The following is a 51301-nucleotide window of genomic DNA, read 5'->3' on the forward strand; positions in this document are numbered from 1 at the left end:
GAAAGCGACTGGAGCGCAGTCTGAAAGCGTCTGTCAATGGAACGCTATGCAGGCCTGGACTGGGAGAACAAAATGGCCCGGGCATTTTTTGGCTCAGACCGGCCCCACATACCGGTAATTAGCGGAGCACCGCCATTCAATTGACGTAACTAATGTCTTCTGACGGGAAAAAAGTCTCTTTCAGGTACTAAAAAACCCCACCATACGTGCAGTGACTTCACGTTCAATTGTTTATTTAAAATGAATCTATGATTGGTCATGTAAGCTGGCAGAAAATCTGGAAGTTGAGAGAAGAGAGCCCCTAGCAGCTGGGGATGAACTGGCCTTATCTGCACTTATCCAATCAACTCCTTGGACACACACAAAGAGAGGCACATACCTATTCTAATGTTAGGCATATAGACCTTCACTATTGGGTTTGGAGCGTCTTGCTTCAGAAGTAGTTAACTTATGCCTCAACAGTCTGGCTTGAATAGACAAGAACAGATGGATAAATTATTAACTACAAATAATACAATACTTAAACTCAATATCCAAATTTATATTTATTGGTAATCAGGTGTAAAGAAATCCTGCCCACTGTCCATTCCACCAACACACTTTTTCTGAAGAAGGTCGGATGACCGAAATGTTGAATTAAATTTTGTTGGTGGAATGGACAGTGTGCAGGATTTCTTTACACTTGAATCACAACCCCACCAGCCCAACCACAGAGGTGTGCAAAAGCGTCTTCTTGAAATATTTATTGGTAGTAACAATAATGTGCTTAGTGGCTACTTACTGGCTTCTCTACAGAATCACCAACAGCACCATTCCACCACAAAGACAGCAATTAGCACATGCCAGTGAATATTTTGGCCTTAAAAATGAGCAGAATTTATAGGAGGAATAAAATGAAGTCTCAGGAATTAACCATAAAGTTTAACATTATTCTCCATGTAGCCTATCAAAACAAATCTATATATTTATCACATGGACTATAGAGCATAGGTATATACTTACAAATCTCCATTGGTACACATTCAACTTGGAAAAGGAAAACCAATTGAATGAAATACAGTGCATTTTCTCTGAGACTTTGTCTTCCCCAGGATATAAAAGCACACCTCTGCTTCTATGTGTCATTGTTGTCGTAATGTACCTGGCAACTGAATATCATGCATACCATTGGAAAGAGGAGAATGCAAGCTTTCGAATGGTACCCCACATGTCCCAGTTCACAGCCATTATGTCTACACAAACATGCATCAAAGAGTGTGTGGGGGGAAAAAACGATGTTTTGTTGAACAGTTATTTGCGATTTCATGGACGCGCTACGCGTTTTTTGCAGGGCTATAGTCTATTATATCTGAGGGGGCACCTGGGCTGGCATATCATATTTCTGGCAAATGCCACCCCCTGCCACCCCTTAGAACCACCCTGGCCGAGGGCCGTCAAAATGACATCGTGGGCCGCCGGTCTCTTCTGTAAAAAAAAAATTTTTTTTTTTTCTTTTTTTTTTTTAAGGGGGCATCGGCCCTCGAGGGGCGTCGGCCCACCGGGAAAAGGCCCGGTATGCCAGATGGCCAGTCCAGCCCTGGCTATGGTGATGTGCATACCAAAACCCATATCTTGAGAATAGATTAACGTGCGATATTTTCTTTATCGCGCGACAAGAGTCTCACATTATCGCAGCACGTTAACGCCGATAACGGCCCACCACTAGTTGTAATACACATTTCTTTCTTTTTTTCCCATTTACATCAAAACAGTTGGCATTTGGTACCTTCTAAATTACATTTCGATGTTCAAAACTTGGTCATAAGCTGTAACTGGAATGCTGCGTTTAACATTGAAGTCAATGGCAGGGCATTGCATGGGAGTTATGGAAGCCTAGATATCCTTGATGCTTTGCTCTCAGCTGTTTTTGTTTGTTTGGTCTGGTGACCCACACTTCACTCTTCAATATACCCGTAGATTTCCATGCCACGTGTAGGTGCTTTGGAGGTGATGACATTCTAACTCACCAGACATAGCATCCCATTCATTTTCAATGGGGTTTTATGTCTGGTGCGTTAGAATGTCATCACCTCAAAAGCACCTAAACGTGGCATGGAAATCTACGGGTATATTGAAGAGTGAAGTGTGGGTCACCAGACCAAACAAACAAAAACAGCTGAGAGCAAAGCATCAAGGATATCTGGGCTTCCATAACTCCCATGCAATGCCCTACCATTGACTTCAATGTTAATCGCAGCATTCCAGTTACTAAGACAAAGAGCTTATCACCAAGTATTGAACATTGAAATGTAATTTAGAAGGTACCAAATTCCAACTGTTTTGAGGTAAATGGGAAACAAAGAAAGACATTTGGATTACAACACTACAAAACTATTTTGCGTAATAATGTGGAACAGAGCATTTAAAGTATTTTATTATTTAAAAAATACCGTTATCATTGGAAGGTTCATTCAAAAACTTTTAAATTGTACTCTAATGGCTGATGACTTGAAAATTATGACGAGTCATTTGTATTGATTATTTGGGGAAACAGCGAAAAATGTCATTTGCATAATAAAGTGGAATGCGGTGTATACAAATATGGCACAGTATTTTGATGGGCTGACAACAATCAGTTTGTGAAGGCACATCACAAATGCAGTTGGCATCCCTTTGATCGCTTCACTCACCCACTCACACAGTACCTTTAAAACAGGGGTCCCCAAACTAAGGCCCGGGGGCCGGATGCGGCTCGTCATGCCCCTTCGACCGGCCCTCCAGCTCTCTGCACCTCACCATTTGAACTGGCCCAAAGAATCAATCCTCACAGAATAATAATGATAAAATACATTTTTGTAATATTTTATTTTGTTCATCAACAGGCCTTCCTACAGTTTAATTTTCACTAACCTACTGTGAATCACCAGAAGTTTCTTGTCTTGATAGTTTCTCATCTCACGGTAATATAAACAGGCCTACCATTTCTATTGTATCACTCATAAACTGTCAATCACCATATTTTTCTAACCTTCCCTAGCTATTTTTACATGATTATCAGAAATTAAAATACCTGTGGTATGTTAAATTGAAAACATCTGAAGTACTCACTTCTTTTGCAAATCACTTGTAATGATGAACTATTTTGTGCTAGAAATTATGGCTATAACAGGCAGTGGCCTAGTATACAGCCCACATGATTGATCCCGGCCCCTGATCACAGTCAGGAACAGTCTTTGTTTGAAACAGGGCAACAGTGTGTTCATTTTAGTGACTGATCTTGTGTTATGCTTTTTGTGTCCTTCATCACAGCCTACATACAGCCTATATTTTATTATTATCATTCATTCTAATCATTGTCCTTTTCTAAGTCTAAAGTTGTGTTTTTTCGTGCACTCTGTCCTACTCGTCGACAAAGCAACAGCATTGTGGTTTTATCATGTCTATCAACACCACTTTGCAAAACCATTTAGCCTGCACAGAAGCGTTTTGTTTTTCGCAGAATTGAAGCGGTGCTCAAACTTAAGCCTGGAAAATCTTGTTAAAAAAACATATATAATTTGTATGTCTGAATGTCTGCTATACATGACTTGTAGTCTGAAGTGTTGGTCGTAAGGAGAAATGTTCTTGTCTGCGAGCACGTAGGCCTACAATTTGTCCTCTAAAATAAACTCAGTAATTTTCCACCTGCGCTTCATCCTTAACGCTCTTCTGATATTATGTATGTCTGTTTGTACATTCTTTCACATTGTCAGCACAAAGTTGGCCTGTTCTGTTTTCTTTCTTATACAAAAAGTGTTTGTCCTTTTTTATTTATGCGTTATATACAACATATAACTCTTTGTAAGCCATTCATCACCCAAAAATCACCACACAACAAAAAGCTCTTAGTTTGAATGAACAATTGAAACGAAAGTGCATTTCAACCCATTCTTCAGAATGTTATACAGTCGTATACAGTAGGCTAGAATGAAGTGTGGCGGTGTGTGTAAGTGTTCAGAGATCATATATAAGGGAGATGAAGCAGGCGGGTTCTTTTCCGGTATCCACTTTACGTCGGGTGAACACCCCTTTAGGAGACCTTCGATTAGGAGACCTTTGGAGTCTTGAGGTTGAGAATAAATGGAGTCCCCTTAGCGCTGTAGATGGCGGTAGCGCACGTCTTGTGCAAACACCACGAAAAGAGCCCCCTTAGGAGACCGAATTTTGAGCACTCACGTTTGCATTGAGTGGGCGTGTTTCGATTCCTCTTTATTAAATATCCAACTTCTTTGGTGTAAGTGTTCAGAGATCATTCCTTGTTGAGATGCACCTTTAATGCCCTCTAGAGGCCAAAAGGCCAAACAACGGGCAGCTGAATAGCTGAGTTGAGCTGTGATGACCTAAGAAAGCTGAGCTGTCTGTGATATTGGTCTTTGCTCTGTTGAGGACATGGGAGGAATAGATGTCTGTCAGGTGTGTGTGTGTGTGTGTGTGTGTGTGTGTGTGAGAGAGAGAGAGAGAGTCAGACAGAGATATTCTGAAAATGTCCGTCATGGAGGGGGATGGTGTAATTGTGTGTGTGTGTGTGTGTGTGTGTGTGTGTGTGTGTGTGTGTGTGTGTGTGTGTGTGTGTGTGTGTGTGTGTGTGTGTGTGTGTGTGTGTGTGTGTGTGCGTACGTGCGTAACTATCCATCAGGGAGGGGAGAGGAATCTGTGTGTGTGTGTGTGTGTGTGTGTGTGCGTGCATGCATGCATGCGTACGTGCGTAACTATCCATCAGGGAGGGGAGAGGAATCCCATGATGCTTTGGGTTGTCTTGACAACCATCTGACCCTCCCCTGGTCCATTGACTTAAAATGTCATCCCAACACACACACACACACACAGACTCACACACACACACCATGGCTTCCCTCCAGTCCCAACACACACATACAGTACACGCACACGCACCCGCACAGCACGGCTTCCCTCCTGTCCTAACAGACACACGCACACGCATGCACACACACACACACACACACACACACACCTCACTGAAACACCTTTACACCCCGGTCCCCACAGCCCAAGCCAGCAGCAAAAAAGAAAAAAAAGATAGAAAAAGAAAAAGGAAAAAATGTTTTTTTTTGGACCCGTCCTTGGGAAGGGCAACATGCCCTAATTGAAGCTGTCGTTACACACACACACACACACACACACACACACACACACACACACACACACACACACACACACACACACACACAATCTCTGGCACAAACTACAGCCAAAGAAGAGATAAGCAACGCTCCCATGCACACACACACACACACACACTCAACGCCACGTCATCGCACACACTCTATAAACATGAGTTTCAGAGCCAGGTTGCCCTCTTTTGGAGTTGCACACCTGTTCTCTCCTCTCCACTCCTCTCTTTTGCAGCTAGACCCTTCTCCTGTCCTATGCTCTACCCTCTCCCCTTCTACAGCTGGATGCCTCTCTTTCAGAGCAGCTTAGGGTAGAGACTTTTCTTGCCCACTTCTCTCCTATCTTTTACAGCTATCTTTTAGAGTTTACAGTTTGACTTAGACGCTTGTCCTTTTTCAACCTACCTCTGTTCTCCTGTCTTTTGCAGTTAGACACCTTTCCTCTCCTTTTAGAGTAGCTTAGGGTTTGACACCTGCCTTTCCCATTTGTAGTTGGACACCTCTCCTCGCACTTCTCTTAAAGTAGCTTGGATTTTAATTGACACCTCCCCACTTCTCTCCTCGACTTTTAAAGTTGCAGTTTGAGTTAGACAACTCTCCTCCCTCCTCTCTCGCCTCTTCTCTCTCTGTTTGGAACTAACCACGTCAGGATCACAGGATCCCCTATTTCCCTCTCTGTGCTGACTGGCTCTCCCCACCTGCCACTCTACGTGCTCATTGGCTGTCCTCCGTCTGCCTCTGCGTGTGATTGGCTGCAGCCATGTCGAACCTGAACGTGACGCTGGCCTACTTCCTCTCTGTGATGGGCCTGAGTGCTGTGGTTGGTGCGTGGCTGCGGCGTAAGGGCGGGCGGTGGGCGTACCTAGCGCAGCTCCCCGCCTCATTGGCCCTGGCCTCCTGCCGTCTCGAGTGCCGATTGGTGGAGGAGCTGGGCGGCTGGGCTGGGGGGCTGGGCCCCGAAGTCATCCTCTCCGTCCTCTTCATCACGCTATTGGCCCACGGCCTCTGCTTCCCCGTCGCCGATGGCAACCCCAGCTCCTCCCTGCAGGAGATGCTCCTCGTGCGCTCCTCCACCTCCTCCACACTGCTCAGCATCCCGCTGCAGGTAACTATGGCAACCATAGGATATGTTATAGTAACTATGGGATGTTTTATATATGTAGCCTACATATAGACATGCTACTATGGCAAGCCATATGATGTGCTATGGTAATGGGATGTTTTATATATGTAGCCTACATATAGACATGCTACTATGGCAAGCCATATGATGCGCTATGGTAATGGGATGTTTTAGGCATATATATATGTATATAGACATGTCACTCACCTTCCCTCTGCACGCAACTATTTCAACCATGGGATGTGTTATAGTAACTATGGGATGTTTATGTGGCCTACATATGAAGAGTTTCGTTGCGAAACGACGTATCCACCATTTTTGACATTTGCATTTTATTATTGGAAATGACTGTTCAAAAGGCATGTCATCTATGTGTGAATTCTTGCCATTCAAATATTTTGAGAACATATGCTACTTTATACATGCCATTTAGCCTCCTGCTGTGGGTAACCATGGCAGCCATATGATGTGATATGAGAACTATGGGATGTATTATACTAGCTACTGTATGTCTAATCTGTCCCACTCAGTTTCCAGCTAGGTAACTATGATGATGACCAGAGGCGATTCTAGGGTCAGGTGGGGCCCCAAGCGAAAATGCAAAAGAATGGCGGCCCTGGGGCCAGACAGCAAGGTTGGCCAGCAAGGCCCTTGGACAGCAAGGTTCTGGCCCCCCACAAGCCCCTTGAAATACAGAATAGGTTTTTTTTTTTAAATTAAGACATAAAAGTATGGGTTCCGTTATCATGCTGAAACAGGACACGGGACGTTAACATGCAGACAATTACATCTAAGAAATGCAAAACCCATATTTTTTTCTCCCATATTTTTTTCATTGACAGTCGGCAACCATAATACATGTGTATAGTTCAGCCCCTTTACTGGGAGGAATTTAAAAAACAGGCCCTCAGTGACATTTAATTGAATACCCCTGATCTAGGGGCTTTGGGGGCCCCAAGCGGCTGCTCCTCTGATGATGACCAATGTAGAGTAGAGTGGAGTAACTTTATTGATCCCGGGGGAAATTATGGTGTCTAGTAGCCTACATAAATACACACAATGCCAACATGGACATTTCAAAAAACGTATAACACAGGTAATAGTCAGGGAGGGACAATAAATAAAGGACAATTGTGCAAAAACATATTCTGTGAACCAAGAATGAGTGTTGACAATACATCTATGATTATGGTAGTGATTGTGATGTAGAGTTGTACTGTGATGTAGAGTTGATGTAGAGTAGATTGAACTAAGGCATGAATAGTATTCAACAAAGAACATAAATCCTGGTAAGGTGAATGAGGACAAAAGGGGAAGTGATCATGAAGCAGTGCACTGAGGATGATAGGGGTGAGGATTTTCTCAATCATCACAACATCACAGTCCACACACACACACGCACACGCACACGCACACACACACACACACACACACACACACAGTCTTTGTGATATGCAGAAAAAATATGTCTAGTGCTCATGAGAGTTCCATAGTGCAATGATTATCCTAGATAGTGCATTGCAACAGTCCCTTGTAGTGCAAATACGTGACATACCGTATGAATGAGTGACGTTATCCAAGTCTACAATGAAGCACCATGTTGAATGTAAAGCCACTTTGAGTTCAGGTAATGCTGCCGGAGCTGTTTACATACATACAGTATGTTTAACTATAGACCTATCTATCCTGGATTTCAATGGCTGGCAGCTAGGTGGTGCTCATCGAGTGCTGATGTCTAAAGTCTACTAGGCGCTGCAGTTGTTTAATATGTTTAAAGGTGCACTGTGTAGTCTTTTTAGTAGTTTATTTCCAGAATCACAAATGTTACCCTTTTCACAAATACCTACCCCAACCATCAAATTCTGAGTATTCATTATGAGTTCTATGTGCCACTCAGCTAAGACACAGGTGACAATGTGGACACTATAATTTGGTGTGTGTGTGTGTGTGTGTGTGTGTGTGTGTGTGTGTGTGTGTGTGTGTGTGTGTGTGTGTGTGTGTGAGAGAGAGAGAGAGAGAGAGAGAGAGAGAGAGAGAGAGAGATGCCTTGGCTAAATGTACTGTATGTAACAGTGATCTATACATGGTTATTTTTTGTGGAAGTATGTGTGTAATGTCTCATGGGCAATGCCTTTTTGTATTTATGTATGTGTGTATGCTACTGTACACCTTCATTTCCCCATGGGATCAATAAATTATACTCTACTACTCTACTATGACTGGAAACATTCCAAAAGGTGTATCTTATACATTTCCGCCAGTTTGAATTTCCAGAAATATAATTTTTTAACTGCAAAACTTGCTGTACTTACGTCACACAAGTTAATATTAGTTTATTAATTAGTAAATATTTATGGAAACATCAAATGTGGTAATAGGCAGCACAGCTTCAGTCAGCAGCATAGTTACCTACTCTCGCCACCATCCTGCACAGTGCACCTTTAATACGGACCCTATGTACCGTATATTCTCCACCTAATCTGTGTAAAATGTATATTATGTATTTGTCCTCCTGGCAGCTAGGTGGCGCTTATCTGGGCCTGATGCTGTCTAAGGCCTACTGGGCCCTGGAGCTGAGTGACATGCACATGCTCCGTAGCCTGATGGGAGACGAGTGCTCCTCCTCACTGAAATCCTCACTTCTACTGGTACACACACACACACACACACACACACACACACACACACACACACACACACACACACACACACACACACACACACACACACCTCATTGTATTTTGTTTTATACTGTATTATACGGTTACTGTATTATATGGATGTATATTGTATACGTATAACTGTGTGTGTGCGTGTGTGTGTGTGTGTGCGTGCATGTGTGTGTGTGTTTCCAGGGTTTCGCGTGTGAGATGGGCACATCCCTCACGCTGCATCTGCTCGTGCTGTACACACTCAAGAGACACACTCTCATCAGAGTCCCCCTCGTCGCATTCACACACACCCTGCTCACACACGCAGGTAAGACACACACACACACACACACACACACACACACACACACACACACACACACACACACACACACACACACACACACACACACACACACACACACACACACACACACACACACACACACACACACCTGTGGGGTAATACACAAGCAGCTCTTTTAGGCTGTATTGAAACAAGGAAAGCCTCCTAGGTCCCTTTCTTTAGTCCAGGCCAAAGTGTTCTGACATGATACAGTATGCTGCAACTTTGGCTGCCGTATCAGTAATCTGTGTCAGGTCGTTCAATCATTAGACAAAGTGGGGAAAAAAGAGGCAGAATGGTCAAAATGAAAGTGGGCTGGCCCAAAGCAGACCGTTTCCCGGCCGACCGGTATAGTAGCATAGAGTTGCCGCATGTGACTGAAAACCCACATACAGTAGCCTACATACAAAGCACGCACACCGATTTCCTCATAGCATTTAACCTCTTTGTGCAGATAGGTACGCAGGCAGGCCCATTCACGCTTCGCTGATAACGCTCCACTACATTATCAGAACGAGAGCCAAATTAAGACTTGGTCATTACAATTTTGGTGACAGTAAGGCTTTAACACAGGCGATGGACAAAGGAGTTGATGTATATACCATAAAACACAATATGCTGAATGTTCTGAATGTGTAAAGCGGGGACTGGCCACTGTTAATGTTTAACTATGGAATCTGTGAAAGGGCCTTCTGTTCCTGTGTAAACCCTCTGAGTTTGGGCAACATGCACGCACGCACGCACGCACACACACACAAACACACACACACTCACACACACACACACACTAACAGGGCCACTGACCGCTTTGGTCGGGCCCAGGACAAAGCCAGTTGAAAGGGCCCACCACCTAATTCATACAATGTAGTGAGGGCCCAATTTGCTCTGTCCCCGGGCCCGGGACAACTGGCCCCTTTGTTCCCCGTCGGCTCTTTTGCAAACACACACATGAGCACACACACGCGCACGCGCACACACACACACACACACACACAGGGCTGCACTGGGACCAATAAGGCCACTGTTTTATACACCATACACTACTGCTGGATCTCAAATGGGGCATTGTGCACTTTGAGCACTATGTTTCAGTGTGCAACTAATACGCCATACACACTGAAACATGAACACTGAAGTACACCATTTGTGATTCATCAGAAGTCCTATGTGCTAGTGCTACGTGCTGTGTCTATCAGTGTTGCCAGATTGGGCTGTTTCCCGCCCAATTGGGCTGCTTAGGATGGCCGTGTGCGAGTAAAAATGGCATTCAGCAGGAAAACCCGCCCAGTTTTTGCTATAGAAATCAATAGAATTGGGCGGGATTGTGTGCTTCTACGCGGGTTTTGAGCATTTTTTGGGCTGGAAATTATCGGCTTCATCTGGCAACCCTGGTGTGTATCTCAGTGTGCTGTGATAAACTCTCTATATGCTGGGGTGGATGTGTCTCTATGTTAAGCTTTATCTACGTATATGGTGTTTCTGCGTTACGTAAGCTGTATCTATGCTGGTGTGGTATGTTTCTATGCTTGTATGTCTACTATTTCAGCATGCAGCTACTTGTCTGGCTTGGCTAGCCCCTTACATCTTAAATCATATCTATGAAGGGTTTATTTGCAAAACGGTGTATCTCGATTTTTTTTACTTTTGCATTTTATTATTGGAAATGACTGTTCAGACGTCATATCACCTATGTGTGAATTCTTACCATTCAAATATTTTGAGAACACAGTTTTTTTAGCGATATAAAATGCATTTTGCAATGCCTTTCAATGGAATGCCCAATACAAAAATGTAAATTTCCCAACATTCTACAAAATGGAGATACACCGTTTTGCAAATAAACCCTTCATATGTAGTCCTTATATTTCAGATGGCAGCTACTCACCAGGCTTGGCTGGCCCCTTACTTCTGTGTTAGTGAACCATATTATGTAGGCCTACTATTTCAGCTAGCATACTTGTCTGAGTTGGCTAACCCCTTACTCATGTTAAGCCATACTATCTGTTCTATTTTAGCAAGCAGCTACTCATCTGGGTTGGCTAACCCATCTCTGGCATATGCTGTCACCTTCTACTGCCCCGGCTTCTCTTTCCTGCAGTACGCCCTCGTCTACTGGACAGCGCCCCTCTCTGGTGAGTTTGAGAAGTTATAGGATTCAGAGAAACACTGCATAAGCTTATGGGACTTAAACAGCATTGGGGTTTGTTTGTTTTTTGTTTACATGTTTGCTTGTGTGCAGGGCTCTAAATTAACTTTTTTTTATTCCCAGCCAAAATAGTTAGTAGATGTTAATCTTACTAGTCAAACACACTCACTAATGGGTCAATGTGGTGAGTAAGTTAGTGTTTTCTACCAGCCAAACTGAATTTTCACCAGCATTTGGCCAGTTGGCTGGTATTATTTTTGAGCCCTGCTCGTGTGTGTGTGTGTGTGTGTGTGAGAGAGAGAGAGAGAGAGAGAGAGAGAGAGAGAGAGAGAGAGAGAGAGAGAGAGAGAGAGAGAGAGAGATCACAACAAATTATAAATGGTTTGGGAGCACAAATATTATCCATGATGTCTGACGAATATTCATGTCGGAGAAGTATATAAATTCAAACACCTGTGTTGTCATGGTTACAGGCATGGCACTAGCTGTGTTCCTGTACATGGGACACATCCCCAAGTTGTTCAGCCGGAACCTGCTGTACTCCCAGAAGGGACGCTTCCGCATCCCCAAGAAGAAGGAGTCTGGAGAGGCCAGAGAGAAGAGCAGCTGAACACACACACACACACACACACACACACACACACACACACACACACACACACACACACACACACACACACACACACATGAACCCATGCACATACACACATGCAGATACACACATGATTGCTACGTACCTATACACATACAACACAAGGCATTTGTTTGCTACTCATGATTTAATCTTTTTTATATCTTTTTCACTTGTATGAGAAGATCTGAAACAATAAATGACAAGACATGAAGTGAAGTGAATGAAGTTGAATTTGCATCAAATGTATTATTCATTTATTCAAATTTATTCGCAACCCCTTGTCCTACTATAGGTTAGGCTATGTCATATTGTCATTACTGTTGATTGTCAGTTATCACCCGTCTGTACAAAGAGGCTACAGGCAGCACAGCGAGAGTCATAATAGCCGGCTGCAGGGGGCAAGCAGACATTCCTCAGACAGACAGACCAGGGGTGATAGTGAAAAAAAAAATCCTGAGCCTGAACTTTTTTCCTTGCTCTAACGACGACGACAAGATACTGCATAGAGATTTTGACACATTATTCAAACATTTAATAGCCTGTGTATGACCATTATTCAAGCCTGATAGCAGAAGAAAACCCTGAACCTGTAACACTTTCTGAGAGAAGAATAACCTAATGGCTAATTATTATCAATGTTTTTATTTTTGCAAACTCTATCAAGCTTGAAATCAGGCATGGAGCCTGAATACTATCAGCCCTGAGACAGACAGACAGAAAAGTGGAGGGAGAGAAGGTCACAGAGTCACTGGGGAAAATAAAATGTGAGGGTGAAACCTCTTGGATGTTTAATGAAACGTACTTTGTTCCTCATACGATTGCTACTGAATGACTCTTTTATTATCCATGTCGGTGTCTCACTGTAGCACCATCCACACACGTTTGCACACAGTACAGCACACGCGCACGCACGCACGCTCGCTCGCATGCATCCTAACATGTCACTAAATGTCTTTTACATTTTAGGCCTAGCAATAATAACTACAAACTGATAAGTTAGAGAAAACAGCTTAACAGTGCACATATTTATGTGAATTGATAACAGTAGCGGAAAAAAAACATAATAACTGTAGTTGTACATACTTAATAACATAACAGCTTAACTAAATAATAACAATAACAGCTTAACAAAAACACATGGTTGGTTGGTTCTGCTCTCACTACCATGCCATTGAACCCAACTCGTCGGTCTAGCAGTTAGAGCCCCAGCTTGGTACGCCAGAAGGTCTGGGCTCGCATCCCGGACGCGTCATAACTGTACTTGTAATATACTTTACTTTAACAGCTTAACAAAAACACAGGCTTGGCAGATTTTAAGACATGCCAAGTCATGGAGCCAAATTCCACCCGGGAGCAACCAGTGTAAGGGAATATCCCTTTATATATTTTTTTGTTTGTTTGTATATAGTTTAACATTTTTATTTTACCTGGAAAACAGACCCATCGAGATTAGATCTTCTAAAAGGGTGTCCTGGCCAAGTGGCAGCACAGTTTGGGTGAGCAACAAGGGTGAGGGGAACATCCCCTTAGTGTTTTGCTTCCTCACACTTTGCCAAGAGATTGCGTGACACTACCACTGTTTAAGACATAGGCCTACAGTATCATTTATTTTGACACGTGAAACAATGTGGAACCAGTTTCACCCCAGGTGACCCAGTTTCATTACTTCACAGCTTCACTACTTTAGTAGCGTGTTCCATTCTCCATACTGTGCACTGTGTACTGTGATACAGTGCACTTTCCACCCTCAACTTAATGGCTAAATTTGAGGGTGAAGTGCAGGTCCAATTCACGTTCTGTCTGATACACTTCACGGAAATGACGGTTGTCGCGTGTCATCAGAGTTTACCAACCGCCAATACAATTCATCACGGAAGACACTGTTCCTTATGTTGACAATTTTTGTAAGTTACCCCTTTCTCTTATACACATGGCTATTGTCTTTGGAATCAAAACTATGCTGTCATCAGAGATTCGGCAGTTTGTCCAATCTGACACTCAACCAGAGAGGAAACTACATAACAAACATGGCGGCCGTTGAGTGCGAAAAGTGTACATAACTCCACACTTCAAAAAACGGCCGGTTTGAGGACGTTATCCGGGTATTAACCAGGGGTTGAACAATATTTCCATCAGCAAATAGTTTTTTCAAACAAGACAAGTGATGCAAATCAAAATTCTTTGGAAGTTGCTGTTGACAGTGTAATGTTGATTTAACTGATCTCTGTTTGCATTCAAAGTAAATAAAGGAAAATCACAAGGCAGACAGAAGCTTCATATCCGTGACCTCTCTTCTTCTCTCTCACTCTCTCATCAGACTGACTGGTTTGGCAGCCCACACTTGCATCTCCAACAACACTCCTAACACACTCTTTGGTTAATTCACATTACTGATACTGTTTGACAGTAAAATAAACACTTTTACTGTACAAATGTTAAAATGTACAAATTGTTGTGGTCTCTATATTACTTTTTCACTTAACTATTTTTATTTTCCCCTCCCTGACTATTCCTGTGTTATTTGTGTCTTGAAATGTCCATGTGGGCATTTGTTTATTTGTGTATTTATGTAAGCTACTGGATAAGCGCACAATGCATCCCCCCACTTTTATTGGAAAGCCATTCCATGCCCCCCTCTTTTGTCCATCAAATTCTCACCAAAATCACCTTTTGTAATATTAATAAAAAATAAAATAAAAACAATTTGCCTGTTGTGCGCAATTACAAAAATGATTGATGTTGTTGTACAACTTGTATCATCACATTATGGTAACACTGTATCAAACCACTCTGTGAATCCCATTGCAACACTTGACGTTGCGTAGACAAAGGCTAGAGATCCATTATAGCGTTACGTTATCGCAGCTCAACGTACTGGATGGCCCAGTGTCGACGCACTGCTACTACAGCTCGCGTGGCCCGGGAGTTATATACAGGAAGTATATCAATCGACATTTCTAGCCGTTTTTATCGATATAGCAAACCAACTGCCCCTAAATTACAGTTCTAAATGCTCTTACCGAACTCGGCACGTGTTTTTTTTCTCACAGCTTGGCCTCGTGTTGTTATGCTTATGGTCGAAATCGAACATAATCATTTGAACCCAGGCATCATAAGCACATGCAACATAAATTCTTGTAGTCTATATTTTGTACATCCAAAAGTTCGATAGATGTCAAAAATCTACTTTTACGGAGGGAAATGCACCTTCGTGATGACCACAGGTATCATGGGACATCTTCATGTGCTCAACAGTCATTGGGTAACGCAGTCCGTCAGCCGCTGCTAATTTGCATGACTTTCAGGAGAGCTCAACTTTTTGACGCGCCACCGGACCCATGCTCGCCGTGCCGGAATCCCAACATGCATTGCGAGTCCGGTAACGACGATATGCCGCATTTCATTGAAAATTAATTGAATGCGTTGGTACGGCTTGCGTCAAACTGACAAATGGATGGGTACCGTAAACCTTGCGCAGCCTGCAAAAAGCGCAGGCAGCGGTGCCCCGAGTCCTACTGATTGCTGTGAGCTCAGCGTGGTCATTCAAGCAGTCTCTCTCTCAGACTGCTATGCCTAGCTGTTCGCTTCGGTGCTGCTACCCACTTTGACACGTTCAATGAGGAGTCCCTGAAAAGGTAGAATTCTATCACTGTTTTAGATCCACACGATTCACTGCCTGTCACGAAGGCAACATTTTCAGACATCATTAAGCCATTAATAGATGCAACTTTCCAGGCTAGTTCTCTATTCAAGAGCTTTACAGTTACCTCCTAGCATAAAAGATCCTGCATAGTGCATTCATTTGGACTGGCCAACTTAACTAACTAAGCCTACTTTAGTTTTAAAGCTGTTCTATTTTTCGTGCATTATAGCCAATGATGCAGAAAAGGAAAAGACAGGGGACAATAGACGGCTTTTTCAAGAAAAAACAAGTAAGTTGACTTCTCTCCCTCTGCAAACACTGACATGCTTGAAAGTTGCAAGCTATCTGTTTCGAGTGCTAGTAGCTAGGGCTTGACACTGGCACCTGCAACCGGCCAAATGCTGGTAAAACTTGGTTGTGGCTGGTAACAATTTCAGTGTCACTAGCCAATTTGGCAGGTAGCTTATTCTATGGTATGACATATCAGAAAAGCCAATATTCTGCACTTTGCACCTTGTGTATCAATTGTTTGTTTTAAGTTCAAGAAAAAGCTGTTCGTTTTATTTCCATGTAGAAACCCATGCACTCGTCTTCTTGCTATACGCCCCTAATATTCTGAGGTTAGATGTACAGCTTCATGACAACCCCCCCCCCCCAAAAAAAAAGTGGCTAGTAGAATAGCTGGATGGCTAGTGACTCGGGAGAACCACTACAGTGGCCAGCAAGCCAAAAAGTTAATGTCAAGTTCTGGCTAGTAGCCTACCGCGGTTGGGATACACAGGTATTTTTGACTAGGGATCCTTTACGGAGAGGAGAGATCCTCGTGTCATGTGATTCGTGTCATATTCAAACCTCGTCAAAACGCACTTCAATATACACGGTCTAGGTCTCCCACTAATGAATCACTCAAAATGTGAATAAAGTAGGCCTATGTATTTTTTTTTTTTAAGTCGAGTGCTATTTCACAGCAATCAATTTACTGGTCTGGTTCGTCACGCAGAGATTCTCGAAGAGAGAATTCTCCGCAGGGATTTTCAGAACTGACATCAGTCTGCGAGAAGTCTGCTGCAACAGTCACTGAATGAATGTGTGATACAAATACACGAAAATCCGGATAACGTGAAATTTGACTTTGACACTTGAACGTGAAATGTCCCCCAGCAGCACAGTGTGTTAGTTCGTCTCTTGTTTTCTTAGAACATTCTTAGAGGAGAAAAATCATACAGTTGAGGACGATATTATTAGCCCCCCTCCTGAAATTAGACATATCTCTTCACTGATAATTGAGAATGATCATTATTAATAAATGTATGTTATTCTGGAAACGAATACACCATGGAGATAGTATCCAATAAGTTAAATTTGGACTTTTCCATTTTCACAATGAGTTTAAACAAAAAAGTGTAAAAATGGCAAGGACAAAATTATTAGCCCCCTTATCATTAATAGTCAATACAGTGCCATTTATGAACAAAAATTGACACCAGGCACTTTGATTAGTTGTTAACTATGTTGGCACATGTCCTACCAGGGATTTTGGCCCATTTTTTTCATTGCAAATAGTTAAGCTGGTCCAAATTGCATGGATGTTGAGGATGGACATTCATTTTCAGCACTCTTCAAATATTATCTAAAGGATTGAGGTCGGAACCACTCCATGGCCATGGTTTTAGTATCCTTGAAGAACATTTGAACTATTTTGGATACAAATTTGCGTGGTTTGGGGGGCCCACTCTAGTATCTTGCAGGGGGGGGGGCAAGTGTTTGTGTTACGTCACTGGGGCTACTAATTTTGTCCTTGTCATTTTTGCCCTTTTTTGTTTAAACTCATCGTAACAATAGAAAAATCCAAATTCAACTCATTGAACACTATCTCCATCAGTGTATTTGTTTCCAGAATAACAGAAACGGTTAATAATGGTCATTCTTACTGAGAAATCAAGAGAAATGTCTAATTTCAGGAGGGGGGCTAATAATATCGTCCTCAACTGTATAGCCTAGGCCTGGGGGGCACTACGTCTACCTCAGCTTCTGGACCAGAATGGATGTCAAGTTTTAAAGCAAGCAGTGATTCCAAAATTATGTATGTCAATTCTATTACATATTGAAAACTACATGAATACACCCCATCTTTATTTACAATCACTACATTTACGTGAGACATTCAATTTCGAATTATTAATTCTGAATGAAAAGTATTATGTTGAAATTTATTATATGAACATTATTATATATTATATGTGACCGTGAAGAAATGCACACGACACAACTAGGATCTTATCTGATAGCAAAAGTAGATTTGAGTTTTATTTGTATAAGGAAAGAAAAAGTAGAAAAATACAAGTGTCCACGTTCTGGACATAAAAGAGCCTCAAAAGGAAATAAAATGAAAACAACCAGAAAAATACTCTTACAGGGTCGCTCTTTTTATCAAATGAAAACACTCGTCACAGTATACTGCCTCAAAACCCCAGGAGGCTATTCTAAATAGGCGATTACAAAATTGTAGTTACAAAGTAGTTACAAATGCAAGTCTGAACTACTAGCCATCAAATCTGTACCCCGTAGTAACCACGGTACAAACGGTAGTGGTGATATCAATACACACCGCGCCACACCAGCGCGTGATCACTGATCTTTACTTCACCGGACACCGAGGTTCCAATCATTCTCGGGAAGATGATTTCGTGTCTCGCTTGCGCTTGCAAGGTTTCCTCATGAACCGTTCACTAAACCGGAAATCCCGCCCCAGCATTAAGTCACTTCCGGTTTTGAATAAAATTAAATCCCAAAATATTGAAACAAAATAAAATCATCAAAAACCTTAAATATGACCCGGTTACATTCTCCCCTGCTTACAAGTCACCGGCCTCGGTGACTACAAATGAGTTTCTTATTTCCCTCACAGCTTCTCTGAACAACACTGTGCTTAAGTCAGCAATTATTTGGGAGATTACAGCTGAAGAGCTTGGATCTAAAACTGACTTCGGTTCATGATGCAGGTTAGAGTGTTGACCTGCGGTCGACCTTTGACTTCTACGGGGAAGGGGAGCGGGTTCAGGCATGGGATCACCTTCTGAAGCCAAGTCTGCATCGTCAGATTCTACCTCGTATTCGGGTTCGGGAACGTCTTCATCCCTGTCTGACTCACCCTCGATACTAGCCTCTGTGTTATCCTCACTGCTAGGTGTCATGACCTGACCAAGGTCCTCAGTGAGAGCAGGGGTATTGGCTGAGCTAGAAACCATCACTTCTTCCATGACTAAACCATCTAGAGTGTCACCTGAATTTAGACAGTCCTCTGGCGGGGACTCTGGGGTTCGTCTCAGATGCCGGTTATTGGTTTGTGACCTGGGGACTGGTAGAGACACACAGGGTCTGATGTCAACTCTGTTAACTCTTTTTGTAGGCCCTCCTTCTATAGGTTCTACGGTGTAAGTGGTTCCTTGAATCTGCACCACCCGATGAGGAATGGGCTTCCAGGCATCTTGAATCTTATTTCGGCCTGGGGGCCGGTTTCTGACATACACAATCTGACCTAGCTCAATCGAGGGACAGTACACCTTTTCATTGGACCTGGCAATGCGTTCAGCAGCTTTTTGTTCACCATACTCTTTGGCCCTGGCATGAGCCTCTTTCAAACGCCGCTGATGTATTGCCAACCAGTCGTGACTGGGTTCTACGGTGGACTCCTGTCCTAAAAGAGCATCAACTGGGAGGTGTGGGTCCACCCCGAATAGAAGGTAGTAGGGAGAGTAGCCTGTCGTTGAATGCGGGGTCACATTGTATGCATAGACTAACTCTGGCAAATACTCTGGCCATCTGCGTTTCTTCTCTGGTGGGAGAGTGCGCAAGAGGTCGTGTAACGTCCTATTAAAGCGCTCACATTGGGCATTGCCCGTGGGATGATGGGGGGTTGTACGACTTTTCTTCACCCCATACAATTTACATAGCTCTGCAATCACTTCGCTTTCAAAATTTCGTCCCTGGTCTGAATGCAAACGCTCAGGGACCCCGTACTTCAAAAACCACTCCCGTAGCAGAACCTTGGCCGTGGTGTCTGCTTTTTGATCACGCGTTGGGAAAGCCTGAGTAAACTTAGTAAACACATCCGTGATCACTAAAACATTTTCCCTACCGTCACTAGCGGGTTCTAGAAGAGTAAAATTTACTGCGACTACTTCCAAGGGCCTGCTAGCCAGAAAAGACTTCATGGGAGGGTGAATCTTAGGATTGGGCATTTTGGTTAACAAACAGCGTTGACATTTCTTTATCCACTGCTTAACATCCTCATAAATCCCCACCCAAAAACATCTTGGTTTCAACAATTCCAGAGTTCGCTCAATGCCTTGGTGCCCCATAGAGCCATGAACACTCTCTAACACCTGGGTCTTTAAACAGCCTGGCAAGAGTAGCTGAGAGCATTCCCCATACCTCACGTCATCAATCACCCGATAAAGCAGTCCGTCCTTCTCCCTAATATATGGCCAATGTTTATTGACTAGGGATAACACTGGTTGGTCAAGGTGTTTCCTCTCCTTAAAGTTAGGCTTAGTCTTGCTGTCCCAGAACTTTCTAAAAGGGCCCAGTACTGGGTCCTGCACCTGAAATGCCCTCAAGTCATCTTTGGAGTAACCAGCTAACGTGGGAGTATTACCTTGGGCAGCAGAACCAGAACCATCTCCATTTTCAGTTGCGCGCATCTGCCTAATCTTACAACTCTCAAGACATGCGGTTGTTAGCTCAGTGCCGAGTGATGTCCCCTTCCGTATCAAATTGCAGATAGCCACGCACCCATCATACTCCATGTCATCTGACATAAGTTCATGCTCCCCTGCAAATGGGTGCCTAGATAATGCATCAGTAGCCCGGTTGGACCGGCCTGGCCTGTATTGAACATCGAAATCAAAGACTGCTAACTGAGCCATCCATCGCTGTTCTAATGCTCCTAATCTTGCAGTGTTGAGATGGCACAATGGATTATTGTCAGTAAAGACAGTGAATTTAGAACCAAGCAGGTAGCCTCGGAACTTTTCTGATATTGCCCATTTCAGAGCCAGAAGTTCCAATTTCATACTGCTATAATTTCTGTCATTTCTTTCTGCATTTCTGAGCCTACGGCTTGCATACGCAATTACTCTCTTTTTTCCTCCTTGTTGTTGATACAAGACTGCTCCCAAACCTTGATTACTGGCGTCCGTCTCAACAATAAAAGGACGAGTAAAGTCAGCATACCCTAGTATTGGGGCACTAGTGAGTTTCTGCTTTAAAACATCAAACGAGTTCTGACATTGTGGAGTCCATTGACTGCACATCCATTGATTCACCTTAGAGGGAGGACCTGAATTCAAGCAGAAATTCACTAGATCATGAAGCGGGCTAGCTATATGTGAAAAGTGCTCCACAAATCGCCTATAGTACCCACAAAACCCTAAGAACGAGCGCAGCTCCTTCAGTGTGGTAGGCACGGGCCATTCTTTCACGGACACTATTTTGCCTGGGTCGGTTTCAATTCCCTCCGCTGATATCTGATGACCTAAGAACTTAACTTTCTGCTGCAGGAAGTGGCATTTCTCTAATTTGACTTTAAGACCGGTATCCTGCAGTCGTTTCAAGACTATGTCCACTCTTTCGAGGTGCTCCTTGAATGTCTTTGAAAAGAGCAGAATGTCATCCAAAAACACCAACATTATTTGGAATATCAAGTCATTCATTGCAGTTTGCATTAATCTTTGAAACGTTGCAGGACCATTACAAACCCCCATGGGCATGCGCAAATACTCATATAGGCCAAAAGGGGTAGTGAAAGCGGTTTTATGCTGATCTTGTTCTTTTACTGCCACCTGGTGGTACCCGCTTGCTAAGTCAATTGTCGAGAAGAATTCAGCGCCCTACAAAGCATCAAAACTCTCATCAATTCTTGGCAGCGGAAAAGCATCTTTCCGTGTCTTCAGGTTGAGCTTACGGAAATCAACACATAGCCGTATACTACCATCAGTTTTTCTCACTACTACCACTGGAGATGCGCAAGAGCTACAACTCTCTTTGATTATACCCTTCTTCAATAGCTTGGATATATGCTCTTTCACCTCTGTGTACTGGTTAGGTGGAATTCGCCGATAAGGTAGGTTCACAGGTACATCATCCACTAAGTTAATGTCATGCTTGACTCTGTCTGTGTATCCCAAGTCATCATCATCAACAGCAAAAACATTCACATACTTGGCAAGCACAGCCTTCAATTGCTCCTGTTGCTCCCCACTGCCTCCAATGTCTAATTTGTCCAAGACAGAGGAAGTGCCAGCACTACTGGCACTGGGCTGATCAACTGAGACATGTTCGGTACTTGCTGAGACACGGTTGAACTTCACTTTAACTGGAGATTCATCACTTAAGCACTCCACTGGGGAAAATACCCCAAGACGGGTCCTAGGGTTTAACCACACATCTTCTGATGAAAGATTCACCACTTGCACAGGTACCATATTATTGCTAGCCTCAACCAAAGTGGGTAGAACTACAAGACCTCTCGGCAAAGTGAGGTTCCCCAGCTCTAATAGCCGCAAGCTGTCACCTTCTTGCACTTTCGGAAGACCTTTCGCCATAACCGTAACCACTGATGCTGAGGGGATGTGGGCTCCATCCCTACCTGCCAATTTGGCCACACTTCGCCTAGTGACGGTACACTTCTGCACCTGCTGAAAGGCACTTCTCCAGTCTGAATCAAGGTTCCCCCCGAGGACAGTATCGAATTCTGCATGCACTAATTGACGACAGCGGCTAATGATGTTCATGCCAATAATCACTGCAGTTTCTGAGTTTGGTGGGTCTTTCACAACAAGGAAGCCACAATCTGGTATTTTCAGGCCCATGGTCTCAATCTCTAGCTCAAGATATCCTATATATGGGATGTCTAATCCATTAGCAGCAGTTAACCTTAACCACCCAGTTGTAGCCAACATGTCGTTATCCTCCCCACCCAAATGCTGGCGGAAAAACTGTTCAGTTATGGTACTGACTTGGCTACCAGTATCTAGCAAGCTACTAGTGACAACACCGCGTATGTTAATATCAACAGTCGGACATGTTCCTACTGCACGGGCCAGTAACCGATCCTGAGAAATCGGGGTTTTAACTGAGTCTGTATTGCTCCCCCGAATCGCTTGACTCACCGCGATCGGGGCCTCTAGTTTCCCTGATTCCTACCGCTTTGGGGTGCATTTTGTTTCTGTGGGCAGTTCTTGGCTATATGCCCTTCTCCTTGACATTTGAGACAGATGGGTTTGCCATCATCTGTGAATTTCAACTGGGGTCGTCGGCGGGTATTGTTCTGTTCACTAGAATTTGTCCTCTGCATAGTTAGGGTCTTTACAGCAGCAGTCAACTCACTGATCTGTTTCCCTTGCTCAGCTACTACTTTGAAAAGATCACCTACAGTCCCAACATTCTGTTCATGAGCGGACATTGCATTGCACTGAGTCTCCCTATCTCCACTGTCTCCTTTAGGTCTGCTTTTAGAGGCTTTAGAATGGCTAGCATCCTCCACTGACCATAAATAGGCTTCTTCTCTGACCTGTATCATAGTGGAGTCAGGCTTCTCCCTGGCGAACTTCCTCAGTTCTCTCTTAAGGAGTGGATCACTTAGGCCTTCAATGAATTGATCTCTGAGAACTTTCTGCTCATTAGCTAGGGCATTAGGGTCTTGTTTCAAAACTACTCGCAAAATCTGACACAAGGCATGTGAGTAGCCCAGGATATCCTCCCCATCTTTTTGTTTTCGGTTATACAAATCATGCAGAAGCTGAGCAATGCACCTTTTATCTCTAAAGGCTTCTCTGAGGTATTTGAACAGGTCTGCCACGGGTAGTGACTTTCCCCCACTACGAAACCTCATCTCCTCTAGAGCAGCACCCTTTAACAGTGACATTACAAAGTCATACTTGTCATTTGCAGATTGGTATCGAGCATGTGCTACACGCTCAACCTCTTCAATAAAATCATCGACTGAGCGGCCATCTTTCTCATAGTCGCCACTGAAAGGCGTAATTTGGCGTTCCCTTGGCACATAAACATATGACCTCTGGGGTTCTGACCTCTCTGGTTCTTGACTCAAGGCAGCAATAGCTGCCAGGGCTTCACTTTGTTTACGTCTCAGTTCAGACACCTGTTCTAAAATGTCCCCGTCTTGAGGAACTTCCCCAGCGCCTCTATTTTCAGGCACTCGTTCCTCGCCCCCCACTGCTCCCTCTTGTCCCGGCTCCATTCTCAAAAGTCTTTCTCACAAGTAGTCAAGGATATTGGGTGTAGAGCAGTCGGCACCCTGGGCTGGTCCGAGGAAATCCTGGGAGCTACAGTCTCTTGGCCGAGAGTCCTCTCAGCTGATTCAAGGTCCACCGATCACTCCTGCCGGTCCCTCTGTCTGCACCCCGTCAGGCTCCAGCCGTCCAGCTGCTCACGTCTGCTTCGTATCACCACTACCGTTTACTGTTCTCCGCAGCAAGACACTAACCCACTCTAAACTATCAGATAACCCGACCCCACTCCTGGTACCAAAATTTGTGACCGTGAAGAAATGCACACGACACAACTAGGATCTTATCTGATAGCAAAAGTAGATTTGAGTTTTATTTGTATAAGGAAAGAAAAAGTAGAAAAATACAAGTGTCCACGTTCTGGACATAAAAGAGCCTCAAAAGGAAATAAAATGAAAACAACCAGAAAAATACTCTTACAGGGTTGCTCTTTTTATCAAATGAAAACACTCGTCACAGTATACTGCCTCAAAACCCCAGGAGGCTATTCTAAATAGGCGATTACAAAATTGTAGTTACAAAGTAGTTACAAATACAAGTCTGAACTACTAGCCATCAAATCTGTACCATAGTAACCACGGTACAAACGGTAGTGGTGATATCAATACACACCGCGCCACACCAGCGCGTGATCACTGATCTTTACTTCACCGGACACCGAGGTTCCAATCATTCTCGGGAAGACGATTTCGTGTCTCGCTTGCGCTTGCAAGGTTTCCTCATGAACCGTTCACTAAACCGGAAATCCCGCCCCAGCATTAAGTCCCTTCCGGTTTTGAATAAAATTAAATCCCAAAATATTGAAACAAAATAAAATCATCAAAAACCTTAAATATGACCCGGTTACATATATCCTAATCAGGCACGTCTCTGAATTAAAAGCTTTCTTACAAATAAAAGCAGATCTCTGACTGACATCACATGAAGTCATGATAATATTTTATACCACGGTGCTTGTTAAGTAAGAGTGTAATTAGGAAGGTAGGAGGAATATGTTTATATGGTGTATTAACATTTGATTCACATTACATTGTAGCAAGCAGACACCTTTAGGGTGATCTGTATCCTAAAGGCGACTAGGAGAGGTTTGGTTGACAAGTGAACTTAAAATAAATATTTAAAAATGAGCAGTACATTAATGATAAGACATGGTGGACTCATGAATTAAATATTCACTACACTCCTGCTCATTGCTATGTACTTGTTTAGGATCCGCAGTTGCCGCAGGTCCCTGCCTCAGTGAGAGAAGCGGATGTGGTTGATGTTGCAGAGGTGAGCAATCTAATATCTTGGATATTATGAATGGATATAGTCTGGCCTTACCATTACCATAGCATTGTAGTAAATCGGAGAGGTTGGCGAGTTAGAGAATATATATATATATATAGAGAGAGAGAGAATCTAGAGAAATATAGAATATAATAGAATAGATGGTCTGGAGCTGTGTAAATAAGCACTCATTTCAGGTTGCTAGGATAAACTGTTAGTTTGAAGCACCTCATTATCCCTCCTTTTGCTAATAGTCTTGGTTAGACATCAAATAATATCAGACATGTAGAGAAATTATAAACAAGAGGAAGAGTACCGGGATGGATTGCTAAGGCCAGGCCAGAGTGGACAGGGAGTAATAATATTCTGCATTTTAAATTTAAATATTTCAATTAGGAGGATGAACAGGTGAAGGAGGTGTCCAGGAGTGAGGTGGAAGGAGATTAGGAGGAGGAAGAAGGAGAAGGTAGCCGAGAAGACGCAGGCCAGGATGAGAGAGATGATAGGAGTGAGAGTGTAGATTGTGCTGCAGTTTACATTAAAACCAACCATCCAGACCCTAAGAATATTGTGAAGCTTTGTCTTCCAAAATAAACGCTCACTTTCCAGGCACAATGGTATACAAGATTCCCATGGCTTCACGTGAGTCCGTGTGTGGAAGGCGTACTTTGTTTCTATTGCAACAAAGCGTTTAAATCAGAGACATCCACACTTGCCAAAAATTCAGAGCCAGCCTTTATTTCAGCTGGCTACAAAAATTGGAAGAAAGCCTTAGAGAGATTCGAGTCACACGAAAAAAGTGAATGCCACAAAACCGCGATAACAACATGCCTACACGAAGGCAAGTCAGTTCAGTGCCAGCTGTCAAGTGTGGCTGCACAGCAGCAGGAGGAGGCAAGGGCACGTCTCCTCAAAATAATCAGTGGGTTACAGATGCTAGCCAGGCAGGGTCTCGCCATAGAATCGTGAGTGCGTTGCAATATGCGACCTTACCTCCTCCACTTGCCTCCTCCACTTGCTTCTCGTCATGATGACATCACTGACAACGGCATTATATTTCAATATCTTGCAAAAGCTCAATTGTAGAGTCTTTTTCTCATTTGCAATTGGGATGGTGAATGAAAAACAGTCCCTCAAAAGTTGTTGTGGCTAGGCTGACAGCTGGGAAACTTTCTCGTTTTCTCCACGGAGGAGGGGCCAGGAGGCGGGACGAGGAGACAAGCGCAAGTGGAGGAGGCAAGGTCGCATATTAAAACGCACTCCGTATATGAGAGGGAGATAAAGCAGGCAGGTTCTTTTACGGTATCCACTTTACGTCGGGTGAACGCCCCTTTAGGAGACCTTCGATTAGGAGACCTTCAGAGTCTTGAGGTTGGGAATAAATGGAGTCCCCTTAGCGCTGTAGATGGTGGTAGGTAGCGCGCGTCTTGTGCAAACACCTCGAAAAGAGAAGAAGAAGGAGGGACAACGCCCCCTTAGGAGACCGAATTTTGAGCACACGCTTTTGCATTGAGTGGGCGTGTTTCGATTCCTCTTATTATATATCCAACCTCTTTGGTCTCGCCATGCGTGGGCACGACAGTGGGGAGGGCAATTTCGACCAATTGATCAAGTACAAGGCAGAGGACGACCCTTGCCTTTCAAAATGGCTGACCAGGAAGAATTCATATGTATCTGCCCCAATCCAAAATGAATTTCTTACACTGTTCAGCTGTGCAATCATCAGGGAAATTGCAGATTCCATTACCGCTCTCCCATTACAGTACTCTGTAATGATGGACGGCACACGAGATGTGTCGGGTAAAGAGCAAGAGGCCTTTTGCTTACGTTATGTGGATCATGACCTGATTGTCCACGAGGAATTTATTGGCCTTTACGAAGTGTCCACTACTACAGGCGAAAATCTTGCAAGGGTGGTGTTGGATGTGCTGCAGTGCCTGAATATGCCGATCAGTGGGTTGCGGGGCCAGGCATACGATGGGGCGGCAAACATGGCTGGTAAATACAATGGTGTCAAAGCCCAGACCCGGCTGTAGAACCAAGCTATTGGACGGGCATTCGATGGGGTGTGGGGGGGCACCGTGGCAGGGGGTGTGGTGGTCCTCCCCCACAAAAATGTGTGTTTCTTAGATGCAATTTCCTGCATTTTAACCAAATTATGGGCCAGTTTCAGCTCAATACGGGACTGTAATTTTGTTCCAAAATACAGGACGATTCCATTATTTCAAGGGACGGTTGGCAACTTTAGGCTGCCCAAGTAAACACATCACGCTTCCTTAGGCCAAAAGGCAGAGGGCATTCGGAGACATCCCGAGCCTGGTGTGCGAAGTTTCATTCATTCTGTATAATCATCGCTGCATAAATTGTTTCAGCTCAACACAGTTTGAAAAGCTCAGCAGTACACGGGTTCATTTCGAGTCTCGGTGGCACCGCGCGGCCAAATGAAATGCAATAACGCAAACACTGTGGGTCTTTCCATCAACAGTCCAAAATCCACGACATCAACAATCATAGTATTAGATGCTGTCAAAACTAATGCATTGTAGCCTACAGCGTTACACACAGAGCCATCACAGTCAATTGAATCCCTTTCAAAGCATATATAAGAATATATATGTTATGGATCAACCTACCGGTAGTTTCTACAACTAAATCCCTCAACAACCCACCCCTTTTTCGCAAATGAGCCGATCCTACTTCAAAGGGTAGCATGTCATTTTTCAGACGCCTCTTTGGTCCGACGCGTCAATATTCCGATCCTACAGCCCACTAAAAAATTAAATTAAACCCTTTGCTCCGACAGCTCAAGGTTCCGACCAATGGCTGTCTGGGGTTGGTCACCCTCCCAGGTCGTATGTCCTGCTTTTCCCGGTGCCAAGTAGGCTAGACTTCAGCTGCATGCGCTGCGATGAGCACATAGATGCCGTCTGAGTCGTTCTAGCTGTGTCCTTACCAAAACGTGTCAGTAGGCCTAGGCTATTGCAATGTTTCTGAGTTTTACATTTGTGCCTTGACCAAAACTTTCCCTAAACCTAACCTGTCACAGACAGCATGACCACTGCGCAGGCTGTGAGACTCAGAGATGACGGTTATCTAAAGCAGCTTTTGGATCGGAACATTGGACTGTCAGGACAAAGGGTTTCATTTTATTGGTAAAAAGTTATCTGAGACTAAGTGCTGTAGGATTAATGGGAAATGTTCGGAACATTGACGCATAGGACCAATGGGGGGTCAGAAAAACGAGCAGACCCCACTTCAAAGCAAAATCATACATAATTTGGCCCAAGTCAACATGCCGCATCGGGCCCAGCAATATTAATGATCAGATTGCCTACCTTAATACGCTGTCTTGATCAGAGGACTTCTTGCAATTATTCCATTTAATGCACACTGTTTATAATATGTCCACACCCGTCTCAAACAGAACAACTGTCCGTCCTTGTACTCTGTTGATGTGCGCGCTTGGGTTTTGGCGTACAGGTAGCAATGGCCATGTCCCACACCCGGCTGAACTCGTCCTCACAACGTAGCGTTCTAAACGCACTCTGTCACACTGATAACCACACTCAAGCCCGTCATCAAATCAGTTTCCTCTCCCTGTAAAATTGTGTTGGCAGGGGTCAACAATGACAGAATGGTGTGGACGAAGTTGGCGATAAAAAGGAAGTTGGGCTCACCAATCTCACGCAGCAGTCCCGATGCCTCCACTCTGACCTCGGCGCTGTAAACACGGTTATCCAATTCAGCCAGAAACGACGTCAAATCCTCAAAGGACTGAAGGATCGCTGACACCGTTGCCAGATGTCCTGTCCACCTCTGTTCCAGCAATCGTTTCAGATGCACACCCTTGTATTGTGATGCAATCGTGGGCTTCTTGCAGAATTTGTAAAGTGCATTGCATAGCTCGAAAAAATCAGAGACAGCCGGCTCTGCAGACATGGCATGCACAACAACAAGATGGAGCTGGTGGTTGAAGCAATGCACATGGGGAACTTCTTGGCCCACTTTGTTCTAAATGAGTATCTGGACGCCGCCGTGTTTTCCGGACATCAGAGCTGCCCCGTCATAAACTTGGCTTAAGATCATGGAATCGTCCAACCCAGCCTTGCCTAGCTCGGACAGGATGATGGTGGCTAGAGTCTTGGCATCGCCCTTGTCTGCCGAAGCAATACACAACAGACGCTCGGTGGCTTCGTGCATTCTGTTAACATAACATCAGACGATAGAAATGTTCTCAGTGCCCGTCGGGTCCCGTGTGCCGTCTGCTTTGATGGTGTAAAATGAATCGCCTACCTCCTCCACGATAGCATCCTTAACGATGCTGCTGATGATCTCATTCTGGATGTCGTGGGACGTGTATGTAGCATTTCGTGGTATTGACTTCACAACTGTTGCCAGCTCGGGGTCTTTCTTGATCGTATAATTTAGCAGGGATAGAAACAGCCCAGAGCCCCCCTTGTCCATGTCGTCAAACGCATCCATGGTGCCCCGCAATGGTAAGTGGTTTTCCACCAGGAACCCGATTACTTCGATCAAACTGGAGATACAGTATCTGTTCCTCAGCAGCTGGTCCACGTTTACTAAAGTCGAAATCTCCTTGCCTGCCTGTACATGCCTCTCTCTCTCCTTCCAACTCATATACGCTGCCAGGTGTTCCTTCGATTGTTCATGCTTGTGGAAGCCTCTGTCCTTCTCTGTTGCGCTTTTCCAGTTTCGATAGCCCACGCTCCCAAACACATCTGTGGAAGCCGATCTCTTTGTAACCAAGTGGTAAGGACAGGAGAGTTTTAAACTCTAAATTTCACAGTTTTTCTTACTAAATAGACTACGCCACCCTGGGATAAGAATGGGAACTACAGCCCAGGGACTGTATGAAAACCTTAGATTTGACCCCCACACAAGTTCTGTTGCATTAACGAGGAAACGTGGATTCCGTAACAAAATAATCTCTTTATTAACAATTTCACATATAAATATAAAAATCCGGACAGTTTAAAATATTTCCCACCACAATGCACACACACACTCACACTCACATACACACTCACACAAATCGGTACAAAAAGGGAGGGTTCTCAAATACAGGGCAGGTGCACCCAAGAGGGGGGAATTATACTAAGCCCCCTGTATAGGCCTTGGATAAGTACACACAAACACTCGTGCCCATGCACACACTAAGTGAAGGTGAATTATTGCACTCACACACAGGTAACACTGCACTGCACTGCACTGCAATTCACTGCACACCACGTGACCGGACCCACCACCAGGGGGGAAGAGGACCTCCCTCTGGGATTACCTGCACCTGTTAACAGAAAAGAAAAGGGTAAATAAAGGGGTAATCAAGGGCCTGCCACTTGCCCAGCAAATAAAGACAAACAAAATAAAATAAACTGAATTGCAGGGCCCACCAGCAAAATCTAACTCGCCACAGAAAGAGGTTGCTACAGGCGAGAGCAGGACTGATGAGAATTAGTAACAACAATCAGGCCAGGGGCATTGGTTTAGGCTACAAGCCGTGCACACTCAGTAATTACAGAAGCAAAACACAATAATTCAAATTGAAGTTCCCAACTCAAGTCAAAAGAAAATAATCAAACAGAAGAAAGAAACATCCCTCAAAGAAAATGTACAAAATAAACAAATGAATCGTGCTCTCACCACGACATAACAGGACACTCACTCACACAGACTACATTCACGCACACACTGAACTCGGCCACATGCGCCACCTGCGCAAGGTAACTTATGCTGGGCTGCTGAATGCTTTCGGAGTAATAGCCCTCGGATGACCGGACACTGCGACGCGTCAGTCCGAAGCACGTATCGAGGGGGGACAAAACAGCAGCAATTCAGAGCGAACCGGGAGTCTGCAGCTACACCCAGGCGCCTACAAATACAGAGGATAATGCGATGTAACTGGGCTATTGTACCAATTTTACAACGTGATGAAAAGTTGAAGCGGTATACTCACGTTCCACAACAGCAGAGGAGGAGAGGAGGAAGACAATAAAGGCCGACGAGTCAGAGGAAACTCAAACCCACGCTACAACAAAATACATAATCGGTTAGACCCGAGTCAAACAAATCAAAACTTTAGCGAACGTGTGGCGTCATTTGGGTGGCCTACCTGAGCCAGAAGGAGAGAGCTCTCGGAGCTTTGGTAGATGAACAGGGTAGCCAACAAACAGCTGATGGCACCGGTAGATACACTTGTACGAGGCGGAGAGCGTGTCACGCCAAGTTGAATTTGGCAACAGATCGGAGTGCAAAGAGTAGACCAGAATGCACGTTTGGATGGACAAAGGAAAGCACGTTGACCGACAGCTATTCCTCCTAGCTTGCAAAAAAAACCGGCGTCTCAGCTGGAGAGAAATCAGCTGTGAGATCAGCTGATAGGTCGGTGTGACGTGATGACGCACGCACCGCAAATGAAAAAGGAACGTCAAAGCCCACTTTGCTACATCTTGGAGCTAGAGCTAGCTGCCTGGCGGCAGTAGAAGCAGAAGGCGGCATCAGCACTCACACTATACTCCAGCCATTCCCGCCGGGATAACCATGTTGACACGAAGGACCACTTCTTTCCGCCAAACATGCTGCCTGGATATTGCCGTAGTGTTCGCTGTCTAGGTTTGTCAACTCCAAGGTCATCTGGCGCTCCTCTGGCGACTCCCTCACTGCTGCTGCTTGCGGCTGAGTTGAGGATGTAGAACAAGGTACGGCTCATAGATTCTAGTCTGTGGTAGGATATGTTAAATAGTTTCCCATCATGCACTACAGTGGTTGAGGCAACATTTATCAGAGAAAATGCAACTTATCACGACTAAATATCTTATATCTAATATTTAAAGGCACCTTTTGATGTATTTCGTGTTTATTGTTGGCTTTAACAATGCAAAGTGATACTTTGATCGTTTGTAATGAAATGATCATTTGTAGTGTGTGTAACCACCGTCTTTGAAATTTGAGTGTCAAACCCCAACTCCCCCCGGGGGGGATATCTACTGAAATCATATGAGTCGATAAAATACATTTAAAAATCAAATAATATTCTTTATGAACATAGTTAGCAACACACTTCAAATATTGTCCTTGTATAGTGTGTTGATGGACATTTTCACATGATTAAGCCATTTTTGACAGAGGTGAGCCTCGTTCTCCGTTAATTTCCATTTCTCTGACCTACCTACAGATAATGGCCGCTACAGATTGCCGTAAAAGGGGGGCGGGGTCCTCTCTAGTGTTATTTTCTATCTCTATGGTGTCCCGTTTCTTAGGGAGGTGAGTGAAAGTGCAAAAAATCCACTTAAAATTCCACTTCGACCGAGTGGGTGTAGGACCCCCCCTAACGACCGAGTGAAAGAACACATTACCCAGAATACAGTGCGAATTGTGACCACCCGGCCGAAAAAAACAAAACAAAACATGGCATCTCAACAGAAGGATCAACACAAATGTAAGTACAATTTCTTATAAATATGCCTCAGTTCGAAATTCCAAGAAAGCTCCTTGACGTGTATGTATTTTTCTGTCATTATCAGTGACATTTGAAGAGTTGCTTCCCGTGCTGAGCCTTTTCAACATGTCTGTATCAACGCTGTTTACAGTTAACGGTCTTTAAAAAGTTATGTTAGCCTACGAGCTGTTATCGTTGCGCTTAGTCGCAAGTTATGTAATAAGTTTTATGTAGCCTAATGGTGGAAACACATGTCGTCAAGAAGTGGCATACTACTGGAACTGCAGTAATATATTACCACTTAATTGACGGCAACGAAATAGTTGACTTGCTTGAGGTTACCCCCTGTATCTAATGGGTTACACCGTAGCAACTGATCTGTCGATTGACCGGTTGATAGATGTTGTATGGACCGTGGAGCAAACTGCCTTAAAACATTTTTATCATCTATCAATGACTTATTGATTATTGTTGTAGGGACCGCTGACCAGACCAGGGGACCATTCCATCACTGGCGCTGAATTCAGCGGCGCTTACGCGCAAAAGCGGAGTTTCAACTAACAGCAGCTTAAAGCAACACTCCGTTTTTTTGGACACAGGACCTCATTTCCGAGTCAGTGTTAGAAGTGTGTCCAGATTGTTTTTTTGAAATTCCATGCAGTCCTTGTAAAACCGCGTCTCGATGTTGCTATGCTAGCGCAAGTGATCCACTTTTACTAGCATGACCCAAAAAAGCAGTCTTAACAAATTCAATAAGCAATCAAATCACGTCAATTATTATGCCAGGCTGTGGATGTGAAGGTTTGTGGTGATAGAATACTGTTTCAAATAAAACTGACCTGGCCTTACATAGATTTTTGTAATAAGGTGAACTAGTTTCTCCTAGTCAGCGGAATTTTACCTTGCTCTCGACAGCTGTGATCAGATAACCACTTCAACAGTGAGACGCCAGCTAGAACCACTCTACATTACTGCGTTTTTTTAATGTATAGTGGAATATAAACCAACAACGTGGCAACATGGTAAATAAATGTGCATATAAAATTGCGACAATAGAGCCCATAACCGTTCTCATTCTTTTCCTGAAAAAGACCCGGAAAGAACAAAACTACTCCTATCTGCAGGAGATAGTAAACACATCCGACGCTACGTAACAGGGTGATCTGCAGTGATCATTTCAGCCCTGACGACTTCATAAAGTCAATCAGAATAGCCACAAAGAAAAGTCTGAAAACATTTGCGGTGCCATTCGCCTTCCCAATCCCTGGTGTGCCACAGCCACTGTGATACCAACAGTCTCCGAAGATCACGTTTGTCCTAGCTTACACAGGCATTCTGCTGCTGTCACTGTAGCAGTGTTTTACTGATGATGATTTAGCTAACGTTACCTAAACCTTTGCTGTGCTTTACGTGCTATGGCTGGTGTGCCTTCATTGCAATAGTTACACAGTACACTGTTTACATAAACTTACACGGCAGCTTCGTTCTTCAACTAGGGAACAACTCACAAAATGTTTTGATAACTTACCGCATTGACAACTGGCCATTGGTTCCAGCAGGTCCAGGTATTTTTTCTCGACTGAGAAGAATGTTTAGCACTCCACAATTGAGCTACAAGTCCTGGTGCTCCGTTATGCACACATCTCGAGATGTGCTGTGCCAGCACCTAGACCAGGGGTGTCAAACATACGGCCCGCGGGCCGCAGCCGGCCCGCCAGAGGGTTCCATCCGGCCCGGATGTAAAAAAAAAAAAAAAAAATTAACATTTTTTTTTTTTTTTTTTAAAATGAAATAACCGAAATGCGCAATTACGGCCCTTGGGGCAAAATCGAGACCTGCATGACATTAACCCAATGGTCCCTCTGTTACACTATATGTAGTAAAGTGCACATCACACTTCTATTATAAATAGTGAATTTGTACTGTAACAGGCATTTGATAAAGCTCATATATTATAGACCTCATATATAGAGATAAAATGTTAATACTTCTTATTCGTATTGTATTGGTATTGGTTGTAATTAAATAATAAATATAATTGGATTTGTATTAGTTCCTATTAAGCGCAAACTGAAAACGGGATGTTAGAATGCGTGAAAATGCAGGAAATAACACATAAGAAATACAAAATTTTTAATTGACAGTTGCCAATGAATGAATGAAGTCAAGGACATTTTCCATAGAATTATCAGTATTGCATTGCTTTCTACATACACATAAACGTGATAGTACTGTCACTAATCCTCTGCTTTACGTTTTTTTTTTGTTTTGTTTTTTGCGATGATGTTACTAATGCGGCCCGCTTGAGGTCCACATGGGTTGTATGCGGCCCCCGGACCAAAATGAGTTTGACACCCCTGATCTAGACTATGGAACGATGCAATCTCTTGCATCTGTGGGGAAACTAAGTCCCAACTCGGCAGCAAAAACATTCTTCTTCCATCTCCAATGCTTTGCAATTTCGGCACTGACACGACACCAATCTGTTATTCTGTTCCGGCTTTCTGCTACCGTTTCAGTGGCTGCTGCCTCATACAGAGCGCGCTCTTGTTCGGACCTTTTCAAATCCATCTCAACTCTAATGCAGTATATTCCTTCTCATACAGGTATGCTTCTGAATTTGCTCGTCCTCATCATCAAAAGCGTCGGGTTCTCCGAACATTGCCATTCTTTTTTTATGATCAGGGTTCGTCTGATCGTAGTTCTAGCAGACAGCTGCGCTCAAAACAAACTTGACAGTGAGAACCGGTAACATTGGTGTTAGATATCAGTCCGCGACTGCCAAATCAGGAAGTACTTTGCTGCGGGTGAGCAATGTAATTATAAGGTTGGTTTACTCCCTAAATCTCTGTATCGACGTGGGTACTGTATGTGTGTCGATAGCCTGGCGAAGTAATTGACGTGCTTTGAGTGTTTATTGAACTTGTTAAGACTGCTTTTTTGGGTCATGCTAACAAAAGTGGATCACTTGCGCTAGCTTAGCAACATCTACCTGTGGTTTTACAATGACTGTATGGAATTTCACACTACACACTTCTAACACTCCGGCTGACTCGGAAATGAGGTCCTGTGTCCAAAAAACCGGAGTGTTGCTTTAAACTTGAGGCAGACGCCGTTCCAACACTGAGGATCAGCTGCGTCTTGGCTAGTTTCACTTCAGCCGCGCTCGCTGACTATAGAAGTCAGTGGCCGCGCTCATCAAAGCTGGCGTTGCGCTCGTGCACGTTGTACATGGGAAGTCCATATCGACGATTGTCGAAAATGCGATCATGTTGTAGACTCGGGCACGCGTTGTCAAATCAAGTCTTTATCAGAGTTATTAGGCGACCATCTGTAGGTGAGCGGTAACGCAACCGTACTTTGATTGAGAGACATGCGTTCAATCCCCACCATGCGTAATGACAGATCATAACTCAATTATCGAAGGGAGAGTCTCGTCCGAACCTCGACTGCCATCATTTCAATGCGCAAAAATAAAATGCTTGCATCATCTAAAGCCGGGCATACACTGTGCGATATTTTCACTCGTGGGTCTTAAGCTTCTGCTCACACTGCACGATGGAATTTCACTGTTTAAAAGTTCACAACTGACGACTCACGTCCTGACACTACACGAGCCGACAGTCGGATGCGAGCGAAATGCTTCCACCATACGGTGCGACAGGCATGTTTCCCCGGTCTTCAGAGGAGGGAACATGCGCACCTGAGGTGGAGATGAGGTCGCGCTCAACAGCGAATCGCACGGCCCTATTAATTCGTGCATGTGAAGTGTCAAATCGGGTCGTAGCACTGCTTTAACTGTGCGATTTACGCACGAGCCACGACCAGAATTTCAAACCGTTTTGATTTTCTGGCGACCCTGCGATTGCACGATCGTGAGGCGAAATCGCTTGTCGTTACCCCATGTACACTGCACGATGCGAGACTCACGATTGACCTGCGATTGAGCAAGAATTCGGCCCGACTCTCAAAAAGTCGTGCGAGTGCCAAATCGGGGCAAAATCGGGGTAAAAGTCGCACAGTGTAAGCCCAGCTTTAGGTGTTTTAATGTTATCTTTCAGAAGAATTTCTTTTATGATAAAAGGCATATACTAGGTAAACCGTTAGGCAGAGATAATTGAATCATTGCAATGCAAACTCCAGGTATCTGCAAGGTGGTTGTGAAGACGTTTTTTTATTGCCTATGCTGAAAATAGCCTAGACATTTAAGGTAGGCCTATTGGTAGACCTATTGCTTGACAGCAAATGAAGCCAGCCACAAAGCGACATCAAAGGAGAGAATAGGCAAAACGTATGTTATAAAGTTTTCATTTCTAACATGTCGCCATGCAAGACTTGAACCCGGGACGACCACTTCTTACGCAGCGCACCTGCCCACTGTGCCATTCACGTCTTCATTGTCTAGGAAGGAATTGTCCAATATCATCTTAGTAAATCAACACTATAAATGTTTTTTAAAATGTGCTGATTATCAGAAATCCCGCAAAATGAAAGACAATGGTAACTATTGCAGTTTTTACTGGCATTATCACATCATAGACTATTAAAATAGAGTGATTGGTTTGCTTTGATCTCGTAAAATGATGGCGGGAATCAAGCGGAACGTGCCCGTTGTGACAGCTGTTTCCTACAGGTTCATGTTTTGTGCAACACTGATTCATTTAGCCTGGTGTTAATCCTGGGAGCTACCAGGTTAACGTTGGAGCATAAATTACAGTGGCAACTCAGCTGAGTTTCAGGTTAGCAAGGCTGATGGAACGGATCTCTGTCTAAAAATAGCTTAGTTTACCGGCTTAAGCTCGGATTTGGGGTTACCGCCGTTGATGGAATGGTCCCCAGATGGCTTATTGCCTTTTGGGCAGAGCATCACAAGTTTCCTGGTGAACCTGTAGCCCAGCCCCCGCCCTGGGCGTCAACACATAGCTTCTGGTTCACCAGGAAACATCACAAGGGCTTCTCAAAGAAAAAATATGCCTCCAAAGTCTTGTGGGAGTGAGTATTTCCTAGGTCATCATCAGATCATTATCTACATCAGTGGTTTCCAACCGTGTGTGTGTGTGTGCACACATTTAATTTCCAGTTGTGGACAAAGTAAAAGAACAAATAGCTACTCCATTGTACCCACCTATTGAGATAGACTGTGTTATTACTGAAAAACAATAAAAACCTAACCAGGACCCACCACAAACTCAATCCAACCTGTGCAGATTCAGCTTATCTTAAGTCAATTACATTGGTCTAGGCCTACTTTTGACTCAGATAAGTAACGTGTTGGAAACTGCTTAAAAAAAAGCTTTGTCCACCACTGTTCATTTCCTTCAGGATTAACACAAATCTCCCATTCCTAATTCTACTCTGTTTCCAGGCGAGCTGTGAAAGAGCTGGGTTTGGAGGGCAGAGTGACCAGCCATCAGGCATCAAAAAAATGGGAAAATCTCAAAATGAAACACAGGGTATTTACAGGTCTTTGTCACTCATTACATACTCCCCCCCTCTCTCGCCATGACATTTATTTATTTATTTACCTAATTTATATGTTTATTTTTATATTGCAGAACCTGCGGACACCAAGGACTGGGTCTGGGACAAGTGAGGGGGAAGAAACGGCCTCTTCATGGGCATATTTTGAGGAGATGCATGCTGTGCTGGGGGGTACACTCAAAGGCCTTGGGCAATCCAGTGCCACTGCTGTTGGTAAGTTTAACACCCATTTAAAATTCAAGCATTTTCAAGGTGTTCAAGCACCAGTGGGAATTTAATTCAAGTGTAATGTCATGGAATAATGTGCTGATCTGATCCATGTACATTTTCCTTCTAGTCAATTATAGATCCGGATGCCCCTGCACCTGGCCCTGACCCTCCATGCTCCACCTCTGCCCCATCCCCTACCTCCACTTCCTCTGTCACCCCTTCTCCTCCCCAGAAGAGAGCGAAGAAGACCGACTGTCTCCTGGAATTCTTTAAGAGGCGTTGAAGGAGGAGAGATGCCATGAGCAGGCAGAGGCCAAGACTGACCGCTTTTTAAGCTTGTTTGAGAAGCTCATTGAGAAGCTATGAAATGTTTTAATACAGTATTTAATATTGTACATTCGTGTTCGTTAATTTATCTATTTAATTATCTTTATCTATTTATTTATTTTATTTATTTATTTAAACATATTGCTATTTGCACAATTATTATTATTATTTGTTATATTTTTATATTGCCCTTGTATTCTTAATATATATATATTTTAATAAAGACAAGACAAGTTATTTCTTGTTGCATGTTCAAATGTATATTAATGTTTCCTTCAAATCATTCCAGCCACCATGTCCCTGAGGGCATAGCCTGGTATCTCCTGACCACAGAGGTCTTCTGCTGCCTGTGGTTCTGGAGCCTGGTCATCTCCACTGTCGTCATTGTCTTCTTCCCACTCATAGTCCAGACAATCCCCATTCTCCATGCAGACATTGTGTAACAATGCACAAGATGCCACCACCACTGGGACAAATATCGGCTTTACCTCTAGGGCCTTAAATAGGGTCGATCGCCAACGGGCCTTCATCATGCCTCTCGATGATGTTGCGCCCCTTCGCATGGTGGAAGTTATAGCGCCTCTCAACCCTGTCGTTGACAGGCTCTTTGTAAGGTGTAAGTATGGCGCATGGGGCCTCGAGGCATTAGTAGCCTCCATCTCCAAGTAAAAAAAAAACATTTGGAGGGTACTGTCTGCCTACATATAATGGACTGTTTTTCAAAATCCTGGTGTCGTGTACTGAACCCAGGTACCCCACAAAAATGTACCCTTCGAATCACATATTGCCTGCATCACGATTGAATAAAATCCCTTATAATTTAGATAGTCCAATTTGTTGTTGGCCGGTGGCTTTATTCTGATATGGCATCCATCTAATGCGCCAACCGCTTTGGTGGTGAAGGCCGGTGTCCCAGCCAGCTGTCCAAACCCCTGCCCTACCGTGTCCACATCGTCTGGGTAACGAATGGCCCGATTTATGTTTTCCCAAAACAACCGGGCCACCCTGTGAATCACCCGGTGCACCGTTGACTTTGGTATGTGGAAGACCCATGACACCACCCGGTAGGACAGGCCATGGGCGAGCCAATATGTATATCAAAAATACTGGATACGAGGAAGATTACGCAAACCACGCCCACTCAATGCAAAAGCGTGGGCTCAAGTTGGGTCTCCTAAGGGGGCGTTGTCCCCTCCTTCTTCTTCTATTTTTGAGGTGTTTGCTCAAGACGTGCGCTACCGCCATCTACAGCGCTAAGGGGACTTGATTTATTCTCAACCTCAGGACTCCGAAGGTCTCCTAACCGAAGGTCTCCTAAAGGGGCGTTCACCCGACATAAAGTGGATACCGGAAAAGAAACAAAATGACGCTTCTTGGTTATATCCACTTTCTTTGCTGTATATATCAGGACCTCCAGCTCATGTCCCAAGCCATGGTCCTGCGCGCGCCTCAAAAGATGCTGTACAGCCCGCATGGCCCTCCTGCTCAGTCTGAAATCCCCTTTCAACTCGCACTCCACGTCGAACCAAATCCGCAGGATAGGGACATTTTGGTTGAGAACGCAGTACATTATTGGGCGGTCACTCTGAATATGAAGAAAACCAAAACATTTGTTGAGTGTATAAATTTAATTTTCAATTCATTATTTGTAACAGACACACTGCCATATCATTATAATACAGCTAGGCCTACATCTCACATAGGCCTACAGGCACGTTCTCCAGTGTGCCTGAGCTTAGACCTCCTTGGCTAGAATCTAACAGAGCTCTTGGTTGGGTTTAGCTTATATTAGGGCCAAAACATACCAAGGCGGAACGGAACGGTCGCAGGACGGATGCGGTCTTTCTGCTTAGTTTTGGCCGGCGTGCTTTTCTCTGCCTTGCACACTGACAGCGTCGGCGTGCGCGGCCAGTCCTGTTCAAAACCCTCCCCACAGCTAAAGCTAGCGTGCTACTTTGCCATTCATTTGAATGAGACACCGCCGGTTGCCGGCGTGAAAAATACGCTGGAGTTCTATTTTCCAAAAGCAGCGCGGCGCGGAGCCGGCTCCCGCGCCGCTGACGCCCGACTACCGCCGGTTGGTGTGTAAGGACAGATAGGTTTCAATGTATTTTCACCGACGCCGGTAAAAAACGCGGCCGTTCCGCGACGCTTTACCGCCTTGGTGTGTAAGACCCCTTACTAGAGATTCAATGAATTAGGTTATACTATGTCTGGGAGCAATCCAGTCGCCCAAAAATGTCAACATTATACATTTTAAAGTGAGATTTGGGCACTGCATTTAGTTGAAAGACAAATAAACTTCTGAGTATATATTTGTATTTTTTTTAAAGGTTTGTCCTCTACTGTCATGACAAAACACATCTAGGCCTAGGCCTACATTATACAGATATTAGCGCAATGGAAATGGGTTTCAGGACTTGACAGCGATCATATGATTTTGCGTCAAACATTGACAGGATTGCGAGAAAAGTTTGATAGACATCCTGCGGGTTTTTGTTTGTTTGTCACGTGATAATATCCTTTAGTCTACGTGTAGGTCTATAGGCCTATTTGTAATGACATCATTAACAAAAGGGCTTTGGTAGACCGTTGGCTAGTTAGACCTACGGTAACTTAAGAGAATCAAAATGTTATGTTATACGTACATGGGTCGCTGTTCCTAGGGCGAGGAAGCGGTTCGGGCGACGTTTTTTCCTCCCTGTAGTCCGCCTATGCCCACCATAAGTGGCAACATCGCAGTGATATCGGGAAACGGCATAATTGCAAATAGCTACTGTAACAGTCGTAACGGTAACCTGCTTCATCAGAACAGTCACTATTTATTCACTATCTCGCACTTGATACAGCACCATGAGGCGTTCTTTTTCGTGCACGTTTCTCCTTGAAGGGTGTCCCAATCTGTAGGGGAAAATTCGACTTCTCTTTATTGTCGAGGGAATGACTCGCTTTTGAATTTCACTCCAAACAAGGTGAAGTGCAAGTGGAAGTGATAGTAATGGGACGTAGCTTTACACTGTTGTTGAGACATGTTTATATGATTGTAGGCTACTTCGCATCCATGTTTTCAGCTTTCGGAAACTGTTGAAGCTCCTTTCAGCTTCATCACACAAGATACTGTGATGCATATAAATGTAAGTTTGGATGTACTTCCAAGAGTAATTTGTTCCTGTACAAATACAGTACGGTATACCGGTATAAGAAGACCTATTGAAAGACCTACTAGTGATATTGAAATTTGCGTGTGGGGCGGGGGGATTTGGGGCTATATTTCCTCTCAGAAACACCTCCCCCCCACACACACACATACACTTTTTGAAAGCTGGATACACCCCTGGATCTGTGTAATGTTTAATGGGCTGCGATCCAAATAAGAGTACTAAACTCTGTGTGTGTGTGTGTGTGTGTATGTGTGTGTGTGTCTGTCTGTATCCCCCCCCATTAGCTCCTTTCCACACAACTAGACAGTTACCCGCCCACTCACACACGCACACACACACACACAGACATACACACACTCACACACACCACCTCAAGTCCCTTGCTGAGAACCATGTCTTTCATTAACCTATTTTGTGTATGGAGATTCATAATGTATATTTAGATATTGATGATGGTGGTTAACATTGCTGAAAAAGATAACGTTTTTGAATGCATCTAAATGCAATCCTGGAATTAAATGAATAAATATTGTACACACTCTGCCTTAACAAAGCAAACCTTCAGTTCAATAATCAATATTTGAGTTTGGCCTACATATTGACAGTAAAAGGCCATTAAACGTTCTATTTGTTCATCAATGTTTGCTCTCAGCTAGTTCTAATACAGTGTAGACAAATCTACCATATGCAACTCAACTTCATCTAGCAGTGCATTACAATACAATGCATTCCATTACATTTAGCGTAGCCTAGCGCAGCCAGACCCGTACAGCAAAAAGCTCCCGGGAGCAAATTCAATTTGCGGTCGCTAGGGGCGTCTAGATTTCTAGGCTACATTTAGCAGACACTTTTGACCAAAGCGACATACAAGGAGGACATTCAAGCAAGTTCCGAGTGAGGGGTCAGTACAGAGTACAGCACAACAAGTGATGTACAGTACAGATAGAGAGCAGAAAACTAGTGGAGGACCTATGAAGTGTAGTAGTGCAGGTTAGTACCCGAGATGAGTTTGTGTGCTATGCAGGGAAGCTCTCTTGGAAGAGATGAGTCTTCACAAGCTTCTTGAAGACTGAGAGGGAAGACCCTGCTGTTGTAGCAACTGGTAGCTTATTTCTAGCCTGGCTCTCGCGAGACCCCTAGTGCTTCGTGCATCTTAGTTACACTTTGTGAGCTCGCACAGGTTGTTACTTTAAGTAAGGGTTAACGTTCGGCGAGAAGGTCGCTACCGTGGAATAGCAGCACGACAGAGAGAATCTTTAGACCCCGACGCGGAGCGGAGGGGTTTTGTTCTCTCTGAAGTGCTGCTATTCCACAAAGCGACCGACTCGCCGAAAGTTAACCCGCTTATTATATGGATATACTTAAATGATTCACACATGGCGGGGACATTTCTTTAGGCCTATTTAATGTTAAGATTGTTGCTGCGCAAAACAAAACAGTGCCGTTGTGGAACACCGCTAAGCAACAGCTAGGTAGTCAGGACAACAGGTGTAGTTTACTCTCAATGGGTGTAGTCCATCACAGCAGCTGATTAGAGTCTTGTTGAAAAGTTGCTTTAGCAGTGAAAAGTCTTGTTGCCATTGACAGCGGTCTGTTATAGACCAACCCGTCCGTTATCGAAAAATAACAGACGTGCGAACGTTGGGGAGCCCCGTTGAAATGAATGGAGCATTCGACCGATGACGTCACAACCATATAATAAGACAAGTTAAAAGAGGGAGCATGTCGCTAAGCTAGCATTGACTTTCACTAGTTTAGCGACATATTCCCTCTTTTAACTTGTCTTAAAGCAAGACAACGCTTAACATGAAAAATAAGACACTTTACCACCTTTATAAACCCCAGCCAACGATTTTAACTGTATTAAGCCCCAAAATAGTGGCATATTCCTTTAAGCTGAGCATGGACATTGGGCAGGCGTCTGCGCTCCAAATATCGCTGGTGAAACTAATGGATATATTATCCTTCAGAAGGCTTTCAATGTGGTTGTACACGGTTTGGTATAACTGAGGGAGACATACGTCAGTTAGATATTTCCTGCCTGGTGCGTCGTAACGAGGATCGAGACAGGTTATCAGACTACGGAATGCTTTATCCTCCACAACAGACAGTGGTTGTTCGCCAAGGCAAATGAATTCCGTTATCTTTGACGTGATGTCTTTCCACTTCTTACTGTCTCTGCTATATGGTTCACGTCGGTGTAAACTTTCACTTACAGTCGGCTGACTAAGGGATGGGGATGAACCTGTTGCCTTTGGTTTGAGAGGGTTCTCAAACTCTGCATAATGAGATTTGTAGTTTTAAACTGACAAGGTGTACTTCCACCTCGAGGGAACTCGTCATTACATACATTGCACACGGCACGTTTCACATCTCTCTCACACACTTTGAAGAAATTCCAGACAGGAGAGGTCATGTTGTTGAGACGGGATGCACTGTAGAGTTTTTGTCTGTTCGGTTCTGTTGCAACATAACACATTTTAAATGGGTTGCTTGTCATTTGCGTCACGTGATCTTTTTTTTTTTTTTTTTAAATCACCGTGTTTTTCCGATCTCCGATCAGGCTATTTTTGGCCATGATCGGTAGATCATGATCGGCAGCCGATCGATCGGAGCACCTTTAATAAATACAATATATACTAATCGATATATTAACATGTGATTTCTAGCTGTTTTCGAGGTATGTCTTCAATTCCGTAAGACCCCAAAGAAGTAGGTTACAGTCTCTGCTGTTCACGCTTGATGGTAGCAGTGGTGTTGGTGTTCCAGGTCAGGTCGTCCCTCAGATGCACGCCCAGGAAGCGGAATTCAGAGACCTTCTCCACACAGCCCTATCGATGAGCAGTGGCTGGATGCTAGTCTTTGTCCTCCTATAATCCACTATCATCTCTTTGTGATGTTTAGGAATAGGTTGTTCTCCCTGCAATGGACCTAGGTATGCAGTTTCATCTCCCTTGGAGATGAGACCTACGATCGTAGTGTCATCAGCAAACTTGATGATACTATTGCTGGGGTGAGAGGGGGTGCAGTCATGAGTGTATAGGGTGTAAAGAAGTGGCCTTAGCACACAACCTTGGGGGAGCCTGTGCTGGTGTTTATGGCTGAGGACAGGTAGGAGCCAACTCTTACCCTCTGGGGGAGCAGCCTGTCAGAAAGTCTGATGGTGTGTGACCTCCCCAGGTCTAGTAGCTTGGGCAGGAATGCCAAGCTAAAATCCACAGTGAGCGGCCTGACATAGCTCTCTAGGTGGGACAGAGCAGCATGAAGGGCTATTATGATGGCGTTGTCTGCCGGCCCGGTAGGTAAACTGATGGGATCCAGTGTTGCCAAAAGAAAATCAGCCAAAGTCGCTATGGGCTTGATGAAAAGTCGCTAGAAGTTGCTAGATGATAGTGGTGTGGATCGTCAATGATCTCACGATTCAATCCAATTACGATCCGGAGGGTAACGATCCGATCCGATTCAACTATGTATTGCGATGCGCAGGGACGGAGCACAAGTTTGTGACAAGTTTATGTCGAGGTCCTCTACCCATACGCTATGCTTGACGTTACAAACGTCTAGCCTAATTGTCTGTTATTGTTCACAACATTCGCACCCCACCAGGGATGAGCTCAAACATTAATATTATTGTAATGTGCAATTATAGAAAAAGAAAGAGGCGACTGTGTGGGCGCAACCGCAGCCAACAGTAACGGTGCCAGTTCGTTTGTCAACCACCTTATCCAAATCGACCACAATGCCCTCCTCCCATAGATTACCAACACATTCTATACCTCCTCCACATCCAAGATAACTGTCACGACCAAGACGCGCGGCCCCATCCTTGTCCGAAACGGATTCATTTTTAAACTGCCAGCCTTCTCGTCGATAGGCTATATGGTTCCGCTTTGCCAAGGGTGAAACTTGGGGAGACATGTGGAAACGGCCGGGGATCACTGCGTGCATATTGGCTATTCAATTAATGTGATGAAGGATGGTCAACCTTTAGATGCTGCATGCCACGAAAGGGGCAATTTTTCGGGAGCAGCTAAGTAAAATGTTTAGGGGTCGGGAGGGAGGAACTGAACAGTTGTCAAATAACTTGGGCCCTACTTGACTATAACTGAAATCGGCAACCTACTGTAGGCGATACAGCCTACACACTGGCCCAGAATATGTAGCCTAGCCTATCTGCTGAATAGCCACTGCGCAGGGCTAACCACCACAAGTGCATTTCACGAGCTTGTTTCAATGCGATTTGCCAAAGTTGGTTGCTGCACCAATGCGTTAAAAAGGATTAATGGGGGAACAAAAAACCCCCCACAAAGCCTTCCTTGGCGCTTAACCCATTATTGTCTTACCTTAAGTTTCAACGAAGCTTGTTTGATATAATCAGTTGATCCATGCAAATAAGTATTTGACTGCCGCATGCCTTCACGTCGCGACCATTATAGACACCTGATCTAACTTAAGCCATTCGTTAGTCTCGCCCCCCTCCTACCGGCAAAGCTGCGCTATAGGTTACATTTCGTGGGCTTAGAGCCAGAGGGGGACGTGGGTCCAAAGTGGCATTTTAGCTCTAGTTCTATGCAAACACGAGCGCGGGGAGCTTTAACTGAACCGTGTGATGAACAGCATCACCTGTTTTAGGCTATCATTTATTAATCCCGAGGGAAATCAAGGACAATATAGGCCTATAGATATTTTGTAAAGCATGGGTCTACTTTGTGTTATTATTCAGTGTGTCTTCTGGAGGTCGGTATCTTAACTTGAAAATATTTGGTGCCAGTTTCTCGACCTAAGATGGATGCTATAAGAAAAGTAACCAGATGGCAGTAAAACAAAAAATGAAACCAAGCCGTGTTATCCCATTCGTCCACAAAGGGGAAAATTAAACCTGTCACGGCATGGGCACCAAGGGCGAAACTTTGATTTTGACATTGGTGGGAACACAAAAGTGCTCCAAGACAAAGATTCCAGAAGCTTTTTTGCATTATCAATCATAGGTTCATGTCATGCAGATATAGGGCACAGTCTATGAATATGGTCATTGATCGACGTCGATTTATTAAGCACGAGCGGTGCTGTCCTCATAGCCTATTTGTTTCAAACGTGTGACGGGCAATGCCGATTTAATGTCACGCTTTCAAAGACGATGATTATTGAGAACGGAGAACGAGACACGGAATAGGTTAGATAGGCCTAGGTGAAATTAATGTGGAGAGCACGGTCTATGAATATGGTCATTGATCGACGTCGATTTATTAAGTGCTGTCCCCATAGCCTATTTGTTTCAAAAATGTATGATGCGCAATGCCGATTTAATGTCAGGCTTTCAAAGACGTTGATTATTGGGAGAACGGAGAACAAGACACGGAATAGGTTAGAGGTTGATGAAATTCATGTGGAGAGAGAGAGAGAGAGTGGGCAGCACCAACCCTTTGGATGTAGTGATGCACGCGCAACCGAAATTGAAAGAAAAGACAGGGAGGGAGGAGAGGCAAAATGGGAGGCGCGGGTATGATTATTTTAAATGTATTAAAGGTAGGGTTGGAGATCTTTGAAAAACGGTTCCTGTGAGCTATATTTTTGAAAATACACAGCCCGCCTCTCCCTTCAGCCCTCCCCTCAAAGCCACGCCTTCAAAACACATGAACGCGCATGCAGTCTGTCAAGTGTTCGGATTATCCCGGGAACCCACGAGAGCTCACGAGGCGGGGCTAGAACTAGAAGCCACGACAAATCGATTAGCCAAGCTAACTTCCAGCCATGGCACTGTCTCCGGCTACGGTAAGAATGTTCAACATCACAATAAACGCACAGGCCGTCATGGTTGCCATTTCAAGAAATATTGATGACAGTAGATGTATACTAGATTAGTTATTGAACTTGACTTGATACGTGTTACTTAGATATCTCATTCTAACTTCCTAACACTGATGACAGATGCTATACCGTCATCCCTAGACAGTAGTTCTAGCCAGTAGCTACAGTACTGACACATGGATTTATTTTGACAGATGTGTACAGCAGTATACATTTTACTGTTGTATTTATATATACCCGACACCACAATCCGTAGTGTTTTAGGCTATGACTTCAGATTTCACTTGGGTTGTCGCACGCGCAGACACAGGGACAGAGGGAGTAAAGAAAAACAACCGAACTGATCAACGCTAATGAAATTGTTTTGGCTGACGATATTTTCATATGCTTTAGACCTTCCACGACCACGACGAAAGCTCCAGCTCTGACTTTCCTGGCCCATCACAATCATAACGACCTAACAGCCCAGTAGGACCGATGGCCAGAGATGGAGGAGGAGGAAGATAGACGCAACCCCTGGCACAACACCAGTTTGTAAAAAAAATGACTGAAAACGTTGTATGCATACAATTGGCACATCTTTATTTATATACACAATAATGATTGCTTATGTCCATATTGGTCTTATTGTCAATAGTTATTTAGTCCCCATCATCAAATAGAAAATGCACTACATAAAATGTATTTATTGCTTTGCAGGCCTTGATTCAATCATTGAATTTGAAGCAATCCCATCGGTTACTGCAGCGTGCCCTGACCCGTGACCCCAGTTTGATGTTCGACCTGGCACATGACATCTGGTCCTCAGTCACAGCCCAGTAGCACAACCAACCTGGCGCCTCTGCGCAATCTGTAAGGAGATGCCCATGAACATTGAAAGGAAATGCTGTGGTGTTCTCAGTTTTGATGGAAGACTTTGGGCTGATGTAGGACCAGGTGAGAGAAACGGTCTCTTCAGGCATGCAGCCTACAGACAGTATGGGGCACTTGAACAGGGTTGACGTTGTAATACACAGTACAATACCCAGGATTAGCCAGGGTTACCCTGCTCCACTAGAGCAATATAAAAGGTTTATACAGAGTACGGTATAAAACACACAAACCGGCAGTGTGCAGAGTTTTATTATTTTTCATTATCTGTAGGAGCATTCATCTGTACATTTATACATCTCACCTTTTTGGTTTGGAACCATGTTTGTCTTGTTACTTTTGTTTTTTTTTATACATAGAAAATAAATGCAACCTGTCAAATAATCTTCTGATTGTGGTCTTGTGGAATATATAAATTATGTAACCATGCATTTTCAGTCAGAGAATGAATAAAAAAAGTCAAATTGTGTCCACCAATATTTACTGTCATTGAAATGTATGTGTAACAGTGCCGAGAGGTGGACACTAGTTTAAGCGATCAATTAGATTAACTCAACTTTGATCAAGATACACACAGGTTGGAGGGTATGGAACGACAGAGACATGGGTTCAGCAATAACCAACATTAGTCTTTTTATTTTCCTCTGTTTTTCTCAAACATAACTCTTAAAAAGCACGGACACATTCACGCGCACACACACACACACACACACACGCACGCACACACACACACTTCACTGGTGGTACTGCACCCTGGTAGAGGTTTCTTTAAACCAAACACAGATACGCTGATGAAAAACAATAAACTTAAGAAAAAGGCACAGCAAACAAAATGAAAATCACAGAAACCCAAGATGAAAACACAAAATCAAAATGTAGTATTACAGCGCACCAGGTTGGTTGAAGAAGGCCCAAATTAGCTGGGTGAGTTTTCAGTCACCAAGCCTAAGCACTGCAGTCACTGGACAGGTGAAGCGCAGCAAGCTGCAGCCAAGTGTCATGCACCCGGCTTCCAAACACACAAGCACACCGGATTCAAGCAGTCACCACGAACAGCAGAAGGGAACCATGGGGAGGACAAAACGGCAACCTCTGGTTTCAGCATTGGAGGTCACATGGGCCCATGTCACTGGCAACCATAGTCGTGAAGGAGAGGCACTCGCCGCCAACAGAACGACTTCACATGGCAAACAGTCTTGCGATACATGCTAAGACAAGTAGCGAGCGCATCAGAGGGACTTATGGAGCTCAACTGCTAGGCAGTTAGCAAACAGCCAAAGCAGTAGCAGTGGCCAAACAAATACCCCAGTCTGAGGCACAATGGAGGACTTGGGAGCAGAGCCACGGAGGAGTGCCCTCCGGGACACAGCAAGGAGGATTGAAGCGGCCAGAGCCGCGGCCTTGTATGTTCCTCTCCACCAACCCAGGAGCATGTGCTCGCCTGGTTTTATACAGGTGTGGCTCCTAATTGCCCAATCACAACCTAGTTGAGACAGAACTAAGGGAGAGTCACCAAATTGCCACTTCATTTAAAAACACACAGGAGGAGCAGACACAGTCACAGTAGCCGGGTTAACAGTACTACTGCTACAATCTGCCCCCTCCTTTTGTGTCGTCGTCCCGACGACCCAAACACACTAGAGCACCTTTAAAAAGGTGCAGACCGACCAAGATGGACTGAGAATCCACGAGGCTCTGGGAACATGTGTAGTAAGGTAGACCTTTAGATGTTAGTTTTCCTAAAATAATAACCATCAAAGTGATACTTGTAATTGCACGACTACGCCACTGGGGGACTGCCACCCCAGAATATATTTTGATTTCAACCAATAAGGCACAACAGGTTCGGATAGAATGCACAAGAGACGTACCTTTGTTTAAAGGAATAACAATCTTTTCTTTATTAATACAATTTAAGTCAACAGTTAAAACCCTGCGCCGCTGGGATAAAAACAGTAATGCTCAAGAACGGGGTTGGCTGCCACAGGATAAAGGGTGTCACCGAGCCAGGCTAGCCGGGCAGGTTTACTAGTCGAGAATAAATTAGTTCACCACTCGTGCACGAAACCAAGGGCCTATGGTAAACACCAGTCACACACACGCTCATAGGCTCACTACGCTATGTAAGTGATTAAATGACAATAAGTGTGGATATCCACTACACACAGAATAAATCTGTATAATCACACTCAAACTACTAGTCTACTGTATGGCCCTGCCCCGACTAGAGCAGCCTACAGGCCTAGAACTGTGACAGCCAAACCCCGTAAAATAGCAAGGTGACAAGCGGAAGCGGTGGACAGGCAAAAGAAAATCAAACAAACAAACAAACAAACAGAAAGGCTAAAATATTTTGGCTATGGGCAAAACAGCGGTGAGCAGCTGCCGCAAGCAGTCTGCCCACAGAGACCCTCGACGTACTCTGAGGTGTCTGGAATCAGGTGAACACACACGGATCAGTACATGTTACATACAGTGGACAATGTTTAACATGAGCTACGCATGTGACAAAGAATATTTACAAGCTCACCTCCACCACACTGAGAGGGGGGAAGCCACAAGACTGGGGTTAGACGCCACGGGGACTCTGGCTCCTGAGAATGAACATGTTTAAATACACAGCTCTAGCTGGTTGCAGTCATCTAGACAAAACTGTGATCACACATACCTTGCTGCACCAGTAGCAAAGGCACCGGGCATCATCAGCGAATACC

General features: G+C 44.2%; 1 protein-coding gene across 1 annotated transcript; it reads left to right on the forward strand.

Moving 5' to 3' along the window:
* The first annotated feature begins 5353 nt into the window (after nucleotides 1-5353).
* Nucleotides 5354-12862, forward strand: LOC134450789 (aquaporin-12-like). The gene is made up of 5 exons (XM_063200772.1): nucleotides 5354-6255; nucleotides 8793-8921; nucleotides 9129-9252; nucleotides 11286-11402; nucleotides 11890-12862. Exons 1-5 carry the CDS (start codon nucleotides 5911-5913, stop codon nucleotides 12024-12026), a joined length of 852 nt encoding a protein of 283 aa, XP_063056842.1. The 5' UTR covers nucleotides 5354-5910; the 3' UTR covers nucleotides 12027-12862.
* The last annotated feature ends 38439 nt before the right edge of the window (nucleotides 12863-51301 follow it).

The sequence above is a fragment of the Engraulis encrasicolus genome, chromosome 6 (assembly GCF_034702125.1).
Source record: "Engraulis encrasicolus isolate BLACKSEA-1 chromosome 6, IST_EnEncr_1.0, whole genome shotgun sequence".
NCBI lineage: Eukaryota > Metazoa > Chordata > Actinopteri > Clupeiformes > Engraulidae > Engraulis > Engraulis encrasicolus.

Bases quoted from the DNA above. Each gene is read 5' to 3' on its own strand.
- LOC134450789 (XM_063200772.1), top strand. From the start codon at position 5,911: ATGTCGAACCTGAACGTGACGCTGGCCTACTTCCTCTCTGTGATGGGC. The intron at 8,922-9,128 runs GTACACACACAC...GTGTGTTTCCAG, and splicing joins TGAAATCCTCACTTCTACTG to GGTTTCGCGTGTGAGATGGG. The intron at 9,253-11,285 runs GTAAGACACACA...GTTCTATTTTAG, and splicing joins CACCCTGCTCACACACGCAG to CAAGCAGCTACTCATCTGGG.